Source organism: Coptis chinensis, chromosome 4 (genome assembly GCF_015680905.1).
Source record: "Coptis chinensis isolate HL-2020 chromosome 4, ASM1568090v1, whole genome shotgun sequence".
Classification (NCBI taxonomy): Eukaryota; Viridiplantae; Streptophyta; class Magnoliopsida; order Ranunculales; family Ranunculaceae; genus Coptis; species Coptis chinensis.
Genome location: NC_141459.1, coordinates 60952010 through 61024098, shown reverse-complemented (window position 1 = coordinate 61024098; position 72089 = coordinate 60952010). Strand labels below are relative to the sequence as shown.

At 38.7% G+C, this 72089-nt stretch overlaps 1 protein-coding gene, 2 long non-coding RNA genes and 1 other non-coding gene across 4 annotated transcripts; 1 reads left to right on the top strand and 3 right to left on the bottom strand.

Moving 5' to 3' along the window:
• The first annotated feature begins 17947 nt into the window (after positions 1-17947).
• LOC147504266 (small nucleolar RNA R71) lies at positions 17948-18051 on the top strand. Its single transcript, XR_015194125.1, has one exon. It is a non-coding gene; the product is annotated as a small nucleolar RNA R71 (small nucleolar RNA).
• Positions 18052-22840: 4789 nt separating this feature from the next.
• Positions 22841-23505, bottom strand: LOC147504265 (uncharacterized). The gene is made up of 2 exons (XR_015220372.1): positions 23387-23505; positions 22841-23279 (listed from the first exon to the last, which is right to left on the bottom strand). It is a non-coding gene; the product is annotated as an uncharacterized LOC147504265 (long non-coding RNA).
• An 86-nt stretch (positions 23506-23591) lies between these two features.
• Positions 23592-25444, bottom strand: LOC147504264 (uncharacterized). Its single transcript, XR_015220371.1, has 6 exons — positions 25422-25444; positions 25270-25335; positions 24807-24968; positions 24489-24621; positions 23771-23904; positions 23592-23675 (listed from the first exon to the last, which is right to left on the bottom strand). It is a non-coding gene; the product is annotated as an uncharacterized LOC147504264 (long non-coding RNA).
• Positions 25445-47935: 22491 nt separating this feature from the next.
• Positions 47936-48382, bottom strand: LOC147504263 (uncharacterized). The gene has a single exon (XM_086605119.1). It carries the CDS (start codon positions 48380-48382, stop codon positions 47936-47938), a length of 447 nt encoding a protein of 148 aa, XP_086461245.1.
• Between the last annotated feature and the right edge of the window lie 23707 nt (positions 48383-72089).

Here is a 72089-nt window from a genome sequence, read left to right as displayed (position 1 = left end):
AAGATCGATTTCGCAACATCCAACAACGAAGGGGAATATGAAGCATTAATCATAGGCCTCCGCATGGCACAACAATTACAAGTCCGGAAGCTCAAAACTTACAGTAACTCACAACTAATCATCAAACAGATCACCAAAAGTATGTGACAAATGGAGCAAACTTAGCCGAGTACGCTCAGTTCATCAATGATATCTTCAGCTCGTTCACAAAATTCTCCTTGAAACACATTCCCCGAGAAGATAACAAACATGCAGACAGCCTGGCTTTCTTAGCCTAAAAAACCCAGAATGCATGTCCCAGAACAGTTTACATTAACATCCTAAAGAGGCCCGCCTACCAACATGAAAGTGTCAACAGCCTCACGGACTTCCAATCCTCATCCAAAGAAGAGATCACCCAATCTTGGATAGGCCCATTCCTGAAATTTATCATACATGGCAAGTTCCCAGTAGAGCCGAGGAATGCTCGTGCCATACAATTTCATGCTTCCAGATACACTGTCATCAATGGACGATTGTTTTGTAAATCTGCAGGAGGACCCCACCTAAGGTGCATAACTCCACGCGAAGGCAAACTCAACTTCAACGAAATTCACAAAGGCGAATGTGGCAACCATGCAGGAGCAAGATCTTCTGCTCATAAAGCTATCGCCCAAGGGTATTATTGGTCAGGCATGCACATCGAGGCAAAGAAGTATGTTCTCAAATGCCACCAATGTCAAACATTTGGTCACAACCACCTAAGTCTAGCACAGGAGTTGATCAACATAGCCAGCCCATGATCTTTTCATATGAGGGGGCTAGACATCATGAGACCATTTATCCCACAAAAGAAAACATGACTCAAATATGTCCTTGTAGCCACATATTATTTTACCAAATGGGTCGAAGCAATCCCACTTGTTCAAGTTAAGGAAGTCAACGTCATCAACTTCATATGGACCAATATCATTACAAGATTTGGTCTACCTCACACCCTCATCATGGACAACATAACCCAATTTGCCGGCACACAAGTCAAGGCATTCCTACAAAAGTGGCGCATCATTTAAGCATTTTCTACACCTAGATACACGCAAAGCATTGGCCAAGCAGAGGCCACAAACAAATCCATCAAAGAAAATCTCCAAAAGAAGTTGGAAAGCAAGAAAAGCCAATGGCCAGAGAAACTCGAGAACATTTTATGGGCATACATAACAACAGCCCGAGCCAGTACCAACGAGTCTCCTTTCACACTTTGCTTCGGAACAGAAGCAGTAATACAATCAGAACTTAGAATCATAACTACACGTTATGACATCCTCGAATCAAGAGAAAACGACAACATCTTATCCAAAGAAGTCGACCTCCTAGAAGAGCATAGGGAAACTGTTGTAATATCCCTAGCTCGGTACCACCAAACCATCCAATGATCTTACAACAAGAAGGTCATCCCAAGATCTTTCTAAGTTGGCGACCTAGTCCTCAAAAGGACCTTAGCACCAGCCAAGCTTGACCCAACTTGGGAAGGCCCATACATAGTTCATAGAGTCGTTGGAAATGGAGCTTACTGGATCAAAACTCAGCTTGGTGATGTGCTTCCCCGACCTTGGAACACAGCTCTACTCAAGCGCTTTTACCAATAATTTTTTTCCAAATGTATCAATCAATATGAATAAAGTTTCATCGGCATTTCAAGTTTAAGTATTCTCCTTGCATTGCATGAATAACACGACTCTTACACTCGTTGCCCGATCTGGTACAACCAAGTAATCGACCTAACACCAACGCCAGGGTTGACCACAATTCAACTATAATTGCCACTCAAAGGCTAATCATCAACCAAATCCAATCCACAGTCCCCTAAAAGGACCACAAATCAACTTAACACCAACGCTAGGGTTAAGCACGATTCAACTGTAATTGCCACACAAAGGCTAATTATCAGTCAAATTCAATCCAAGGTACCTCCAAAAGGACTACAAGTCAACTTAAGTCTTTTGAAAGGGTTAGGTTTGACTCAACTATAATTATCACTTAAAGGCTAATTATCAGTCAGAAAATCAATCAAAGGCTCCCCAAAAAGGAACCACTCAATCAATCCACACACATAAGGGCACGAAGAAGCCAAGGTGTCAGCTAGGCGCATCTATCTGGTCGTGCATAGACACTTACGACCTACAAGCATCAACTGATCTACCAAAATACGTCAGGTCGTTGAATCTACTACTATGCAGGACAGGTCGTCACATAACAAAGCAAGAAGCAAGGAAATCAATCACATTCATACCAAATTCACTGATAATCTCATTTCAAAACAAGTAAGTAATTTAACTATTTTATTTACTACAATATCGGTTAGATACTAGAGGCCCCAAAGTTATCCTGGGAAAACGACCGCATCATCCCCATCAAAAATTGAAGTTATTAGTATCAACAACAAAAATAGTTCAAAAACTTCACCCATATATCACAAGAAAAACAAATCAATTGACACGAGATAGATTCTCCACATTCAAGGGGTCCAGATTGCAGCCCTCTACACCAACAGAGCCACTAGCCAGATTTCCACTTGCAATAAGCACTTCAGTAGCAACATCCTCAATCGGTTCGGCAACTGGGTTATCACTCAGGTCGGTAAGTAGATCAGATCGTTTACTAGCATCTACAGCAGTACTTTCTACAATTACTACCGCTACCCCACTTTCAACAGACCTTTTCAAGGTTTTGTACTTACGTTCTAGTTCTATATAATCATCTACTATAACGTGGACATGACCACTCTCTACCAGATCGACGGTTCATTGTACTCTTTCTGAGCTCGCTCAACAATGGCTTGCGATTGTTTTGCTCTTAGCAATCCAATGTAAAACCTCCACCCTTGAAGCATCAAGAGATGGCTGTAATAATGCCACCTTCCCAGCCAATTCACCGACCTGAGCCCTTAGCCCCACCACTTCAGCTCGTTCAATTTCCTGCACAGCCACCAATTTGTCATAGGCCTCCTTGGCAACCTCCAGCTCCTTCTTGTATAGGTTAGAAATAGTTGCCATCTCCCTCATCTTCCTATACATCACCAAAACCTGACAAGACAACGAAGTAAGTCAGGAGTCAATATAACAAAACACAAAACAAATCGTAGGTCAGAGATATACTTACAAAACACATTGAGTGATCCATATCTTTCAGGTTCGCCTCCAAATCCTTCCCATTCTCTAGCGCATGCCTATCTCCATCTTGGGTAATGCTCTCTAACAACCCATTCGCAACCAGTGAAGACTTGAAACTACAGTCCTTATTCTTCACCAGCTACATCAGCTCACTCACTAGGTCGTAGTAGGTAACCGTCCTATCCAGAACGTCAAGCCTATCTACCTCATCACGCTGGGAAGCACTCCCATCCCCTTTACATTTATGGGTAACAGGCTCAGCATCACTAGCCTTCTTCTTACCCTTACCATCCGCCATAGCAACATCAGCTGCCAACTCTTTCAAATCCATTCTTTTCAGAGAAAACCGACTTGATGAAAAATCTCCACCCCTAGTACCAGGTCGTTCCTCACTTTCAGCCTCAGGTCACTGTCTCTTTGCCCCTTTTTGCTCTCCACCTTCAGTTCGCCTCTTCAACATAGGCCTCTGAACTAAAGGGCTACCCTCACCACCAACACCAACATGCTCAGCCACGCGTCCACCCCTCCCAGTATCACCTCCCTCCACAGATCGTTTGGACATATCACGACTGCAAGCAGCACCACCACCTCTTCAACCACCACCCAAACTCCTCCCCCTAGCATTTGACCCTTCATATCTCTCCATTTCAGTAACTGAATCAGAATCAGAATCCACACAAATCAAACAATGAGCCCTTCTCTTCTGCTAAGCATTTTTTAAATTTATCTTCTCACCACCTCGTCTTTTGAAGTAGTGTACAACCTCCTCCAACAAAGACGTTTTCTCTCCCCAACTCAAACCAGCAAACTTTTCTATAGCCCTGGTGTTCATACGCCCACGAATAGCAACCTCTGCAAAACAAAAGAAAACCAGACCAATTAGAACGTTGTCATATCAATTAACCTACATACAACAAATAGACAAACAACCTACCACCCCATCTTATCACACGATTCTCCAACAAACATCCAGGAGCACAATAATTACCAACAATCAATAAAGGCCTATGCCCCCAATCCTCTTTACTTACACCCACATTAATAGGAGATTTACCCCTCATCACCAGGAAACCAAAATTCAAAGCAGACGACCTCTTCACCGAAAAATGTTCAAGAACATCCGATAGATGTTATAACCCTTGTCATTTAACAAATCTAACATATGTAAAACCCTCCAACTATTCCCCATGAGCTAACAAGGGGCCTTCCCACAGAAGTTCAGAATGGCCACAGTAAGCCGTTAAAAAGGTAACCTCAATCTAGCTTTCATTTGACCATAAGTGACCATAACACCCCCATCTTGAGGAACATAGTCCTCACCAAACACATTCTTCTCCTCACTCAGGTCGTATATCATCAAGTCAGAGTTTTTCAAACCAAACTCTCCCCTCATATCAACAACATTACCAACCGACTTATGTACCGCCTCCTCAGTCACTGTCTCCAATGAGGAAGACGATGATGCCTCATCTTCACTATGAGCTATAACGACACCACTGTCACCTCTCCTTTCCATTTCCCTCGATTCACTCATCCCTACCTCACCGCTCATGCTATCAGAAGTAGTAGACATCAAAATTTCCATTTTAACAAAATCAAAATCACAGACGAGAAAGGAAAGACAAAAGCACGCACCTATTTTGGAGAAAAAGAAGATGGCTAGTTTAAGTTGTTTTCTTCACAACTGATGGAAAATAAAAAATCTTGGCAAACGAACCGACTTATAACTGCATAAAACCCAAAAGAAAGAGTTGGTGTACCCAAAAACCCAAAATCATTACATATACTGACCACGCCAACAAAAACGGCGTGACTTGGGACCATGAATCAAAACCCACAATCCCTTTTTCCCACATAATTTCCAACATTTGCGATTTTCGGATGCCCACCAGCTGTGCAACACGTGTTCACTATTTCAACTTTATTCTTTTCAAACCGTTTCATCCTCACGTGACAAACAGCTTCTAAAGAATAAAGGGGGCTGTGTAAGTACCCTCCGTTCTCAAGTATTCACTATATCACACGTGTCCAATCCATCAGGTCGTATCTTCACAGCTCGTATACGACTAGGTCATACCACTCCACCAGGACATAACCACGACCTAAACTTAGGTCGTCCAAAATATCAGATACAACCATACATGGGAACAAATGATCTACCGCGATCCTGAAGCTCAGTCAACGCACTAATGAAGGAGGCATTTACTTTGTAACAACAGAAGTAATGAGGAATCATCAAGATAGCACAAAATATGGATCTACACTTAACAACGACCTGGAGCAAATAAGGAAAGTCAACTCAAACACCTATAAGTAGAGAGAGATGAACTACGTAAGGCTTGATTCAAGTTCACCCAAGAAACTTGATACGTAGGCAACTCTTATCCCAAGAGAGAGTGCAGCCATTCCCCATCAACCTCAACATCAGGTTGTAGATAGAAATCCACACATCTACATGCTCCATAGATCAAATTCTTTTGTTTAGCTACACCATGGGGCAGGGAATTGCTATATACACCTACCAATTCTCTCAAAGAAGATTCCACTTTAAAAAATTAAAATACCAGACATGTCCCTAAGTATCCTAATAGAGCAAAGGTCATCATTCATTTTTATGGTTTATCAAATGGCGCCGCTGCCATCTTAAACTCATTTAGGACAAGAATTTAATTGGTTGAATCCAAGGGACAATCCCCCATTCTCTACCCACTCACATTTTTAATTTTTCATTTTTGTTTCTCATATTTTTGTTACTGTTCAAGCTTCAAATTCATTGTTTTAAACTAAGAGCATGCCCACCCTCCCTTTTGTCTTGCACAAAGCGCGCCCGCACTCCCTTAAGATTGTGGACTGATAACTGTTAAATGTATAGTTTACCTACGAAATGAACGATGAATTCAAAACGTAAGTAAACTAAAACTGGATCTAATAGTCTCAATTATCAAAGCTTCTACTCTCGATGCGAATTGCACTAAGTGGAGTAGGAAGTTCGTTCCACTCCTAGTTCCCTAGCATGGATTGTCTTCTAAATCTAAGAAATCAGTCTTAAGTCAATGAGAGCTTTACGAAATGTTATGCTAACAAGACGCGTTATTTTAAATAACTAGATATAATAAATAACAAGATAAAATATAACCGTAAGTTAATCTGAACGGCTACGGAAATAACGATTGTTTGAATCTAGATAAATAAATTAGAGGGGAATTGAATCCACCTCGAATCCAACTTAACGACCTAGCGTAGAATGTTGTATCTCAATTCTCACGTTCTTACGGCGAGAATTTCGAGTTCAAATCCCTAGTGTTCATGGCATTCCTACCGGATACTAACTAGCATGTGAGGTCGTCCACCCATTCTCATGGCGAAACACGACCTTCTAGAGTGGAATAGATTCTACAACCAATTCTATACTAACCACTAAGTTTTCATCAAAGCTTCATCAACCCCTCTAATGGAGGTTTTAGCCTTGATTCATCAAACTAACATTTCCCATTGAATTTAAACTAAACATAATGTAAGAAATGTTGATTTACTTAATTAAACAATAATGAATCTAATTTAATGGTTGGAATGAAATAAGAACAAGAATTGAAATTAGATCTAGAATGGAAATGACAAAATCGAAATTAACAAACTAACTATTTTATTTATCTAATCAATCAAGAACAATGATTCAAGAATTTAATCTAAAACAGGAATTGAAATGGAACTAACACTTAATTAATTAATAAAACTAGATCTAGAATTCTATATATTAATTTAGGTCTAACTAGCTACCATTAACAAAGATCTAAGCTTTTGTTTTTATACATCCAGATCCAAAAATCGTGCATGGGCTTGGAGCCATGTTTTGGGCCGGAAGAATCGTGCCCAAAACCCAATTCTTCGATCCAAAAGGCCTCTTCAGCTGCAGTTCGCTTCAACAGACTTTTCGTCCACTTCTGCTCCTCTGATTGGGTCAAGGCTTGGACCATTGGAAAGCTCTTTCCGAGCCGGTCGTTTTGACATAAGGTAGGCCCAATTCCGAGGTCTGAGTCTAAAGATATGGTCTTCGGAAGTTCTGTTGACTTTGTGCACTGTTTCTACCTGCGTGGACTTTGACTTTTCATCTTTTGACCAGGCTTTACAAAGGCTCGGTCTTCTTGAATCTTGGCCTTTAATCACCGAACTCCTTAGTAACCAACCATTGCTCCTTTATCTCATCAAAGTGGCACATTCCTACACATAATTGACTTTGAAGCCTGAAATACATAAAAACACGTAATCAGTCTTAACTCTTACTTATTACTCACATAATTGGTCTAAAAGTATGACTGCTAAGGGGTTAAAACTACAGTTTTGGGCTCTTATCAACCACCCCCAAACAGCATTTTGCTTGTCCTCAAGCAAATATGAGAAATTAGCATAAGTGAGCAAAAATGGAGTTCTATCTACTCGTCTCGCTGAGTGGCGATTGCATTGACCATATGCAACAAGGCCTTAAACCACTAGGAATTCCCTAGTGGACGAGTTATAGCCTCGTGAGAGTTTTCCAGTGAAGGTACTCACAAACTTCATCTATACTACAACGACTAAGAAATAAAACTATTGTTTTCTCATTCATGTCTCAACTATCTATACCTCTCACTAGCAAATACATAAGAATAACCCAAATAACCCTAAGCTAATATATGCATAATAATCAATCATCTAAAATAAACATATAACAATGAGTAATACTATGAAATGTAATAGCAGGTCCGTTTCTGAAAACTCGGAATAGCGTCCTTAAGTAGGTCCTCACATAAATGTCAAGACAAAACCACTGATTTTTCCACTCAAGTTTCATTTGCTCCGATTGTGCAAGTGGGCACACTTTACCTTACAATCTCAATGACAACAAGGAAGTCGGAGTCGATCAAACACATCTGCCACTTACTATCACACTAACCTATTCCTAATTGAAGCTAGAGGTCTTTATTAGGTGTCATGGGATTAGGAGATGGTTTAAGAAGGAAGGAAATGGATATTCAAAAAGGACAAGTCCGAGATAATAGAGTCTTCATATTATGTAACTAGAGAAACCTTGTTATTTACTTTTGCTTCTACACTTTGTTTCCATCCTTAGCCATATTTTTCTTTTTCTTTTCTTTGGCTTTTGACTCCCTTTATTCTATTTTTGGAGTTTTGATTTATTTCTATTTTTTCTTTTTCTTTGGATGGAAACTTCTTTTCTTTATTTCCTGAAGCAACTAACTAATTTTTGTTTACACAGGTTTTTCTCTTTTTCTTTCTTCCTCATTCTATTCTCAGACTTATTCTAAAATGGGTAGGTTGATTTATTCTCTCTTTTTTTTTTTTTTTTTTTTTTTTTTTTGTTTTGTAACAGGGTAAAGGAATTGTGGTTTATGGAAGGCTAAAGAAAGGCTCGAGAGGGGCTTAACTAGCGGAAAATAATTCATAGGTTTGAATTTTCTGGCTATATCGATCCAAAGAGGGCCTAAATTCTCGCTTAGGATATGGCATAGTGATCAAGCAAGTGGACGTGTGATTTCTCTATCCGGATTTTACTTCTCCCTTGTGTCATTTCTCAAATGTTTTGCTCATATACGGCTTTAGGCTATATTCTCACAGGATTTGTAGAATAAGTACTCTAGCCTAGATTTCAGAAACTTACTGCTAACAATCATAGATACTCATGTAATATATTTATAGATAGATGCAAAGATTATTACCTACATATTAACCTAAGTTTCTAACAATTATTCTGATGCAAAAGCTATGTGAGACTTCTAAATTGTTAAGAGCATAGAGAAAGAAAACAATACCAATATTCCTAAGTGTATAGCATACTTTTTTATTTATATTTTTGAATTTTTGAAATTTTAACTAGAAAACAAGTGCATATTATACATATCTATATCCTAACAGATGTCTTAATTACACGTGTTTCTATGCCCCCAAACAAGAATTGTCCTCAAAGCATTTAAATAAAGAGGGTAGGAAAAATACCATTGAAGCGCGTGAAATTCAGGAACATCTGCAAAACAAAGTTAAAACATACAAATATAGTAATAAAACCGACGAACTCTATAAGAGTTCCACCCATTATGGGGTTAATGTAATTAAATTGCTTGGGACATAAACGGACACTAACTTAACTAAAACTTACCCGCACCCCAAAGATTTACTCGTCATCCTCCTCTTCTATATGAGGTTCTTTAAGATCCCCGCCATGCCATAACAACTTGCCACGCCTCCGGCGTGTATCATCAACTAGTGCTAACCTCTCTAGTGTTACTTGGTCCGATGGGGTGTAAGGGGCAACCAAATGTGGTTGCACACGCCATCCCGCCAAGTCATGGCTCGGAATGATCTACCACACGATTGGTGGGTCTCATGGTTTCGACCCTTTCCCAATCTCGGTAATCGCGGTACGAGAATATGGGTAGGCAAGCGCCGTATAATGCGGCAAACCAAGACAGGCATAAGAAGGTACTTATGCCTCAAGGTATGGCCTCGCTCAGAGTAGCAACTAAAACTTCGGGGAATGTCATACCGACGGCGTCCCGCCTAAAGCAAGGAAAACGTCACCGGCCGATATTATTGGCGGTAGTAAACTGCCGTTCCTAGAGAATGTTCATCATGATGAACAACATGGTTGTGCCTACATTCGATAGGCTACCGTAGGCGATGTTATATTGGTCTTGGTCCATGATACGAAACACCCCTCCCCCATAATACTCATGGAAATAGGCATATTCATATAGGTATGAGTTATCTGTCATATATCCCCATGTGTGCATAGGGTCAGGTAATGGCAACCCCGAAACCAAAGCTATCAATTGCTTACTGAATTTCATAGTCGTGCCATCAATAGCAAGGGAAAATTTTTGTTCTCCTTCTTGGGTACAATAAAAAGTAATATTATTATAGAAGAATTCAGTTAGCTTAGGTGAAAAAGAATCGTCATCACTCACCAGAAGATGCCGCCATCCTAACTGCACGATCCGCTCGCGGAACGATGCTCCATAGGTATCGGTTCCCATCAAGTCTTCAAATGACTGTTCAGGAATCACTATAGGAGGTGTCATCTCAAAACTACTCTGTAGAACAGCTGCGAAAACCTGGAAGAAACCTAAGAAAATCGGAATTTCCTGTGCTTACGGAAGGAGGCGCTGGCGCATTATAGAAGCGAAAGTCGCTCTTAGGTTTTGGAATTACGATGTTTTGAGTGGGTCGCGCGCTTGCTTGGCTTGCCAGCTCGAGATTTTTCGATTTACTGGTGTTTTAGGGCGAAGTCGCGCTCTGCTTGCTTGGCGGCGCTCGACAAAAAAAAAATTTATGGAAGTGTATAGGCGCAGCGCGCTTTACCGAAGCTTGGCTGGGCTTCGTAAAGTGCGTAAAACAGTGTTTACAAGAAAAACAAGCGAAAAAGCTTGGAGTGAAAGGTGAGAGATGATTGTGGGGTGTAGTATGGGTTGTGAGTGTAGATTGATGGAAGTTTAAATAGGTTACGGGTTTCCAAAGCGAATCGACAAGTTGCCAAATTGTTTTAAGGCAATTTCCGAAATAGAAAACTGCCAAACCCAAAACGGAAACTAACCATAGTTTTGATTTCCTAACAACCCCGGTATCTTTTAAACTTGGTTTAGAATAGTAACTTCTAAACTCTACTACATATCATGCTACCACTACAAAAAATCATAGATATGCCGATATCGGCCTAATTTTCAACTTTGACTCCAAGACAACTTTTCTTAAAGATGATCAAAATAAATTATATTAAAATAATATGAAATCCAAGCAATCGAAAACAAACAACTTAATATTCCAATCTAACTACTGAAATAAAATTCCACTAACAAAACAATAAAAAATAAAAACAATGAAATAACAGGACCAATCGATGGTGAACACCTAGGAGTGTGAAGAAGATGGTCCCGGAGATGGAGACTGGTTCTGTGGTGAAGAATGGCTTGAGCCATCTGGCCTGCGGCGACGACGCTCATGCCTCTCAGACTCTTGGATGCATTCCTTATAAATACTTGCATTAGAATGCAATTTGATCTTAATAGGAGCAGATTTAGCGACAGATCTAAATGAGAGCATAATCTTAGTGATCAATACGGGAAGAGGCGCCATGCTCTTTCCCACTCCTCTAATCACATTCAAAATTAAATCGAGGATGCAGAAATTACACTCATTCGTTTGCAAAATCCAGAGAACGTGCAGAGACACTGAAGTCCGATGTCACGACTTTGTCTTTCCGAGGGCGTTCCTACCAATCCACCGAGCTACTGCCCGGTTGATTGGTTCTCGTGGTCGTCCGGCTAACGCAATGAGATATCAGATTGTATTCACCCTCTATGACCGTATCTTTCATCAAAACAGGAACTGCAAAGATATCTTTGGGATTCCCCGAATGGTCGATCTAGGTTGGTACAGCGTGATTCCTAATAGCTCACCAACAATCGTCTCGTTACTTCCCTCCTCGTTCCTACTATCCTAATGAAAATCCTATTTCCCCAATTCTCGTTTCTTATAAAACCGTTCTACCAAATCATAGTGATAGAACTCATCCGTCGAATACCACGGTCTGTTCCAATCCCTCTTAATCATATTGGCGCCGTAAAATGGTGCAAAATGGTCGGCCTTAAACGTGCGTGCTCGGCAACATTCTTTCGTCGTAAGCGCCATTGAAGTTTCTTAGATAACTAATGGTTTTGTAGCCCGTGGGGAGGTGAGTTTGATAAAAACAACGAGAAACAATGGCGGTGGTGGGCATGTGGGTGGTTACGGTGGCAGGTTTGAAAACTTGAATTGGGGGTGTTTTCTTGGTGGAAACGGTTGGAGATTGTGTTGGTGTTTCACAAAGGGCGTGGGTGGTCTTTCTATTTTGATGTATTCTATTTTTATTTTTATTTCTTTATTTATTTTTTTTTTATTTTTGGTTGCTAGGGTTTAATTTGAATTAGTGAAAGGCGGTTGGAGAAGATGAAGTCGCGATTCTGTTTTGGAGGATGGATGGCTGGTAGGAAGTGAAGTTGAGCCCAAAGCCCAATTCGATTTTTCGACTTTCGTCGATTTTTAGCGCAACTTCAAACTAAATTTCCCGCTTCGTTATCGGTCTGATTTTTGCGAATGAGATATGGAAATGATCAGGAGATATAATCCAATGATCCATAAACTACTCTATTCCGATCGTGGGTGACATATAAGATAGTGGAAAACGCCTCAAAGTGCGTGCATGACGTAAGTTATGCGAACAAATGAACACTAAATTAGATGACGTCAACCCCAATGAACTATACTAATGGACCTAAGCAACACAAATAGAAAGTTCGAGCAATCCGGATGGAAAGACTGAGTTCCCACCCCCAAACAAATTTTTAAACACAAAATTTGTTTTAACATGGGTCGTTTAAAGTCAGATTCCCAAGACTTGTTGGATTGCTAGTTCTATGGGTTTAGATATATATATCTATATCTAAAAATGAAAACAATTATTATTATTATTATTATTTTTTTTTTTTTAATAAGCAAAAACATTAAGCAAATAAAGACATAATTCACACCATAGAGAAACATGACTCAAAAATCCGAGAAAACATGCAAGAGTGGAAAACGTGAAATATGTGAACCGTGGACTTAGGATCCGGTACTTACAGCCACACACTCCATAGGGAGGGCCCGGTTACCTTAATGGTGCACTTACCATTAAATGGAAGTGAAAGGAAGTACACCAATGACAAGGGTCATTCCTCATATATAGGGTCCTGTAAAAGGACTTCCTCTATATCGGGACGGAAGTTCGTGAAAATGTTTTAATCGTTGACCGTTAACTTGAAAGGTACTTGTTGTCCTTGGGATTTACCAAGGTAATTGCCCGTAAGGGGTGACTTGAAGAACGAAAAGGACCGCACCAACGGGTTTTAGTTTCCCAGGAAAATATGTAGACGGGGAGTTGTAAAGCAAAACCTTTTGTCCGACCACAAACTCTTTTGCGCAAGATATGCTTATCATGAACACGTTTCATGTTAGCTTTATAATCCTTCGAGATCGTAAGAATCGCCACGGATTTCTTCAAGCTCATTTAATTGTAACTTTGCGTTTGACACCGCCTCATCAATATTGAAGTTAAGGCTTTTTATAGCCCACGAGCACGGTGCTCTAATTCAACGGGCAAATGACATGGTTTCCCAAATACAAGTCTAAAGGGAGACATACCTATAGGAGTTTTGAAAGCAGTTCTATCGCCCCATAAGGCATCCGATAGACGCCGACCGATCTTTCCTATCGGGGTTTCTTGTTGTTTCTAAAATCTTTTGATTTCCCTATTAGAAACTTCTACTTGGCCGCTAGTTTGTGGATGATAAGGAGTTGCTACTTTGTGTGTAACTCCATACTTTTTCACTAGGGATGCAACAACTCATTTGCAAAAATGTGTTCCACCATCACTAATGATGGCTTTAGGAATGCCAAACCGACAGAAAATATATTCTTTAATAAAAATACCACGGTCTTATGGTCATTGCTACGGCAAGCTAGGGCCTCTATCCATTTAGACCGTAGTCCACGGCAACTAGAATATAAATATAACCGTGGGAAACCGAGGGAAAGGGCCCATGAAATCAATACCCCAAACATCAAAAATTTCTACTATCAAGATTGGATTTAATGGCATCATATTACGCTTCGTGATTCGCCCAAGTTGTTGGCAACGAATACACGTCTTGCAATGCACTTGGGCATCCTTAAAAAGGGTAGGCCAATAAAATCCACATTGAAGAACTTTAGCGGCTGTTTTCATTCCACTAAAGTGGCCACCACACTCTTTGTCATGGCAGAACGATAGAACTTCATTATATTCCCACTGGGAATGCAACGACGAATAATCTGATCCGCACAATACTTAAAAAGGTAGGGCTCATCCCAGTAGTATAACTTGACTCTGGCCAAGAACTTCTTACGTTCATTTCTTGTCCAATTATAAGGCATAACATCAGCCGCTAAATAATTTACGATGTCCGCATACCATGGTGATGAAAAAATAGCATACAAATGCTCATCGGGGAAAAGAGTCCCGGTATGGACTCGAAATCACTACTATCGTCATTTGTAAGTCTAGATAAGTGGTCGGCAACCACGTTTTCGACCCCTCTTTTTGTCCTTTATTTCTAATGTGAACTCTTGCGGGAGAAGAATCCATCGGATTAATCTCGCTTAGCATCCTTCTTTGCAAGAAGGTAATTACCAAAGGCTGCGTGGTCCGTGTAAACTAAAGTTTTAGAACAAACCAAATAAGGACTAAATTTATCTAAAGCATAAATGACAGCTAAGAATTCTTTTTTAGTAGTTGTATAATTCCGTTGGCGTCGTTTAATGTTTTACTAGCATAATAAATAACAAGTGGACTTATTATCTAGTTTACGTCCCCAAGACGGCACCAACCGCATAGTCACTAGCATCACACATGAGTTCGAAAGGTTTAGACCAATCGAGGAGGTCTGTATAATAGGTGCGTGGTTAGGGGGCTTTTAAGGTTTCAAAAGCCTGTTTACAGTTAAAATTAAAATCAAAGATTGCATCCTTCAAAAGCAGGTTAGTTAAAGGCCTAGCTATTTTCGAAAAATCTTTAATGAAACGCCTATAAAACCCCTGGCATGGCCTAGAAAGGCTCTAATCTCACCGGACAGTCCGTGGTTTAGGTAGTGGTCGCTATCTTATCTAGTTTGGCTTTATCTACTTGATGCCATCACTAGATACAATATGACCTAGTACTATGCCCTTTTGACCATGAAATGACACTTTTCCCAATTTAAAATGAGGCTCTTTTCTTCACACCGTGTCAAGACCTTAGACAAGGTTAGACAAGCATTCTCAGTAAAGGAGTCTCCATAGATAGAAAAATCATCCATGAACACTTCCATAAAGCATTTCTACCATGTCACTAAATATATGAAGCATACATCACATTTGGAAGGTACGGGGGCATTACAAAGGCCAAAAGGCATTCGATTATAGGCATATGTTCGAAGGGACATGTGAAGGTTGTCTTTTCTTGGTCATCAATATCAATAATAATCTGAAAATAGCGAGTAGCCATCGAGAAAACAATAAAAGGCATGACCAGCTAGACGCGTTCTAGCATCGATCTATAAATGGTAAGGGAAAGTGATCCTTTCTTGTCATAGCATTTAATCGTCGTAATCAATCTGATTCTCCATTTCATGGGACCTCGAGTGACAACATAGTCACCCTTCCCGTTACGCACCATGGTAACTCCCGATTTCTTAGGAACTACATGAATGGGACTTACCCATTCGCTATCGGAGATTGGGTATATAATACCAGCGTCGAAGTAATCGCAAGACTTCTTCCCTAACCACCTCTTTCATGGCAAGGTTCAAGCGCCGACGCCGAGGTTAGCGAGAAGTCTTGGCGTTATCCTCCAAATGGATACGATGAGTGCAAACATTAGGGTCAATTCCCTTAATGTCGGCTAGGGACCAACCAATCGCAGACCGATGTTCCCTAATCACCCTTATTAAACATGTCTCTTCATCCTTAGTTAACGAGAGAAGATATAATTATCGGGTGACTACCATCCGGATCAAGTTGAATATATTTTAACTCCGGGAAGAGGTTTAAGACCGTGTGGACGGAATGTCCATTGATGTTTCATAAGTGTCCTTATCTTGCGTAATGAAGACTTGCTTAGGTAGCAAGTCTTCGTATCGTAAGATATGGAGCAACCGACCGGGTCTACAATTAGTGTGGACTCGGGATGGTGTTGACTTCCTCTAAGTAGGAGTCATTTACAAAATCTGAAGTTCCAAAAGAAAGGAATTTGTACATATTGTTTTCAGGAAGCGTGTTGTTAAAATAATCTTGAGCTAAACTCGATCATGCTAACCTCCCCATCTACGCATCGAATCCGTAATCTGTTTCATCATTTTAAAACATTTACCTCAACAGAAAGATGGCCAAAAGATAAGGACATCTTTCCATCGCGAAAATTTATAAAAAGCGCATTGGCGGTTGCCAAGAAGGGACGCCCTAAAATGATCGGTACAGAGTCATTAGCGACTTTCAGATCGAGGATAACAAAATCAGCGGGATAGTAGAAATCTCGAACCTTAACAAGCACCGTTTTCCACGACACCTTTAGGATACTTAATTGACCCGTCCGCTAATTGCAACGCGTTATTTTTGTAGGTTGCATTTCTGTAGACCTATTTGTTTATACAAGTAATACGGGGAGTAAGTTAACACTTCGCCACCGTGTCTAATAAAGGCGGTCGTCGTGTGGGAATCTCCTAAGGTGCATTTTATAGTAGGGCGACCGGGGTCCTTGTACTTAACAATTCCATTATTTTCGGATAAAGTTAGGGAACCGTTTCGGTTAAAAGCGCGCCTTTAGGTATGTTGGTCTTACGCCTAGTAGTGCACAACTCTTTAAGAAACTTAGCGTGGTTAGGTAGCTTTTTAATAGCTTCGAGAAAAGGAAGGTTTATCGTTAGATTCTTGAAAACGCGTTCCTAATTTCCTCAAAGTTTGTATCCCCGGTTAGCATGGCTAATTTTTTGGAACGGTGGTTTTCGCTCTATATTTCGTGATATGGCTCTACTTGTCGCGGTAACCTTGGCTTTCGGTTTCTTTGGTTGTGATTTAACCGGTACCTCTACCGGTGGTAGGCTCCTCGGTTTCTATTGTGGTATCTAGTTCGATATCCGGTGTAGGAGTAATCGATGGGGTAACTATATAGGAAGTTACTTTGTTATCAACCACTCTTCTAGAACGGAGAGTGGTGATGGCATTTAGGTCACCTACAATTGTAGTTTCCGTACTAGAATTACCGTTTACCTCAAAGGCTGTGTTTTTGGTTTAGGGTTTGGTATCGCTTTGTCCCGAAACACGCTTTTGGTTGGGCTTTTAAGCTTGGGCTAAGCTGTTGTATGCCCGATTTATGGATTGTAAAATCTGTTTGGTTTGATTGAGTCATTGTCCGGAAAAGTTGTTGGGTAACTTGTATAAAGCGCCGATCACGATCCGGTTGTGTAGGTGTAGTAGTCACGGGTGGTGCGACCGAACTATCTCTCGTTGATTATTTATGGGTGGGTTGTGATAGTTATTATTATTAACCGAACGATACCTCTATTGGTATTATAATTATTATAATTATTCTGACCTTGTGCTTGACCTTGTCGTGGTTGCGCTTGGTTGTTATAATTATTATAATTCCCTTGACCTTGTCCTTGCCTAGGTGGAGCTTGGTTATAATTGTTTGCTTGCCTAACGTTTTGATTATTATACCCTGGAGGTGTTACTTGTTGATTATTTCTCCAACTGAAGTTGGGATGTTGTCTCCAAGGGGCGTTAGGAATAGGATAGTTATTAATAGAGTAAACATTATCTTGTTCTGGTGGTTGTTGTTCATAAGCTAGAGGACAATAATCGTCAGGGTGCTCTGGACTCAAACAGAAATTACATGGGTTGGAGTTTACATTCATGACGGGGATAGGCTTTTGTTGAGCAGAAATAGCCTCTACTTTTTTAGTTAGAGATTCGATTAGATTTTTAAGTTCTGGATCGGTTTTCTTCTCAAACATACCGTGCCTTGTTTGTTGAAGAAGAACTAGCCGTGGGGATATCATCACTACCCCCAATTATTATTTCATTTAGTTTGGTCTTCTAAAATTTGTAAGCCTCCGAGGCTCCTTTACTTAGGAAACTACCCCATTCATTATGTCAAGGACTTCTTTATGGTGGTGTAGAAGACCTTTGAAAAGGCACAAACTAACGTGTCTTTAGCTAAGTTATGATGTGGACACTCTATAAGGAGATCGGTGAAACGATTCCATGCCTCAGAAAATGATTCATGAGGATTCTGTCGGAAAAAATGAATCTTGGAAAGCATCTCATCCGTCTTTAGGGGTGGGTAAAATGTTCCATAAACAGCTGAACAAGTTTAGCCCACGAGTCCACAGAATTAGGCGCTTGGGCAGTTAACCAAGACGCCGCCTTATCGGCTAATGTGAAAGGGAATACCCTCAGTTTAATTTGTTCCGCACCTACCGTAGGATGATGGAATGTTGTAAGGACTTGTTCAATCCTACGATGCGATAAGGTTTTTCATGGTCTAACCCATGAAAACGGGTAACAAATTAAATATGTTTGGGGATTCGAAAAAATCCCCAATCGGGTCTGCTAGAACGATGCACGATTTAGGGCTATCGCTCAAGGCTTTGTAAAAGTCGGAGAGAGGAGTCTCTCTTTCTTCAGCCATTATGTCAGGTATGGTGTGTGTGATAGTAGTTAGAGGTGTCGTGGGTGGTGTACTAGATAGACTTGTTTGTTGCCGTGTAATTACGTTCGTTGTTTTTGTTCGACCAGACCTTAATCTCATGCAAGACTAAGTTGAGCTTAACTAAACATGCAACACTCTAAACAATTCTGATATACTAGTAGAAAACCTCTAACCGGAAATGCGAGGTATGGAAGAAAGGAATACCGACAAGGCCCTTGCTTCGCTTTATGAATAGCGTCTTGTTTACGCTTGTTCGAGTATATATATAGCAGGTTAGAACACTGAAAAATATGAAAGATCAAAGTTCGAATCAAACTCGTGGAAACGGAAATTTTAACATTGGTCGGTCGCTTCAGATAGAAGCGCGGTTCGCCCCGAGTAATTGTCAAATTACAGTGTTTTTAGCGCGGGTCGCGCTCCAAATGGGGGCGGGTCGCGCTCAGTGTAAATTCGAATTACAGTGTTTGAGCTGGTCGCTTGGTATGCGCTGGCTTCGAGTGGTAGACGAAATTCCAGTAACTTTAGCTGGTCTCTCCTTTGGCCTTGGCCTTCCGGTATTTTATCGCGGAATTTGTCAACGCTGAAATGGGCAACCACAGTATGAAACAAACAAGGGTGGGTGGGTTTAATGGGACTTAAAAATGAATACTTCTACAAGGAAAACAATACTAAAGTGCAACTAAGATGGCAGCGGCGCCATTTGATAACTGTTAAATGTATAGTTTACCTACGAAATGAACGATGAATTCAAAACGTAAGTAAACTAAAACTGGATCTAATAGTCTCAATTATCAAAGCTTCTACTCTCGATGCGAATTGCACTAAGTGGAGTAGGAAGTTCGTTCCACTCCTAGTTCCCTAGCATGGATTGTCTTCTAAATCTAAGAAATCAGTCTTAAGTCAATGAGAGCTTTACGAAATGTTATGCTAACAAGACGCGTTATTTTAAATAACTAGATATAATAAATAACAAGATAAAATATAACCGTAAGTTAATCTACGAAGCTACGGAAATACGATTGTTTGAATCTAGATAAATAAATTAGAGGGGAATTGAATCCACCTCGAATCCAACTTAACGACCTAGCGTAGAATGTTGTATCTCAATTCTCACGTTCTTACGGCGAGAATTTCGAGTTCAAATCCCTAGTGTTCATGGCATTCCTACGGATACTAACTAGCATGTGAGGTCGCCCACCCATTCTCATGGCTAAAACACCGACCTTCTAGAGTGGAATAGATTCTACAACCAATTCTATACTAACCACTAAGTTTTCATCAAAGCTTCATCAACCCCTCTAATGGAGGTTTTAGCCTTGATTCATCAAACTAACATTTCCCATTGAATTTAAACTAAACATAATGTAAGAAATGTTGATTTACTTAATTAAACAATAATGAATCTAATTTAATGGTTTGGAATGAAATAAGAACAAGAATTGAAATTAGATCTAGAATGGAAATGACAAAATCGAAATTAACAAACTAACTATTTTATTTATCTAATCAATCAAGAACAATGATTCAAGAATTTAATCTAAAACAGGAATTGAAATGGAACTAACACTTAATTAATTAATAAAACTAGATCTAGAATTCTATATATTAATTTAGGTCTAACTAGCTACCATTAACAAAGAGCTAAGCTTTTGTTTTATACATCCAGATCCAAAAATCGTGCATGGGCTTGGAGCCATGTTTTGGGCCGAGAATCGTGCCCAAAACCCAATTCTTCGATCAAAAAAAGGCCTCTTCAGCTGCAGTTCGCTTCAACAGACTTTTCGTCCACTTCTGCTCCTCTGATTGGGTCAAGGCTTGGACCATTGGAAAGCTCTTTCCGAGCCGGTCGTTTTGACATAAGGTAGGCCCAATTCCGAGGTCTGAGTCTAAAGATATGGTCTTCGGAAGTTCTGTTGACTTTGTGCACGATCCAGTTTCTGCCTGCGTGGACTTTGACTTTTCATCTTTTGACCAGGCTTTACAAAGGCTTGGTCTTCTTGAATCTTGGCCTTTAATCACCGAACTCCTTAGTAACCAACCATTGCTCCTTTATCTCATCAAAGTGGCACATTCCTGCACATAATTGACTTTGAAGCCTGAAATACATAAAAACACGTAATCAGTCTTAACTCTTACTTATTACTCACATAATTGGTCTAAAAGTATGACTGCTAAGGGGTTAAAACTACAGTTTTGGGCTCTTATCATGGACTCACAGTGAAGAATATTACGGTAAAGGTATTTTTAAATTTATGAAAATTCTAATATTTTTCAGGCATAATCTTTAAGGTGTTGTTGATTTATTGGAATTATTTTGGATTTTTCCTAGTTGGTTTACCTAGTGAACTATTACTATATTTACACTGCTATATTTCATTTTTTACACCGTAAGTTTATGGAAAACCAGATGAGTAGGGTTACTTAGGCAGTTCCAAAAATTCTAAACTTTTTACAGGAGTATCTTTTATAAGTTAGGAGTTTGCACTAAAAATGTGAAGAGTTTTTTATTTGTTTTGACCACCTAACTAGTGGATTGTTTCCAGTGTGTTTCTGCAGTTTTCCAATACTTAATTTCTGGAACAACAGCCAATAAGAAGAGTTTGTAGAACTCCAATTTCTCTAACTTTTTTACAGGAATACACATGATCTGTAAGGAGTCTCCAATAAAATTTTGGCGATTTTTAGCTCTGTTTTGATTGGTTAATCATTCGGTTGTTTGTATTGTGTCCAAAAACTATTTCACAAAATTTGCAGGGCAGTAGAAGGACTTTCATAACTCCAATTATTCCGAAATTTTACAGGCAACTTACTAGTTATCTTAGCAAATTACTGTAAAAATTTCAAATTTTTTGAAGTGCATTTGCACCCTATTCTACCTATATTCTGAGCGCGCCCGCCTTTGTAAAAATTTCAAATGATTTCCATGATCCCCTCACCTAACACAGAACTTTCAACCTTGCCAGAGATCGACACACAAGTAGAACAACCTATTACCATAACCAAAATATTCAACCTAGTTAAGACCTACCCTGAATTTCATGAACCATTACCTTCCCATGACCCTCCCATTAACCATTATATTAACTTCACACACTACTTGGATGAGGAAATTCTTGAAGACGACTCTTTAGGACTTGTGTCGGATGACCATGATGTCATTGAGAAAACTTATATTGTTTTAGAGGATGAGAGTGAGGAAATAGAAATAAACAATTCTAATCTAAGGCATGAACAAGGTCATGTGCAGGAATTAAATGAAGTAACTTCTTTATCGCAATGTAAATCTCAATTTAGTTTGGCAGCTGAGGAAATAACAATGGAAGAAATAGATGAATTTCTTAAAGATAAAGCTACAAACCACAACTTTATGGGTTCAGCTAAGTTAGATGAATAATTCTATGATTTATTAAGAGCATGTGAGGATCCACCAACTGATGAACCGCCAATTGACCACCATCCACCTGAGTTACGACCTCTTAAAATCCAACCATCTACCGCAACTAAGCCATCTATTCACCCACCATTTCAGAGGAACCTCGAATTTGCACTTGAGCCTATTGCCTCAGAGACCCTCTATAATTTTTTCAACCTTCACGGTGAAGAGTTTTTGCCTAGCACACTATCTCATGAGTACACCATTCCTATAGTTGAGAGCCAAGCTTTGACCGAGTGTAGTGAGAAACCTAGTTTGTCTTATTTTTCCTCATCTGAGCCTCATGGAAAACATCAAGATCCATACTCCATTCCTTTCTCCCCTAAAGTATCACTAATTCATCTTTTGGGTCATTCTAACTCTTTAAAACAGGTACAATATAATGTTCTGCATAAGTTTTTATTCATTCTAAAAAAAGGGTTTATAAGCTCAGCTAAAAAGTGAGATGTTAGAGTTTTTACCTCGGTTTTCTAGGAAAAAATAACCGAGGTAACATCTACTGAGATAATAGAGTTCTATAAAACCGAGATAATAAACTATTAAATTATCTCATAATTCTGAGATCTTATCTAAATATATTATCTCGGTTTTCTAAATAAAACTGATATTATATATAATAAAACCGAAATGAATTGTTGATTGAAACCAATTAGTATAGAAGAAAACTGAGATGTTTTTTTTATTGAAACTGAGATAATATCAAAAAATAACCGTGATAAATTCTTTTGGAAAGGGAGATTGTTGGACAACTTTTTATCTCACCCTTTGTCATTTTTTGTTGGTATTACTCATGACAATTAACCAACAAATAAAAACCTGTCCCAAATCACCACATTCCCTTTCATATTCATAAACATCAACACCAATTAACAAAAGCAACCCAACATAAGTAAATTCTTTGAAGAACTTATTTCATTAAGATAAGAAAGAACAATATCAAACATGAACTTAACTTTCAAAGAGTACTAGTGATCAATAAATTATATATAGAAACTCAAATATTGTATCAACTACTATTCTTCGAACTATAATAAGACATTTTTTTAACCTTTCTCTATATATTCATGAAAGGAGACAGATGGTTCTTACTAAATTTCCTCTTTATAGATGGTTCCTGTTGAATTTCCTACTCAAAAAAAATTTGAGAATCCACAGGTCCCAAAGTATTCACGTCGGTTGTCAGCTGTGAAAAATTATAGGCTCCAAGACTCTCTTCGTCAACTTAGTAAGTGGAGACGAATATCCAAGATGGTCCTGATCCATAAGAGAAACATCATTTCTAACAAACTCATCCAATGCTAACTTCTGAAAGAATGACCAATGTTTATGCTCAATCCAGTTCCATCACTGTACAACGGACTTATGCTAGAGGACTCTTCAGTCAATCTTTCCTTTGAAAATATATCTGACAGGAAATCCCGAGGGAATCGGGTTATTGATGTCAATAAGAATATCTCCACGCTTGGCAACCGAGGACTCAACTTGAGGTGCATCTTTAGTGGAGGCCCCTACCTGAACAGAATTATTTGATTGCTCAAGGACATAATTACTATGTGTGTCACTGAAAGCTATCTCACCCCAATGAAGCTCTGGTAGTATAGATGTAGGGTCCTCACATTGCTTAGAAGTTAATTCTAAGCAATAAAACCACACAATAAGAGAGAATATAAACAAAAGAAGAAGGGCAAAAAAAGGATGGGTTGAACAAGTATAAAAATGTTGCAGCAGTGACCTTACCAGAAACTTTGGCAAACTGTGTCCATTTACTTATAGAATCTCCATCTTTCTTAAAGCACTGAACCTAAGAGCAAAGAATGTTGTCAATTAATAGACGCTTTTGTGCATTTAAAATAAATATAATAGAGATAGGAATTGCAGAAAAGACTCCCTACACACCTCCAATGAAGGATCGACCTCGTTAAATATCATCTCTGCAAGAGAAATTTTGGCAATGATGTCGTCCTCCTTGACGAAGAAATGTGCTTCTACTTTCATATGAATTGGAACAGTGGCCAAACAAGTGACGTCCCCTAGAAGCAACCCGATAAATAGAACACATAAATTAATGGTACTAAAGATGACATATCATAATCCAATCTAATAAAAAGCCAACACTTTTTTTATTTGAATATTTTTTATCAACATTTAAGGAAAGGACATATATATAATATGGTACAACATGAGTGAGGTTTGTGCTAAAACCCCACTCATGTACATCTTCACTATGTTCCCTGACCGGCCTAGAAGTCATTATAGGCATAAATGAATTCTTAAGGACAATTAATTGTCGATCTACAGCAAAGTGGAAAGGACATATGAACTATACATTCACTTGGTGAAAACTAAAAACCTTGTAGACAAATCTCGTGCCGATATACAGGCACTAAACATACATACTTATGTACATGACATATGATCAATAGACTTGTGTGAAGTTAATTCACATTTTTACAAAAATCAGCAGGGCATCAAGTCCAAATAAGTCTTCCTAATAACAAAATAAAAACAACCACTACATCAAAAGTACAAGTGAAACATTGGTGAATATAGCTTAATACCAAGATAGCTGGAAAGGAACATAGAATATTGAAGAAACTAGAAAGCAAAAACTAACCTTTGAACATAGATGAGTTGATGGTAAACATTGGTGTCTTTGTGAGAACAAAATGAAGAAACTCCATCCAAGAACACTTCTCTCCGACTCAACTGTCTAGGGAGCTGCTGAATATGTAAAAAAGAGTTGCAAGCTAGCACTTGCATTTTCAGTATAATTCAAAAGATGTAATGAAAATGTTTCAATGAGTGATTAGAAGAAGCAGAACGTTATCCCATGAAGAGACTAGACCTCTTTTCTTTTTGGATATATATCAGTAGAGGTTACTTGTTAGTAGTTAAGTGAAGCATAAGTGAATTATTAGAGAGAGGAGAGTACCTCAATCGCCGGCTGGGGTTCCACAACCTCCATGTGAATTCTAACCATCTGTAACTGATGCTTCCATCCATCTTCTTGACCTTCTGATGCTCCTTGTCTACGAACCAGTCCCCTCCTTTTTCTCCTCTAGGTGTTAAGTACACAGGGCCTTCAATACCATACCTGAAAAAATGGCAAAAGAATCCGTAAAACCACTTTTGATTTCTACAAAGAGACGAAAAAATAGAAAACTAGTTGGGAGCTATAACTTTAACTATTCTCATTTTTATTTCATTTTTAAAAGTAGGTTTACTGAGATGATTCTGGAAAAACAATTACACCCAATAATACAAAGTATCCATAAATGATGATGTGAATTGTGAAATAAAATGATTGTGGGATGGACTTATTCTGCGCCACAGTTCACAGACAACAATTCAATGAGAAAAAGAAAACCAAGAGAGGCAAAAATTAGATAGCTTACTTGGGCACAAAGACAATAAAACCATTGGCTCTTATCTTTACTATTCTTGCTTCAGTGTCTGTTGGTCTGGATGAAAAAATAGCTGCTATGAACGAGAGAGAGAGAGAGAGAGAGTGGTGGTGGTGGTGTGTGTGTGTTAGGGAGGGGGGTACCTTTTCCTAAAGTAAATGAGTGTGTATGCAGCTCAACTGAGGCCCGACTAGCCATTTGGGCATTTCTATGCCTATAATTCAAATCTGAAAATAGATAACCACACCAAATTGAATCACAAAATAAAATTTGCAAATAACTAGCTTCTTTATGAAAATACAAAGAATGGACCCTGCGAGAGATTAGCTGTAAAACTAAGAAAACATAATATCTCTTCGATCAGTAAGAAAGAACATTCAAGAGTCAAGAGTCAAAGAACAAAGACATCGTAAATTAACACATCTCATCAATCAAAGTTTTGTCTTCATCTTAATACTATAAAAGAAATGGAATTACAAGTAATGTTCCAACTAGCTATAATTTTCTTTTGTCCATTTATGTAAGTAGCATAGCATAAAAAGATTCTTCTTGTCGAAATGGTTAGTTGGAGTCCTGTCTTGAAATATTGGTGGAAGCTTGTAGATTCCCAAAGTCTGCAAGCGACACGTGCACAATGACATCTGTAGGAATATATATAAAGTACCAAGATTACTTGTTAAATTTAAGTAAAGTAAGACACATGTGTTAAAAGGGAGAGGAGTTCTCAAAGAGAAAATAACTCCTATTTCCGCGTGATATCTCCTTATAGGGAAGTAAAATGGGTATAGAGAGGTGATGCAAGACCATAATGGTGAAATTCTGGAGGCATGAGATCTCAACTACAAAAGTAAACTGCCTAGAAGTATAAAATATCAGCTTAGTCATGTAGAATTATACATATAATACACACAGTAGTTCATAAGCCAGTAATGTTACCTGTGGCATGCACCTAGTCGCCCGAAGATAATGGATCATCTTATTAAAGTATGGATCATCACCCTGCCATAGATTTTTACTACTCAAGTAAATCCTTTTAATTAAAAAATATATATCTAGAAATGAACAAAACCTAAATATTATAATTTACCACACTTTCCCCATTTAATTGAAAACCTATTTCATTTAATATACAAAGTTCAGATGTTATAAAAGAAGTATAGCATGACCACACATGAAGCCACCCTTAAGCATGTGAATGCTATCAGCAAGCAATAGAACAATGGATCTTACCACCTCATGATCAAGTGAATCAGCCAGAGCTTTTGAAGATGAAACATCAAATCCGCACCAACCGCAGCTGACTTTCGTAGTAGTAAAGGTTCAAGCATCTCTTTCGTTGGAATGGGATGGCGTCTGCACAAGTAAGCAGTCACTGATGATTTGTGTATTCAACTGACTAAAGAAGTTGAGCAAAGTGGGTATGCACCTCATGCAATATTAAATTTCTAAACCTAAAAGCAGCAGTCTTTGGTTTAATATATTGAGATATGAAACTAGTCATTGGAAGAAACGACTCTTAGAATATTCACGAAATAAAGAAAGAACTAAAAAATAATAAAATATACAACAACTCCATGAAAAGAAAACTGCCTCTCTATAGTGATACAGAAGCATAAGTGAAGACAATAACCCATACTAATTATCTCCTGATTCTAGATCTCTCCATTGCTTACAACAGAAGAAGACAACACCCTGTCTCACTACTACTTAACCAAGAATAACTTATTGAAGATGCTCCAATCAGAGAGAAAAAAGCAGGATATGTTAACATTCTTTGAATTGGATATACAAGTATTAATATGTTTAATAACAGCTCAAGTCCACTCATAGAAGCAGAATACGCGCAATTGGTCTTTGCATAGTCAAGCATTTTCACGAAGACCAAGTATGGACTGGGAGGTCCGGACCTCTCCAGTTTGGAGTCTAATTACGAGGAGAAATGATCCATTATATCCATCTGTGGCATTTAATACATATTTGATGGATAGAAATGAGTGTTTCTCAACCCAAAGAAGAGCAGGCACAAAGGTTATAAGAAATAAGAGTAGCACTCCACAAGCTTGTCATCAAGATTCCTTTACCAAATTTTCTTTGGTGGATTATACTTAAATTTTTTTACTTTTACGTTGGGTGTAGACGATCAACCATGAATGTAACCCTCCAAAGCACGGACACCTCTAGAATTCCACTGTGTCAATGTCGAACATGTGTCGAACGCGGCTTGGACACATGTCCGACACGGAACATGCGTGTGCCACGTGCTAGGGTAGTTTGGACGCGGACATGACTTATATAGTTATGTGAGATGTCTTTATGACTCCTTTTTATTGGTCCTATGTTTATGAATGTTGAATTATTATGTTTACGAATCTTTATTATGATAAGACTTAAAATCTAATCTTACATCAATATAAAATAAATTTTCAAATATTATCTTATATTTGCGTCCTTGCAATGTCCACGTCCTACTTTTTTAGAATATGCTCATGTCGGGTGTCGGTGCTTCATAATTGTAACCAATTAACCATACACATTGTAGCCGGTCAAGAATAGAACTTGAACTATCACAACAAAGAAACCACTCAATTATGACACCATGGCAAGAATAATTAGTTGAAGGTGCAACATATTAGTGGCTTCAAAAAATGAAAACCATACACTCTACGAGCATGGAAGTATATGGCCATCATGGTAGAGAACCATTCCAACAAAAGAGATGTGAAGGAACATAAGAACAAACAAGTAACCACATCCATGAGTATGGTGTTCAAAACCAGAGATATACCTTAATATCAAGAATAAAGGAAAATGCTTTAAGATTTTTTTTCGGCAATCGAAACATTAGCAGCTAACATAAACTCCTCAATCATTTGGTTTGCCTCTCTAATATAATACATTCATGTAGAAACATCAGCATATAAGACAAAGATAGAAACACAATATTTCACTACATACCAAGCCTGTTGATGGCAAAATTGCTGTTATCCCAACAAGCTTCCTTTAATATTGTGATAGATCATATGCATTTGTTTGGGAGAATAAAGTCATGCAGCTCAGTGGTTTATCATTATACTGAAGTCACATACCAATATCAAGAGGATCATGAGTTTCTGTGTCAATCTGAAATTTAACTTCTGTAAAAGCAAGCGTTAAAGCTCCTCTCTCAATACGTCTGTGCCTCATAATCTGAATGAATATAGTGTGCATGATTTCTATGAAAAAATAAAATACTTGGACAAATCGGAAAGTCCTAATCTGTCAATCTTGGCGAGAAATACATAGGTTGAAATATGCACACCTTTGCTAATGTGTTCATATTGTGTAGGTCAGTAGTTACTAGATTAGAGAGAGAAGAGTTGTTGAACTACTGTGGAGTTGAAATGGATAGTGGAAATCATTTCTGAGTTGGTGCGAGTTGAAATGGGTAGTGGAACTGTTGTGGAGTTGGGCAATATAGACTAAAAGAGAGTGGAGAGGCGAGATAGTTGGGAGCACAACGGCGGTTGCCATCGTGAGTTCGTGCTAGTCATGAGAGAGTCATATAGAGCGGGACTTCCTTATCTATCGCGCGTGTCCCTACTTTTTTTGTGATTTCTGTTTTCTTTTAAAAATTTATTCCGAGATATTTGATATAATAGCAATTATATCATTTGAGTGCCGAGATATTTGGTATAATATCAATTATATCAGTTCAATGTGAGATAAATTAAATTTCCTATTATATCAGTTCCACAATGGTGAGATAAACAACATTTCCTATTATATCAGTTCCACACAACCAGTGGTAAAATCCATATATTTTATCTCGGTTAAGTAAGAGGCGAGATAACATATTTATACTCAGAGTTAGTACCTAAGTTATGGGCATATTATCTCATTTATAGGACATATTATCTCACTTATCAGCATAACCGAGATAAGGCGAATTTTAGAACCGAGATAACAACCCTTGTTTTTTAGTAGTGATTATACAATTTCATTCTGTTTGGGGGTACATTTAGTATCATGCTTTTATTGCTAGACCCCCAACTTATTCGACTATTAGTTTATAGTTGACAACACATCATCCATTTTGTACCACCACAGTTTCTTACTTGTTTGGGGGTGTGCACAGTCTAGGGGAATCTGACTTTAGAAGACCCTTATAATTTTTTGTAAAATAGCACCTTAATGGAGTATAGGCCACAAATTTTTTCAAACTTATAAAGTGTTTTCAAATTTTGTTTGGGGGTGGCGTATTTTGGTATTTCATTTCAAATATTTTTGCCACCTTTTCCCTATCATGTTTAATCTAGTAGAATTTGTGTTAGTTAGTACGCAACAGTTTAATTGTGCTCCATGTTATCATATTATATTTAAAATATTTCTGTTTTAGGTACTACCAATTTTTACCACGTTTCTATGGTAAATTCTTTCCTATCTTTTTACACTTTGTGGACAAAGTGTTCGATTGTTTGGGGGTGAGAAAGAAACATTTGCAAAAATTTGGCATCGAGTAGGATATATATGTATAATATGCACTTTACTTTTTAGTAAACAAATAAAAATAAAAATATAAATAAAAAGTATTTATACTATCCACTTAGGAATATTGGTATGGTTAGTTAGATTTACCCCCCATTTTCAAAATATTATTTGCAAGATCCAACGGCTACGAGATGAATTTTTTTTTTTCAGATGAAGAAATCTGACCGTTGGATCTTACAAATGGGGGAGTAACACTAATTGGCAACTAGTAATGGGGGGGTAAGTCTATCTAACCCATATTGGTATTGTTTCTTTTTCTATGATGACAGTAGTCTAGAAGTTTCACTTTAGCTCTTAAATTAGAATATTTTTTAGAAACTTAGGTTAATATGTAGGTAATAATCATTACATCTTTCCATAAATATATTGTATGAGCATCTATATTTGTATTGGCAGTAAGTTTATGAAATCTAGGCTAGAGTACTTATTCTACAAATCTTGTGAGAATATAGCCTAAAAGCCTTATGAGTGAGATATCTGAGTAATGACACAAGGGATAAGTAAATTCCGAATAGAGAAATCACACGTCCACTTGCTTGATCATTATACCATATCCTAAGAGAATTTAGGCCCTTTTTGGATCGATATAGCAAGAAATTCAAACCTATATGAAATTATTTTTCGCTAGTCATTCCTCTGAGCCTTTCTTTAGCCTTTTCATAAACTACAAATCCTTTACCCTTTTATAAGAGACAAAACAAAATAAAAATCAGCCTACCCATTTTTGAATGAGTCTAAGAATAGAGATGAAAAGAAAAGAGAAAGACCTGTGGAACACCAAGAATTTGTTAGTTGCTTCAAATAAGAAAATACAAGAAAGTTTCCATCCAAAGAAAAGAAAAGAAAAATGGCTAAGGATGGAAACGAAGTGTAGAATCAAAGTAAGAACAAGGTTTTCTCTAGTTACATATTTTGAAGACTCTATTATCTCAGACTTATCCTTTTGAATATCCATTTCCTTCATTCTTAAACATCACCTAATAAAGACTTCTAGCTCAATTAGGAATATGTTAGTATAATAGTAAGTGGCAGATGTGTTTGATCGACTTCGACTTCCTTGTACGTCATTAAGATTGTAAGATAAAGTGTGCCCACTACGCACTGGAGTGAGCAAAACTTGAGTAGAAAAATCAGAGTGTTTTTGTCTTGACATATTTGTGAGGACCTACTTAAGGACACTATTCCAAAGTTTCAAAAATGGACATGTTATTGCATTTCATAGCATAGTTCATTATATATATGTTTATCCATAGATGATTGATTATTATGCACATATTAGCTTATATTTCGAATTGATTATTCTGTATTCATTGCTAGTAAGATGTATAGATATCTGAGAATAAATAAGAAAATAGTAATTTTTATTTCTTAGTTGTTGTAGTATAGATGAAGTTTATGAGTACCTTCTCTGGAAAACTCTCACGAGGCTATAACTCGTCCACCAGGGAATTCTTAGTGGTTTAAGGCCTTATTGCAGAAGTCAGTGTAGCACCAAGAAATTAGAGCAGTAAAAGCAGGTTTAGAAGATTGTAAGCAACTCAATATTATTAAAGTTGAAGTGAGCTCTAACTTGATGTTAGCATTGCATATTATTAACAAAGTAGTATCCCCACCTTGGTACTGCTTAAACATGGTAAATGCTATATGGGGAAGGCTCCAGGCACTTCAAACTTGGTCTGTGCACTGATAAGAGCCCAAAACTGTAGTTTTAACCCCTTAATAATATTACATTTAGACCAATTAAATTTATAATAAATAAGAGTTAGTACTGTTTACGTGTTTTTGTGTATTTCAGGTATTGAAGTCAAATATGTGAAGAAATATACCACTTTTGCAAGAGAAAGAAGCAAAGGATGGTTTCTAAGAAGTTCTATGAGGAAAAGACAAGATTCAAGGAGAAAAAACCTTTTTAAAGCCCAGTCAAAGTTGAAAAATCAAAGTCAATGCGGGCAAAAATAGAGCATAAAAGTCAATGGAACTTCCGTAGGCCGTATCTTTAGACTTAGACCTTAGAATTAGACATACTATATGTCAAAATGACCGGCTCGGAAAAAAATTTCTAACGGTCTAAGCCTTGATCCAATCAGAGGAGTAAAAGTGAACTAAATGACTATTGTAGTAATTTCTAGCAGAGAAACCCTTTTTGGACTTAAGTAATTAGGTTTTGGGCTTGATTTAATGGCCTAAAACATAGCTCCAACGCCCACATATGAAATTGTAAACCTAACTCTCTCCTATATGAAGAGGGTTAAGGCTAAACAAAACTTAGTTACTCCCCTCTTTAGTTTAGTTGTAAATTAGGGTTCTCTCTCTCTCTCCCATTAGTTAATTAATTTAGTCTAAACCTAGTTTTATGTTTTATTAGCCTAGACACAATTAATTCAAGCCAAGTTATTTTTTAATAAAATAGTTCTTCATTATGTCTTATTTTTATTCTTTTAATTATGATAGTTTAATGAATCTTAGCTAAACCTCCATTAGAGAGGTTTAATTAAAGCTTTGATGAAGACTTGATGTGTTAGTATAGAATACTTGTAGTAAGATATTCCACCATAGAAGGTAGTTAATTCACCATGAGAATGAGTTTCAATTGTTTCACATGTTAATTATTAGTTGGTAGAGATGCTATGAATAAAATGACCTAACCTTTATGTGAAAACAGAAAGATTAAAAATACTACAAATCTAAACTAGCATATTAAGAATTAATCAAGGTGGAATCAAATCCCCCTAATTCCTTCTCTATTCTTCTCCATATTTTATTCAAGTCATAATCAATTGCTTTAATTAAATTAGTATAAGTTAAATTCATATATTTAGTTTCATAGTATAAATTCACATCTATAAATATTGCTCTCACCATTGTTTCCTTGTGTTTGATTAGTTGAATTCGTTTAAGTCTAGAGAGTTAAGAGTGGAACGATTTCGTACTCTATATATTGTATGAATATACATGTGAGAGTAGGAAATAAATAATTGATAACGTAAGAATAAAGTTAGAGAAATCTAGTAGAGTTTTTACTCCTACTGTAGATTTAACCCCTTAATAATACTACATTTAGACCAATTATGCTTATAATAAATAAGAGTTAGTACTGTTTACGTGCTTTTGTGTATTTCTGGTATTTGAGTCAAATATGTGAAGAAATATGTCACTTTTGCAAGAGAAATGAGCAAAGGTTGGTTGCTAAGAAGTTCTATGGTTAAAGCCCAAGTTTCAAGAAGAAAAAGCCTTTTTAAAGCCTAGTCAAAGCTGAAAAGTCAAAGTCAACGTAGGCAAAATAGAGCATAGAAGTTAACAGAACTTCCGTAGGCTGTATCTTTGAACTCATATCTCGGAATTGGGCTTACTATACTTCAAAACGGCCGGCTCGGAAAGAGTTTTCTAATGGTTTAGTCCTTAATCCAATCAGAAGAGTAAAAGTGGATGAAAAAACTATTGCAGTGATTTCCAATAGAGAAACCCTTTTTAGACTTAAGTAATTAGGTTTTGGGCTTGATTTAATGGCCCAAAACATAGCTCCAATGCCCATGTACGAAATTGTAAACCTAGCCCTCTCCTATAGAAAGAGGACTAAGGAAAAACTCTAACTCTCTAACCCTTTAGTTAATAAATTAGTTTCTTCTTTAATTAAACCCTAGTTATTGTTTTATCAGCCTAATCACCATTAATAAAGCCAAATTATTTATATTGATTCAATTATGTCTTATTCTTATTCTTTTAATTATGATAGTCTCATGATTCATAGCTAAACCTCCATTAGAGGGGTTTGATTGAAGCTTTGATGAAAACTTTATGTGTTAGTGTAGAATAAGTTATAGTAAATATTCCACTCTAGAAGATAGTTAATTCACTATGAGAATGAGTTTAAATTGCCTCACTTGCTAATTATTAGTCGGTAGAGATTGCCATGAATAATTAGGGATTAAAAAGACTAAACCTTTATGTGAAAAAATAAAGATTAGGATTACAACAAATCTATGCTAGCCTATTAAGTTTTAATCAAGGTGGAATCAAATCCCCCTAATACCTTTCTTCTTATTCACATTTTTCATTTAAATTGCCATAATATAAGTTAGAATATCTAAATTAGTTAATTTCACCATATTAGTATAATTCAATTATTGCTCTCATTGATATTGTAGGATTGTTTAAGTTGAGAAATTATTACGTCTAAGAAACTAGGAGTGGAACAAATTCTGACTCCCGTTATTATAAGATAATTGAGAGTAGAACTTTGATAACAAACTAGTATAAATTCACGTTTTTACTTATTCCTAGCATAATTAGTTAAGAGTAGGTAAAACAATAGTTTTTACTTTTATCAATAGGGCAGACCCAATATTTCAGATACAGACAATTCGACCAGACTAATCTCTTTAGTTTTGGATAGTTGATATGAACAGTTTAGTTGGTCAAAATTGGTCAATTTTTAGTAATTTACTAAATTTCGGTCAACATTGGGTGACAAAATCTTGATTTTAAGACAATAATTTGAAAATCATTACTAACAAATAGCCATATATTGTTTAAGTAATTCACTAAAATTTGGTCAAAGATGTAGAGTTCATAGTACATATGGTCAAAAGAGAATGATACATCATTCCAAGTACTTCAGCCTATTCCATTTGATGTTTGCGGATGATATTTTCCTATTGACACAATGACCTAAAAATATAACGTATTTTGTTGTTTATTACATTAAATATATTGCATTTTTCTTCCAGCCTAAAAATACAACATACTTTTAATTTTTTACAATTGATACCATCCGTTAGATCTAATTGGGAGGGGGGTGGGGGGTAAAAAATGGTCATGTGACTTGCACCCACTACCCACCTCCAATTTTCCATTTTCTGTGATGAGATTGAAATTGAATCACCACCTCAATTTTTTGCATCCACCAAAACAAAAATTGGTCTGGTTCTAAGGACAATTTAAATTTCTTTTACAAAAACAATCCAATTACTCATCTCTCACCAATCCAAACTGTAATACCGTACCATTCGTTGGAAAATCACAAGGATACATTAAAAGAGTCAAGATATACAGTTGTACGAAAGAAGATTGAAGAAACCATCTTTTGCTCAGCTTTGATAATCAGCATTTTGATCACCATTACCCATGCCAATTCATTAATTTTCTCAGAACCAACAATGTATACTATACCAAAACAGGACATACCTAACGTAACCATCAATAATAACAACTTTTGTAAAAAGGGTACTGTCTAAGTCAGTTGATAATGTAATAGAAGTTGTAGAAACAAGTTTAATTTGAGAAATTTTATTGAAAGAAGTATTGATGAAGCAAAAACTTTCATCTTTTCTACTAGGCCAAGATAATGAAAGAACAGACTGTGAAGAATTGTCTCTAAGCTTTTGAAGTGAAGAAGCTGAAGAGAGTGAAGTTGTTAGAGTCTTCTAAAGTTTCAGCTATTTGAAGAACAATTGGGTTAGAGAGAGCAAGAGAAGTAGTAGCTTTACAGGGGCGGCTCAAGCCATTTGGGAGCCCTAATCAAAGTTCGAAAAACAATCTTCTACCATTGATTACACTCACTTTTTTTTGCAGGAGAAATTAAAAGTTTTATGTCAGAGAAGTTGAGGGAAATGAGGGGTTTGCTTGAGAATGTAATTGCATTTTCTTGTGTTCAATTCAATTAATGTTTTTTTCAAATGTTATTATATAAGTTCTTAATTAATATAAAAATGATAAAAAAAAATGAAATCCAAACTACTAAATCTAGTGTGGGTTGAGTTGGGGGCCCTAAACAGCTGCCTATTTTGCTATAGGGTTGAGCCGGCCCTATAGCTTTAATGGGTTGGACAGTGAGATGAGTTTTTGTTTTGAAATGGGGTCTTGAGAAAGACAGAGAAACTAGTTTTTGTTGGAGAATTGGGAAGAAAGAGAGATGAGAAGGTTGAACGAGAAGCCTTGGTTGATGAGGAGTGAGTTTTAAAGGTGATTTTATTTGAAAGAAATCGGACGAGTTTATGATTTGGTGGTACACGACATATTGGTGGTGGCGATGGGGATGGGATAGTGGCGATTTGGGGGGTGGGGGGGATAATACTATTATCGAAGAAAATGGGAAATAGGAGGTGGGTAGTGGCACGTGACCTTTTTTAACAGTTAAATCGTAGTCCGTCGAATCAAATCTAACGGATGGTATCAATTGTAAAAAATTAAAAGTATGTTGTACTTTTAGGCAAGAAAAAAAAGATACATTGTATTTAATGTAATAAACAGCAAAGTACGTTGTATTTTTAGGTCATTATGTCTTTTCTATTCTACGACGCAAACAAAAGAAGTCTAAGAGTACTCACAAAGATTCTAGATAGATACAAGCAAACTTCTGGCCTGGTGAACAAAGAAAAATGCATACCCTTTCTTTGCCCCATGGCAAACAGTAGGAGACTTGATATTTGTGTTCTGGGAGTCGAGGAAGGCACTCTACCTGAGAAGTACCTAGGAGAGCCTCTCTTCACTGGAAAAGTCACCAAATCAGCTGTGGCTCCTCTCATTGATAAGATAAGAAGACGTACTATGGGCTATTATGGAAAATTGATTTCATTTCAAGGACGAGTCACTCTTGCATACTGATTCACAACATGGCAGTGTACATGTGGCCGAATTCAGGTTTGAAAGAGTGTGAGTAGATGATTAGGAATTTTGTTTGGACTGGCAATCCGGCAGAGAAGAAGCTAGTCACAGTGGCTAGTGGCTTGGGAGAAGACTTGTAGGCCTGTTCTCAAGGGGGGATTGGGCTTAAGAAAACTAATGGATATCAACACCGCTATGCTCATAAAGTTAGTGTGGAGCATTGAAAATGAGGACTCCGAATGGGCAAAATTCATGATTGAAGGAGAGATACATGACCAAGGCAGTTGTGTGGTCCGAACACAAGCATAAGGTTGGATTATAGGCAATGGGAACTCTATGAATTGGCTAGACAACTGGTGCAATGGTGGGCCCTAAATTCTAGAAATTTGTAACAGCCAAGTTTAGTAGTTGTACCGATAATAACATATGCATCTCACTTCACTCCCCAAGTGCTAGCTGAAGGTCCTTGTGAGGGCGGGTATAGACGTGGCACTGCTGCCACTACCAAATGAAGAAACCCAAGATCAAAGAATCTGGCAACATAGCCCCAATGTCAGTTTACAGTACGTGGCCTCTGCCTTTGAAGTAATTAGAAGCAAAGGGCAGCCTAGAAACTGGAAGGTTCCTTTGGACAGCACCGATTCATCCAAGCATTAATGCTGGAACATGCTTGAAAATAACTCTTAGTACGTGAAGCTATGCATATAGACCATCGTCTTAAAAGAATGAAGTCCAAACTTGCTTCCAAATGCTGCATGTGTTTAGAAAGTTGAGAAACTCAAGAACACATTCTATTGTCATGCCCTTCTGCAATTAGGTGCTGGCGATATACTCAAAAGCTTTCCAACTTGGGTGGATCGGTCAGCAGTATCAATGAAGTACTGCATCCGCAAGTGCAAACCCATGAACTCTCTTTTGCAGGACATATGGAAGCTAGGCAACCTTAACCTCTAACTAACTTGGTAGCCATTTGGAAGAACCGAAGCAAAGTTTTGAATGATAAGGGGCAATCCAGCTACAAGTTCTATTGTATCCATTTAGGAAAGGCAATTTATTGGACCTGCAACATATTTAAGGGATTCATTGACAACAGAATTCATGATCTAGAGGTTTTACACAACCTCAAGCATTGAACAGCACCAAAAAAAGTCGAATGTTTTTTGCCCTCACCACCGCGTGGGATAGTGAAGATCACAACGATAGCAGCTCAAGGGGCAACCTTGGCTTGGCTAGATGTGGCTCAACATACAGGGGCTTCTTGGCAACATCTCAGACTCAAAACCGATAGTCAAGGCTTTACTTCAAACACTGTGCACTGGAAGGCAAGAGCGATCTGGGACTAGAATCGGAGGAAAGCGAAATTTATTCACATCTCATCAGCATGGAGGAGGTCAACTTTCAGGGCCGGCCATAGGCAAATGTCGTCAAAGGCTTTGTATGGGGCCCAATTAAGTTCGAAAAAAGCGACTAGAGTGTTAAAAACCCACACAAAAAGCCCATTCTCTGGAGGAAAAAAAAACAAAAAAAAGAAAAAGTAATAAAAGCCTCATATTGCGGACCTGGCATCGGGCCCATTTAAATGCAGGCCAGCCTTGTCAACTTTGGCGCAGTTAAATGCGCGAAACATGGAGCAACAAAGCCTACGGTAGTAGTAAATGCAGATTTTGGGTTTATTCTCCCTGATTGATACATACCCGACATAAAAACCCCCTCATTACTTACTAAGGCTGAGTCCAATGACTCCCTATCCCTTTAAAAGTAGTGTTAAAGTCAATAAAAGAAATTTAAAAGTCAATAAAAGTAAGCTAAAATAGAAGCTAAAGTCAATAAAAGTAGAGCTAAAGTCAACATATTTTATCTCTTATATATAGAAAGTAAAATGAGATATAGAGAGTAAAATTTTTCAGATATATACATAAAAAATAATGATAGAGTAAAATATGTTGACTTTAGCTCTATTTTGTTGACTTTAGCTCTATTTTATTGATTTTAACACTACTTTTAAAGGGATAGGGAGCCATTGGACTCAGCCTAACCCATAAAAACTCCCTATTTTTCTAAAATACCTAAACTGACTAAAATACTCCTAACACATAAAACCCTAGATCTCAAATTTATCTTCTCTCTTTCTTCTTGCCGCATCCTCTCTTCTTGTAAACCTTAGATATCCTGCAAAACCAAATTAACATAGAAGATAAGATGACAAAACAACCGAAATTCTTCTTTTCTCACTTTCTCTCATTCTTTCATTTTTTTCAAATACGAAATTCTTCTTTTCTTTCTCTCAATCAATTTCTCTTGAAATTTGTTGTTCTCCGACCAAACAAATTAGATTTGAGAAACAATATCAAGATTTGGAAATTTTGTTTCTTCCACTCAAAACTGGATCTGAGAATTGCCTACTTTTTCAATTCAAAGATGAAATCTCTTTGAATATTTTGAATATGAAAGTCAAATTTTTTTCAGTTCAAAAATTAAATATTTTTGGGCTGTTGTTCATTTCAAATAGTTTTGCATAAGTTATGATCGACCTGTTTTCTCTATGAAAATTTAATTTTTCATACGTCAATTTACTGTGTAAATTTAAATTTACATAGATCAAGTTACTATGTAAATATAAGTTTTCATAGCTCTAGTGACTATGTAAATATAGTTTTACATATATATGACTGTAAAAATACATTTACATATATTTAGTAAGGTGTCGGAAAATTTTCAATTCCAAAAGTTACTGTGTAAATTTAAGTTTTCATAGCTCCAATGACTATATAAATATAGTTTTACATATATATGACTATGTAAAAATACATTTACATATATTATGTCAGGTGTCGAGAAAAAATTTTAATCCCAAAAGTTACTATGTAAATTTAAGTTTTTATGGCTCCAATGACTATGCAAATATAGTTTTACATATATATATATATATATATATGACTATGTAAAAATACATTTACATATAGTCGGGAAATTTTCAATCACAAAAGTGTAAAAAAGGAAATAAAATAAAATGGGAAATAAAAACAGACCAGATTTTATCTCTTTTTTGAAAAACAGGGAGATTATTTAACAAGACTTAAATAATAGGGAGGTTATGTGATATGGGTCGATGGGAGAGAGTTTATACTCAACCGAGTTAGAACCAAGGGGCTGAGCCTCATTTCTTGGTAGTAAATGGTGGGATACTAGGTTGAGTTTCTTAGCGGTCAATAGAACATCCTAGTACATATTCTTAAATTAGATCTTTTATGTAATGTTGGAGGAGCCTACACAAAACACTCACTGTAAGTACCCTCCATTCTCAAAGCATTCACTACAACACACATGTCCATGCGCTAGGTTATATCTTCACAGCTCGTACGTCACCAGGTCATACTACGCCAGAAGGTCGTAGTTACGACCTAGTGCCAAGATGTCCAAATATCAGTGATAAGAGCCCAAAACTGTAGTTTTAACCCCTTTAACAATATTACTTTAGACCAATTATGTGATTAATAAGTAAGACTTTAATACTGTTATCGTGCTTTTGTGTATTTCAGGCTTCATAGTCAAATATGTGCAGAAATACGCCCCTTTTGCGAGATAAAGGAGCAAGGGTTGGTTGCTAAGAAGTTATGTGATTAAAGGCCAAAATTCAAGGAGGAAAAGTGTATGAACAAATATCACCACCTCTAATCTCACAAGTCTCTCAGATTTTTCCTCCTCCTTTCCCTCTCTCTTCCCCCCTTTTATATCCCTCTTTCCCCTATGATCTCTCCCCTTTCCACGTATCGCAGCATTTACCCTGCAGTTAAGGTTCCGCTCCCCATCTCTCCACGTCTCGCAGCAGTTCCAGAACGGTTGAGATACCGCGGATCTGATCTTGTGCAGCCGGTCTCTCCCAGCTATATCGCATCCGGTCCCATTGCTACCACTAATCTCCTATGTCATGTAGATGTCCTATATAGATGCCCTCTCTCGGTCGTATTGATGGTCCGCGAACGACAATGGGGCCGAGAACTACCCTGTCTCATTTCATACCCCTTTCTTGGAACATTTTTCTTTCCGGACCCTCCCACTCTGTCCCCCTATCTTCATTCCCTCAGCACGTGCTCCACGTGCTTCCTCTGTACTGCCACTTGGAAATACGGCGCATGTGCCTCGTTTCTTGTTCCTTCGAAAATCGTGACTAATACGTGTCCCCATCTCCTTGGTCCCTTGTTGGTTAATACCATTATGCCCCTGCCCCTTCAAATCCCGCTCAAATCTCTCTCTTCTCTCAAAACCCTCAAAACCCTCATAAACAGTACATCCTCACCATCTCTTCAAATTCCCTTTCTTCAACTCTTCCCTCATCATCCCCTCATCAGTTTCTTCGATATCTCTCCAGCATAACTTGGTTCTACGCCCTCCATAGCTTTGGCCCTCTCTCATTACAGTTTTGTCTTCCCCTTTAAACTGTTTTCCTTTCCAATCATTATTTGTGTATTCACTATTTTTGGAAGGTTTGCTTCCATCAGTTTCCTCTTTTCTAAGATTGCGCATCTGTCTTTTTGTAAACTTCCTTCTTAATACTGTTTCCATTATGTCTTCATCGGAATGTGAGGCTATCTCCTCCCCCCAATCCTCCGCCACCAAATCCGGTGAATCTGGATCCTCTACCCCTAGATCGAAGAAGACTACGGACCGATCCGAGTCCGGTTTTCGATTCTACCGATCCCACATTTGTTCCATCCATCTACGGAAGGAAACCTTCTCTACCTCCACTGCCGTCTTACTACCGCAGACCCAATCTAGATGCCGTTAAAGCCACTTATGGCATACCTAGTGACATTATTCTTGAACATGTGTCTCGTGTCACCCATTTTCCTCACTTGGTACCGCCGAGGCCCGGTTGTCTCGCCGCCATCGTAGAGATGATAGCGGCTGGTTTCATGTTCCCCTTGACTCTCCTTGACGTCGAGGTCTGTAACCATTTCAACATTCCTCCATGCCAAGGCATAGGTAACTTCTGGCGTGTTATGTATGCCGCCAATCACTACAACGAGATTCACTCTCCCAAAATTCAACTCCGCGACATCCTTGCCCACTTCTATATAAAAAAAAGCACTAAACTGGGGAGTGTGGGATATCAATCCTCTCGCACCCGGCCCACAAAAGAAGTCTTTCCTTCTTCACATCACCACTTCCGACAAGGTGTGGCACTAGTACCCGTTGTATGTGTCCGGTAGTTTTTTATCCGCGGACCTCCCTCCGGAAGTTTCTCTGAGGCATCTCCATTTCCTAACCAGTGGTAAGTAAGCCGTTCTGAGTCGCGGTATTTATATCTCACTTGTCGTTAACTTGTCTTTATTCTTGGTGATGTAGGTTGGAGACCCGATTCGCGATCCCAGATATACAACGGTGTTTACTCGAAAATTTTCCAATCCCTCCGCGAACTAGGGAGTGCCCAGTGCAAAGTGCTCGGCATTGATCCGGAAAAAGCCACTCCTCTCTTACTTGACCCTTCTTTAAAAGACATTGGCAAATACCAAGGTCCCCTCTATCGTCTGCCGCCCCCCAAAGAAAGAAAGCCCAAACCATCTCCCCCTCAAAAAAGAAAGCGCCCAGCCTACAAATCTTTCAACTATACCACAAAAATATCTCATTCTCGAGCAGTTGCCCAACGTGCCGCTGCCGCTAAAACTAAGACTACTTCCGCGGAGAAGCTTAATCCTTCATACTCCCGTGTGGCTGAGTGGGAGGACGATTTTGTCCATACTCCCACCCCCTCATCTGCTACTAAAATGGACGTGAACAAGTAGAAGCTTTGGGACAGCGACTCTGATGGAGATGCTCCTGTCGAGGTGTCCAACAAGAGCCCTCCCACCAAAAGGGCTAAAATTTCTTCTACTGTTCCTCCACCTACCAGTGGCCGCAATGAACCTCCGCGGTCAGCTATATCTTCTCGCCGCCCCAGACAGGATTCTTCTTCAGCTGGTCCTTTAACATCTGGCCCTGTCAAAGTGTGGCAGCCCAAGTTCAAGGCTAGGGACCGCGATGTCACTACGCGAGACTCAGCTTTGGACAATCCAGCTGTTGCCGCCTCCTTATTCTTCAGCTCTCATCTCCCTCGGGATCAAGCTTACGGAGATGCTGGTATCGTTGCTTCACATAGGGCCTCCATTTACACTGGATGGGAAAAGGTATGTTTTATTGACTCTATTGCTCATTATCTTTTATGTCTTGGTTTCGTTGTGGCATATCTTTTGTGCTACCCTTTAATCCATTATGTCTCTGCAGTTAAGTCTAGATATCGACTATGTCCTGCGCGGCCTTACCAGCACCGTGGAGAACTTGGAGACGGCTAAGCAGGAGATACATGGCCCTGATGGCTGGAAAGCAAAGTATGCCAATCTGGAGAAGGAAAGGGATGAGTTGCGGATCAAGGCAGTCAAGATCCATAAGGAGCTCCAGGTGGCTGAGGACAAGCACTGCGACTATGTAGCGGGGGTAAATTCCAAAATGGAAAACCTCAAAGAGACGGAGAGACTTGCCACTCAAACTGCTGTAGATAAAGCCGTCAAAGAGGCCGCGGATCGATTTTGGGGCCTCGCTGCTAAGAAGATTGCACGGGAATTAAAACAACAGCTTGATCAACTCCGCGCTGCAGGCCGACTTCTCCCGGCGCCTACCCCTGCTGCAGATACGCCGCAATTGGTGTCGCCAACCGTGCACCCTGAAGCTGCCGAGATGCCTACCTCTGATGAGGCGACTCCTATGACTAGCGCTGACCCTTCACTAGTGGAAGCCAATGAAGACGCCAGCATGGTTGTTGCTGAAAATGAAAATACTCCTCTTGAAGAACCGACTACTAATCCTCAACAGTGACTGTTGGATTTCTTTCTTTGCTGATGCCTTCTGACTTGTAGTATACTTTGAACAATCATTGTGTGTTTGTGAAAAGCAATGTCTTTTGTGCTTGTGAGGAACAATGCCTTTTGTCATTCGATTTGCCTTGTACTCTTTTCGCATTGTACTTTATTATCTGTCTTACTTCTTATATCGGCATATTCTACGTCGTTATGTACTGGAGCCATTGAGCTATATGGTATCTTGAGTTAATCTCTTTTCATTTGCATTTGCAAACTCAATTAGCGTAGCAATAGATAGGGTCGCCACTATGTATTCGGACGTACAGTTGGTGATGGTCTCCCTTCTAACGGCTGTGAAGCTATTCAGGGTTGTCCCAGTTTGATGTGGATATGAAGTCCATGAAGGGCTCGTCCCCCCCGCACTCTCTATTTGTATAGCCGTGAAGCTATTTAGGGTTGTCCCCAGTTTGATTCGGACATCAAGTCCGCGAAAGGCTCTTCCCCCCCGCTTTCTTCATTTGAATAGCTGTGAAGCTAGTTATGGTTGCCCCCAGTCTGATTCGGACATAAAGTCCGCTGGCGGCCTCGCCCCCATAATCTCTTTTTGTATAGCTGTGAAGCTAGTTAGGGTTGCCCCTAGTTTGTTTCGGACATGAAGTCCGCGAAGGGCTCGTCCCCCCCGCAATCTCTATTTGTATAGCTGTGAAGCTAGTTAGGGTTGCCCCCAGTTGGATTCGGACATGAAGTCCGCGGCGGCTCGCCCCCGCTCTCTCTTGTGTGTATAGCTGGAAAGCTAGTTAGGGTTGCCCCCACCGATTCGGACATAAAGTCCGCGAAGGGCTCTTCCCCCCGGCAATCTCTTTTTGTATAGCCGTGAAGCTAGTTAGGGTTGCCCCCGGTTTTTTTCGGACATGAAGTCCGCGGGCGGCTCGTCCCCGCAATCTCTATTTGTATAGCTGTGAAGCTAGTTAGGGTGCCCCTAGTTAGATTCGGACATGAAGTCCGCGGGGGCTCGCCCCCCTCTCTCTTCTTTGTATAGCTGTGAAGCTAGTCGGGGTTGCCCCAGATTGGATTAGGACATCAAGTCGTCCGCGAAGGGCTCGTCCCCCCCGCTCTCTCTGTTTGTATAGCTGTGAAGCTAGTTAGGGTTGCCCCCAGTTGGATTCGGACATCAAGTCCGCGAAGGGCTCGTCCCCCCCCCCGCTCTCTCTTGCTGTATAGCTGTGAAGTGTGACGGGACAGTTATATTCACCCTTTATTTTATTCTGCTATCACTTATAACTCGTTTGGAAGAAGTGCTTGTTTATATCATAGACATAAAAATAAATAATACGATAACGTTCATCAACCACTTAAAAGATTAAAGAAAGGTTCTAAACATGGAACTCTTTTCAAAGATTCGACATTCCACGGCCCGTTTATCCTTTCTCCTGCTGTAGTCTGTAATCCATAAGTTCCAGATGTACCCTTTTTACTGACGACATATGGACCCTCCCAGTTTGGCCCCAACTTTCCGTCGTTTTTTTTCTTGGTAGCTGGAGTAACACGTCGTAGTACATAGTCACCCACATTGAAATTCCGTGGCTTCACTCGTTTATCATATTGTCTCTGCAGAGTCCGATGGTACTCCTCCAACCGAATACGGGCTATCTCACTTTTTTCTTCCACAATATTCAAATTCGCGGCTAATATTTTCTCATTCAGGCCGCTTTCCACCGCTGTCGTTCTTGTTGTGAACTCTATCATCTCTACTGGTATGACGGCCTCTACTCCGTACGCCATTGCGAATGGTGACTCATTAGTGGATGTTTTTGGGGTAGTTCGGTATGCCCACAGCACGTGAGGTAAGTGTTCAGCCCATGAACCCTTCCGCTCCTCTAGTTTTTTCTTAAGGTTATCCATGATGACTTTGTTTGAAGCCTCGGCCTGCCCATTCCCTTCCGGATTGTAGGGGGCTGAGAACCCTTGCTTCACTTTGAATGCTTGAAGGAATTTTCGGACTTTCTTCCCAGTAAACTGTGTCCCATTATCCGCTATGATTGTATGTGGCAATCCAAACCTGCAAATGATATTCTCCCATAGGAATTTGATCACATTCTCTTCCTTGACCTGTTGCAACACCACGCCCTCAACCCACTTGGTAAAGTAATATGTTGCTGCTAACATAAACCTCCTTTTACCGCTTGCCGTGGGCAGCGGTCCCACTATATCCATTGCCCACATGGCGAACGGCCAAGGGCTTAGCACACTGTGTAACGGCTTCGCCGGTGCATGAATCGGCCATCGCGAACCTCGGCATTTTGGCGATCTTTTGGCATATTCTGTGGCATCCCTCTTCATGTGTGGCCAAAAGTATCCCTGAGAGAGCAATCGGTGTGTGGTTGTTCGTCCCGCTGAATGACTTCCACAATCCTCGTCGTCCACTTCGGCCAGCAGTTCCTGAACATGCGGCGGCCCTATGCACTTTAACATTGGTCCTCCGAAACTTCTCCTATATAGGTTCCCCTCTAATAGAGCGTATCTTTGACTCATCTGTTCCATTCTACGCCTCTCCTGTGTGTTTTCAATCTCTATTCCCATAAGGAAAGTCTTGATGGGAGCTATCCAATCAGGATCAATCTCGGTGGTAAGACAAACATACTCTCCTTCTGCAGTACTCGGCTTGTCCAACACTCTTATTTCAATAGACCGCCCCTCCGAACCTGGTAATACCGCCGCAACATAAGCTAATGCATCGGCATGCCTATTTTCTCCACGATTTAAATGGGTAAATTTGATTTTGCTGAACTTGCTCGCTTTCCTTTGTAGGACCTCCAAATATCTTGCCATCCTCGGGCAGCGAGCCACAAAACCCCGTTCATTTGGCATACCACCAGATTAGAATCAGAGTAAACAGATAATTCCCTCACACCGAGATCTTGTGCCAAATCTAAACCCGCTATCACAGCTTCATACTCTGATTCATTATTTGAAGCCGCGAACCCCAGTTTCATTGACAACTCTAGCCTAGTGTTCTTTGGGGTTACCAGGACTACGCCTATACCATTCCCTGTATCCGTGGCCGAGCCATCCGCGAAAACTCTCCATCCATTCCGGGCATCCCATGGGTCCAATGGGTCGTGGTTAGTCTCTCCTTCGTGGTCCATTACCATCTCCTCACCCCACGTTGGGTCCTCGGCTGGGAACTCTACCAATACCTCCGCCATTGCTTGTGCTTTTTCTGCGGTTCTCACTTGGTACTGAATTTCATAACAACTCAGCATTACCACCCATTTAAGCATTCTTCCTGATTTTTCTGCCCTCAAGGCCTGCTTGAGAGGCAGATTGGTTACCACTACCACTGAGTGTGCCTCGAAATAAGGTTTCAACTTTAGGGCAGAAAATACCAAAGCCAAAGCGTATTTCTCAATTCGGCTGTACCGGGTCTCTGCTTCTAACATGGTCTTGCTTTGAAAGTACACTGGCTTTTCTACTTTGTCAACCATGCGCACGAAGACCGAACTCACTGCGTACTCCGAAACTCCCAAATACAAATATAGTTTTTCCCCCTGTTCCGGTCGCGACAATAAAGGCGCTTTCCCTAGATAACTCTTCAACTCTTGGAAGGCTTCTTCACATTCCGCGGTCCACTTGAAGTCCTGTGATTTCCTTAATAATCGATATAGCGGTCGACATTTATTCGATGACTTTGAAATGAATCGGTTAAGTGCTGCTACTCTCCCTGCTAAGCTTTGAATCTCCTTCACATTCTGAGGGGACGGCATTTCTATCAGCGATCTTATCTGTTCAGGATTTGCCTCTATACCGCGGTGTGTAACTATGTAACCTAAGAACTTTCCAGAAGTTACCCCAAAAGTACACTTCTCGGGGTTAAGTTTCAGTTTATGTGCCTGCAGTATATGAAAGGTTTCCTGAAGACCTTCCAAGTGTTCCTCCTCCGACATGCTCTTTTCCACCATATCATCAATATATATCTTCATCCCCTTCCTAATCTTTCCTTGAAACATTTTTTCTCCTAATCTTTGGAATGTCGCCCCTGCATTTTTCAAACCAAAGGGCATCCTGGTGTAACAGTACGTGGCGCCCTCCACCATGAACGTGGTCTTTTCCTGATCCAGGCCGTGCATAGCGACCTGATTATACCCCATGGACGCGTCCATGAAAGAGAACACTTTGAACCCTGCAGTTCTGTCCACTAACTCGTCCACCCGCGGCATCGGATAACAATCCTTTGGGCACTCCTTGTTCACATCCGTGAAGTCAACACACATCCTGACCTTACCATTTTTTTCGCGGATCGCGACTACGTTAGACAACCATTCTGTGTATTCGACCTCCCTTATTATCCCCGCCCCCTTCAATCGTGCAACCTCCTCGCGAATAGCCTCAGCATATTTGGGACGTAAACTTCCCATTTTTTGCCTAACCGGCTTGGCACTTTCATTCATTTGCAAATGGTGACATGCAAACTCTGGGTCTAAACCCGCGATATCCTCAATTGTCCACGCGAACACACTTGAATTTTCTGTCAAGAACTGCACTAGCTTCTTTTTCCATTCTTCGGGCAAATCAGTCCCTATGGATGTAAATTTCTCTTCAACTTCCGCTCCCAAGTTCACTACTTCAATCGCATCCAATGTCTTCGGGCCCAACGACGGCTCGCCCCCTTTCGTCACCGTCGCTTCCTGTAATTGCTACACGAATCTTTGTTCCTGTGAATTTCCTTTCCCATTTGTACCTCGGACGAAACTCTTTACTGTGATTTGCTGGATGTTCTGCGCTGCCACTTGATCCCCCCTGATTTCATATGTTCCCCCATTGGTGGGGAAGCGGATCACTTGGTAATATGTCGACGGAATGGCTTTCATTTCGTGAATCCATTTTCTTCCTAAAATTGCGTTATACTGCGACGCAGTGTCCACCACCATGAATCTGGTGAATACCGTCGACGGGCCTGCAGTCACTGGCAGCGTAACTTCCCCTATGGGCTCTGTCATACTGCCGTTGAACCCATACAAATTGGTTTGAGGAACCTTCAACTGGCCGCTGTCGATGTTCATTTCCTCCATGGCTCCTTTAAACAATAAATCAACTGAATTGCCGCAGTCTATCAACACCCTCCGAACTAGATAATTCCCCATTGCTATGGTAATTACCAAGGCATCCTCATGCGGCGTAATTATCGGCTTCAAATCTTGTGGTGTGAACATAATGATCCCGTCGGATGTCGCGGCTCCGCTAACCAACCGCGGTACACTTACCACCTCATTCACTTGTTGGAGGCTTGCTGTCTTCCTTACTTTGTCCCTGTGTGCATTCCTCCCCAAAGTCTCTCCACTAAAGATGACATTGATCGTACCCAAAATTCTGGCCGAAGCTGGGACTCTATCGGCTTGACGCACCTCCGCGACAAACTCTCTGAGCATTCCTTTTTCAATCATCCTCTCTACTAACCATTTCAAGGCATAACATTCGTTTGTGGCATGGTTTCGGATTTGATGATACTCGCAAAATGGTTTCCCCTTCTATCTCCCTGGGATATACTCGCTGCCCCTCATAACTTTGGTGCTCCTTAATTAGAGTCAAGATTTCCTCTAATGGTCGGTTAAGAGGAGTCTATTCCATTTCGCGGTATGGCCTTCTCTCTCGCACCTCTCTTCTGCCCCGATCAAGTGTTCTCTCGCCCTCATTTCTCCCTCTCGTAAGATCCTCTTTCTCTCCTCTTCTATTCTACCTTTACCCCCTTCGATCATCTTTTCAACCTCCCGCGACCGCCTTTCCCGACCTCTTCTGTTCCTTTGCCGTTCTCTGCATTATATCTTCATACCGTATGTATTTCTCTACCTTCGGGTATAGGGCATGCAACGTAGTCAATCTTAGACACAGATTCATGAACTCTGGTTCCGGATCTCAAACCATGCTGGAAGGCTATGACCACCGTATGTTCATCCGGACTTTCCACTCTCAGCGTCTCCTCCTTGAATCTGCATAAAAACTCCCTCAATGATTCTGCGGCCCTTTGCTTAATGTTGAACAGGGCCGCGATATCGACCACCTTTCTCTTCTGGTGAATGAAGTGATCCACAAAGGCGCGTTCCAGCTCTTCGAACCCTTTTATGCTTCGCGAAGCCAACCTATAATACCAGTCCGAGGCTCCCCCCTTAAGGCTGGCCGGGAACATCATACAATGAAGTCCATCATACTTATTCTCTTGCCATAACGGCATCTGTTGCCGAAAATGATGCAAATGATCAGTAGGGTCTCCTTTCCCATCATACCGTTCAAACCTGGGCTGAGAAAACCTCTTAGTTACTTCGGAATTCCATATTGAATCTGCCAGCGGATTTTTGTTGAGGCTCGCCACCTCCTTCTATGCTGCGCTCTGGTTCACTCTTTCTGCTACGCGATTCACTTCCCGATCTCTCTCGATCATAGCCTGAACCACTCCTAAAGTAATGCCGACCATTGGTTCGACGTCCGGTAGTGGGCACTCTATATTCTCCCCTTCCGCTTCACTGCCCCTGGGCTCCCCATGCTCTGTTCCACCCCGTGTAATTTCCCTCTCCTTTCTCAACTCATCATTCTCCTCTCTTAACCTAACTATCTCCTCCTGCAGAAGTTTGGTGGCGTCAGCCGCCACATCTGATACTTCTTCTTCTCCTACCCCTTCCATCTCCGCACTCTCTACTTCCTCAATGGTTTCTCTGACTGGTCCTTTCTTAGGACTTCCTACTCCTCTCTTTACTACCGTAGCCATTTTCTCTTCTTTCCCCACAGACGGCGCCAAAATGTATGAACAAATATCACCACCTCTAATATCACAAGTCTCTCAGATTTTTCCTCCTCCTCTCCCTCTCTCTTCCCCCCTTTTGTATCCCTCTTTCCCCCATGATCTCTCCCCTTTCCACGTATCGCAAAGAAGGTTCCCGCAGGTTAAAGGTTCCGCCCCCATCTCTCCACATCTCGCAGTTAGCCTTAACGGTTGAGATACCGCGGATCTGATCTTGTGCAGCCGGTCTCTCCCAGCTATACCGCATCCGGTCCCATTGCTACCACTAATCTCCTATGTCATGTAGATGTCCTATACAAAAAGCCTTTCTAAAGCCGGTCAAAACTGAAAAGTCAAAGTCAATTCGGGTAGAAACAACGCAGAAAAGACAGCAGAACTTCCAAAAGCCGTATCTTTGGACGCAGACCTCGGAATTGAGCTTACCTTATGTCAAAATGACCGGCTTGGAAAGAGATTTCCAATGGTCTAAGCCTTGACCCAATCAGAGGAGAAAAAGTAGGCAAAATATCGGAGGAAGTCAAATCTAGCTGAAAAGGTCTCTGTGGACTGAAGAAATTGGGTTTTAGGCTCGATTTTCCGGCCCAAAATATGGCTCCTCAACCCATGCACGAAAAAGTGGATCTGGTCTCCTTCATTTGTATGAAGAAGACTTAGCTCTTAAGATAGTTAGATCTAGATTAGAAAATTAGGTTAGACTCCATTAATTAGTTAGAATAGCTTGTTTTAGATCTAGTTTTTACCTTCAATTAATTAGTGTTAGAACAAAGTAGATTATTATTTAGAATCACTATTAGTTTTAGAAGAAAGTATTAGTTTTCATTTCAATTTAGTTATTGATTAAATTCTTATTTAGTTTTAATTGTTTTAAATTTATAAATTCGGTTATTTTCATTTTGATTCTTAGACTATTGTTAAAATTAGATTTATAAAGTTTAAATTAGTTATTAAATTATGACTTGTTATTATTGTTCTTGTGTTGGGAATGATAGTATAATGATATTAGGCTAAAACCTCGATTAGAGGAGGTTAAGGAAACCATGTGAGGATGATTGCTTGTTAGAATAGTTGTTATTTAGAATAGAAATTTCACATCTCATTACTCTCACCATTGTTCCTTGTGTTTGATTAGTTGAATTCCATTTAGTCTTGATAGATTAAGAGTGGAACGATTCCGTACTCTATATATTGCATGAATATATATGTGAGAGTAGGAAATAAAATAGTTGATACCGTAAGAATAAGGTTAGAATAATCTAATTAAGTTTTTACGGGTTATCGAATGGAGCCGCTGCCATCTTAAACTCTTTCAGGATAAGAATTCAATTGCTTGAATTCAAGAGGCAATCCCCCATTCTCTACCCACCCACCATTTTATTTTTTCTTTCTTGTTTCTCATATTTTCGTTACTGTTCATGCTTGAAATTCACTGTTTTAATCCGCCCTCCCTTTTGCCTTGCACAAAGCGCGCCCTCCATTCCTTGTGTCTGCGGAATCACAGCGAAGAATACTGTGGTAAAGGTATTTTTAAATTTCCGAAAATTCTGAAAGTTTTCAAGTATAATATATAAGGTGTTATTGATTTACTGGAATATTTTCAGAATTTTCCTAATTGTTTTACCTTGTGAACAAATATGATCTTTATAGTGCTGCATTTCAGTTTTCAAACCGTAAGTTCTTGAAAAATAGACGAGTAAGGTTACTTAGGCAGTCCCAAAAATTCTAAACTTTTTAGAAGAGTATCTATCCTAAGTCAGGAGTTTTTAGTAAAAAATTGACGAGTTTTTGATTTGTTTTGACCTCCTAACTAGTGGAGTGTTTCCAGTGTATTTCTGCACTTTTGCAAACACTTAATTTCTAGAACAACAGCCAATAAGGAGGGTTTGTAGAACTCCAATCACTCTAAATTGTTTACAGGAATACCCATGATTTTTCAGGAGTCTCCAGTAAAATTTTGGCGATTTTTTTCTCTGTTTTAATTGGTTAACCATTCAGTTATTTGTATTATGTCTGAAAACTGTTTCACAAACTTTGAAGGGCAGTAGAAGGACTTTCATAGCTCCGATTGATCTAAAATTTTGCAGGCTACTTGATAGACATCTTAGCAAACTACTGTAAAAAGTTCAAATTTTTTGGAGCGCACCCCGTGCCTAAATAGCCTATTTCCATGTGCGCCCCGCGCTCAACCTCCTGCACATTGTGTGAAGCACGAGCGCGCCCCGCGCCCTAGATAGCCTATTTCCAAGCGCGCCCTGCGCTCAACTGCCTAGACATTGTGTCAAGCAAGAGCGCAACCCGCACCCTAGGTAGCCTATTTCCAAGCATGCCCCACGCTCAACCACCTGGAACTTGAGTTAGACAGGAGCGCGACCCACGCCCTACCAAGGCCATTTCTGAGTGTGACCCGCGCCCTCTTCTGGAGCAGCCCGATTTTCACAGGTCAGTCCAAATTTTCATTTCTTCAAGTTATTCAGTGTTTCTAACGTTATACAAACACTGAGATCGCGTATACAAGACGCTATTCAAACGCGTAGTAAGGAGGCATTCAGGTACTCCTTCTTCCACTCCTCGCCTCTTCTGTCAGAGGAGTTTAATTCTAATATAATTAGGCTTCTTTTTCTTAAACGTCAACGCACATGTCTATCTAGAAATTTATAGTTAGAGTTTCGTTTGCATATTAATTGTCTTAGAATATATTTTTAAAACCAATATGGCATATCAATATGTAGACGAACAATCATGTGATTATTATGTAAACCCTTCACCATGTTCATGCTGCGGTAGTCCTTACTATTGGGCTTCTCATTGCCCATCATACCAAGAGTTTGGACCTACTATAGAATATAATAATAATTATGAGTCTCAATTTTCAAATTTTCATAGTAACCAATACAATCAAGAGTTTTCTAGTCATCCAAACTATATATAGAGTCAACCTAACCCAGCACAGTACGAAATCAACCAGAGTTACTCAAATGCCAATAACTATGATTATCAAACACCGTACCAACCAGAACCACACCACCAAGCTTCCCCTCCGCTAACAACATTTGATAAAATAATGGCCCAAAACAAAATAATACTTCAGAACCTAGAACGGACAAGATTGATGCTAACCTCACCTATGCCAAACCTTTCCACCATGCCAAAAATCACCCACCCATCTAGCTCGCCACCCTTCCCAGACCAAATTCCCAACAAATAGCCAATAATGGAAAAATGTTTAGAGAACAAAATGCAGAAACCCAAACTATGCTTCAGAATCTAGCCAAAATGATTTCCATGATCCCATCACCTAACACGAAACTTTCATCCTTGCTAGAGATCGACACACAAGATGAACTATTACCTTCCCATGACCCTCCCATTAACCATTATATTAACTCCACACACAACCTGGATGAGGAAATTCTTGAAGACGACTCTGTAGGACTTGTTTCGGATGACCATGATGCCATTGAGGAAACTTATATTGTTTTAGAAGACGAGAGTGAGGAAATAGAAATCAACAATTCTAATCTAAGGCATGAGCAAGGTAATGTGCAGGAATTAAAGGAAGTAACATCTTTAGAGCAATGTGAATCTAAATTTAGTTTGGCAGCTGAGGAAATAACAATGGAAAACATAGATGAAATTCTTACAGATAAAGCCACGAACCACAACTTTATAGATTCAGCTAAGCTAGATGAAGAATTCTATGATTTCTTAAGAGCATGTGAGGATCCACCAACTGATAAACAATCAACTGACCACCATCCACCTGAGTTACCACCTCCTACAATCCAACCATCTACCACAACTAAGCTATCCATTCACCCACCATTTTAGAAGAACCTCGAATTTGCACTTGAGCCTATTGCCTCAAAGACCATCTATAATTTTTTCAACCCTCACGGTGAAGAGTGTTTGCCTAGTACACAATCCCATGAGTACACCATTCCTGTAGTTGAGAGCCAAGCTTTGACCGAGTGTAGTGAGAAACCTAGTTTGTCTTATTTTTCCTCATCTAAGCCTTATGAAAGACATCAAAATCCATACGTCATTCCTTTCTCACCTAAAATATCACTAATTCATCTTTTGGGTCATTCTAACTCTTTAAAACAGCAACAACATAATGGTTTGCATATGTTTTTTGATGGGTTACATAAGTTTTCTTTCATTCTTCTACATAATTGCTTCCAATTATACAATTTCATTATATTTAGGGGTGCATTTACTATCATATTTTTATGGCTAGACACCCAACTCTTTCAGCTATTAGTTTATAATTGACCACGCATCATCCATTTTGTGTCACCCCAGTTCTTGCTTGTTTAGGGGTGCGCACATTCTAGGGGAATCTGACTTTAGAAGACCCTTATAATTTCTTGTAAAATACCACCTTAATGGAGTATACAAAATTTTTCAAACTTCAAAAGAGTTTCAAATTTTGTCTGGGGGTGGCGTATTTTGGTATTTCATTTCAAATCTTTTTGCCACCCTTTGTCTGTCATGTTTACTCCAGTAGAGTTTGTGTTAGTTAGTACGTAACAGTTTAATTGTGCTTCATGTTATCATATCTTTTTTACAATATTTCTGTTACATGTACTGCCAATTTGTTGCCACGTTTCTATGGTAAATTCTTTCCTTATCTCTTTACACTTTGAGGACAAAGCGTTTGATTGTTTGGGGGGTGGGATAGAAACATTTGCAAATATTATGAACTTTTAGGATGTAAATTACGCACTTTTATTCATAAAATATTAAAAATCATAAAAATTAATTAGTTACATAATTTAATTGTGCTATTGAATTATTTCATGAACTCCCTTCTCCCAAATTGTTTGGGGGTGGTATATAAACACGATGTAAATGTTTAAGCACATATTAGGTTGTATATTATGTATTATTTGTCTTATAAAATTTCAAAATTTCAAAAATATAAATAAAAAGTTTATGTTATACACTTAGTTATAATGGTATTGTTCCCTTCTACATGATGATATTAGTCTAGAAATCTCACGTAGTACTTGAATTAGGATTTAATTTTTGAAACATAGATTAATAGTTATGTAATAGTTATTGTATCTTTTTATGAACATCTCGCATGAGCATCTTTGATTGTACTTGGAAGTATTTTTCTAAGACGTAAGTTAGAGCACTTAATACATATCCTATGAGCATCTAACCTAAAAGCCTCATAAGAGTGAAATATCTGAGTGATGACACAATGACAAAGTACATTCCGAGTAGAGAAATTACACATCTACTTGCTTGAACACCACACCATATCCTAAGCGAGAATTTAGGCCCTCTTTGGATCGATATAGCCAGAAATTCACACCTATATGAAATTTATTATCTGCTAGTCACCCCACTGATCCTTTCATTAGCCTTTTCACAACCCACAAATCCTTTACTCAATAAAACAAAATAAAAAATAAAATTAGCCTACCTATCTAGATAAGTCTGAGAAATAGAATGAGTGAAGAAAAGAAAACAGAAAAACCTGTGTAAACAAAAATTAATTAGTTACTTAAAAAAAAAAGAAAAAAAAAGTTTCCATCCAAAGAAAAGAAAAGAAAAAAAAAAAGAAGTTTCCATCCAAAGAAAAGAAAAGAAAAATAAAATAAAATAAAAACTCCAAAAATAGAATAAAATGAATCAAAAAGCCAAAATAAAAAAGCTAAGGATGGAAACAAAGTGTAGAAGCAAAAAAACAAAGTTTTCTCTAGTTACATAATATGAAGACCTTACTTTCTCAGACTTGTCTTTTTGAATATACATTTCCTTCCTTCTTTAACCAACACCTACGCCCCGTATCACCTAATAAAGACCTCTAGCTCAATTAGGAATAAGTTGGTGTGATAGTAAGTGGTAGATGTGTTTGATCGACCTTGGCTTCCTTGGATTGTCATTGAGATTGTGAGGAAACGTGTGCCTACTACACACTGGAGTTAGCAAACTTGAGTGGAAAAATCAGAGTGTTATGTGTTTTGACACATTCCTTGTGAGAACCTACTTAGGTACGTTACCCAAAAGTTTCAAAAACGGACCTGCCATTGCATTTCATATCAAAGTTCATTGTATAGTTGTTTTTCTTAAGATGATTTGATTATTATGCATGTATTAGTTTAAGTTTTAGAATGATCATTCTTGTTTAAATACTAGTGAGATGTATAGATCATTGAGACATAAATAAGGAAATAATAGTTTTATTTCTTAGTTGTTGTAGTATAGATAAAGTTTGTGAGTACCTTCACTGATAAACTCTCACGAGGCTATAACTTGTCCACTAGGGAATTCCTAGTGGTTTAAGGCCTTGTTGCATATGGTCAATGCAATCGCACTCGGCGAAACGAGATTAGTTAGAACTCCATTTTTGGTCACTTATTCTAATTTCTCATATTTGCTTGAGGACAAGCAAAATGCTGTTTGAGGGTGGTTTGATAAGAGCCCAAAACTGTACTTTTAACCCCTTTAACAATATTACTTTAGACCAATTATATGATTAATAAGTAAGAGTTAGTACTGTTATCGTGCTTTTGTGTATTCCAGGCTTCAGAGTTGAATATGTGCAGAAATGCGCCCCTTTTGCGAGATAAAGGAGCAAGGGTTGGTTGCTAAGAAGTTTTGTGATTAAATGCCAAGATTCAAGGAGAAAAAGCCTTTTTAAAGCACGGTCAAAACTGAAAAGTCAAAGTCAACGCGGGCAGAAACAGCGCGAAAAAGCCAGCAAAACTTCTCGTAGGCTGTATCTTTGGACTCAGACCTCGGAATTAAGCCTACCTTATGTCAAAACGACCAGCTCGGAAAGAGCTTTCCAATGGTCCAAGCCTTGACCCAATCAGAGAAGTATAAATGGTCAAAAAGTCCATGGAAGTTAAATCCAGCTGAAAAGGCCTCTTTGGACTGAAGAAATTGGGTTTTGGGCTTGATTTTCCGGCCCAAAACATGGCTCCTCAGCTCATGCACGAAAAAGTGGATCTAGTCTCCTCCATTTGTATGGAGAAAAGTTAGTTCTTAAGATAGTTAGATCTAAATTAGAAAATTATGTTAAACTCCATTAATTAGTTAGAATAGCTTGTTTTAGTTCTAGTTTTTACCTTCAATTAATTAGTGTTAGAACAAAGTAGATTATTATTTAGAATCACTATTAGTTTTAGAATAAAGTATTAGTTTTCATTTCAATTTAGTTATTGATTAAATTTTTATTTAGTTTTAGTTGTTTTAAATTCATAAATTCGGTTATTTTCATTTTGATTCTTAGATTATTGTTAAAATTAGATTTATAAAGTTTAAATTAGTTATTAAATTATAACTTGTTATTATTGTTCTTGTGTTGGGAATGATAGTATAATGATATTAGGCTAAAACCTCCATTAGAGGAGGTTAAGGAAACCATGTGAGAATGACTGCTTGTTAGAATAGTTGTTATTTAGAATAGAAATTTCACATCTCATTACTCTCACCATTGTTCCTTGTGTTTGATTAGTTGAATTCCCTTTAGTCTTGATATATTAAGAGTGGAATGATTCCATACTCTATATATTGCATGAATATATATGTGAGAGTAGGAAATAAAATCTTTGATACCGTAAGAATGAAGTTATAGTAATCTAGTTGAGTTTTTACGAGTTATCAATCAGATACAGGCACATATGGAAACTAAGGATCTGCAACGGTCCTGAAGATCAGTCAAAGCACTACATGAGGAGACATTTACTTTGTAACGGTAGAAGTAATGGTGACTCATCAAGAGAGCACAAAATATGGATCTACACTTGACAACGGCCTGAAGCAAATAAGAAAAGTTAGCTCAACACCTATAAATAGAGAGAGATGAACTACATAAAGTTTGATTTAAGTGGAGCTAAGAAACTTGATACGTAGGGAACTCTTATCCAAAGTAAGAGTGCATCCATTTTCATTCAATCCCCATATCAGGTTGTAAAGTCATAGGAAGAAAACCTATACCTCTACACTCACTAATGTAAAAAATATTTTCAATTTGGTGCCTTTTAGTAAAAAAAAAATGACAGGAAATAGTCGAAATACAATCTAACTCCAACGAAAAATAGATGCATGGCGACCAAACTATGATTTTGCAGTCCATAAAAATCACACAACGTGACCGATCTAAAATCACATTCAAAATGCCAATGCAAAATGTATTTCGTAACCCAATGCCGAATTGTTTGAAACTTTGAATCTGGACCACTAACAAACAAAATCTTTTTTCTTCCCACTATTTTCCGTACAACAATAAACACATTACAAACCGGTCTCCTCTACAGACTGTAGACCTTCTCTCTTTATATAGCAAATAGCTCTCAGTAATTTTTCTCTTTGCTCTAAACCAACTCCTTCTACCACTTTTATTTCTTGTGAAGTTTTAGAGAGCAGAGCATCTTCATATATTTTTCTTCTGTAAATAGAGCTAAGAGGTAGTCCTTCTCTCTCATTTGCTTTCCTCCATTAATGCAACCTTATTTCCAGCTTAATAGGTTTCTACAAACAGGGCTGGTTCTACCCTATAACAAAATAAGCAAACGTTTAGGGCCCGCAGTCCAAGGGGCCCAATATATCTTAGCCCACCTATAGTCCTAAGTCTATTATTGTTTTAGGTATTCGTTACTGCAGGACCCCATATTGTGTTGGGCAGACCCCAAAAACAAAAACAATTATTACAAATGTGCCATTGGCCCCAAAAGTTGTTTTATGTTAGGCACTGATAAGAGCCTGAAACTGTAGTTTGAACCCCTTAACAATAATACTTTTAGACCAATTATGCGAGTAATAAATAAGAGTTGATGCTGATTACGTGCTTTTATGTATTTCAGGCATTGAAGTCAATTATATGCATAAATGTGTTACTTTGGTGAGATAAAGGAGCAAGGGTTGGTTGCTAAGAAGTTCTGTGATTAAATGCTAAGATTCAAGGAGAAAAAGCCTTTGTATAGCCCGGTCAAAGCTGAAAAGTCAAAGTCAACACGGGCAGAAACAACACACAAAAGTTAGGAGAACTTCCGAAGACCGTATCTTTGGGCTCTGACCTCGTAATTGGGCCTACCTTATTTCAAAACGACCGACTTTGAAAGAGCTTTCAAATGGTCAAAGCCTTGACCCAATTAGAGGAACATAAGTGGACAAAAAGTCTATTGAAGCAAAATCTAACTGAAAAGGCTTCTATGGACTGAAGAAATTGGGTTTTGGGCTCGATTTTCCGGCCCAAAACATGGCTCCTCAGCCCATGCACGAAAATGTGGATCTTGTCTCCTCCATTTCAAGACACAAGACTTAACTCTTAAGCAATAATTACTTTTAGGTAGCAAGTAACCATTAGAGAATAATTCAAGATCTAGTTTTAGACTCCATTAATTAGTTTTCATATCTTGTTTTAGATCTAGTTTTACCTTTTAATTAATTAGTGTTAGAACAAGTAGATTTTATTTTAGAATCATATTTAGTTTTATAATAAAGTATTAGTTTTTAATTTTGATTTAGTTTATTGATTAAATTCTTATTTAGTTTTAGTATTGTTAAATTCATAAATTAGTTTGTCTTTATTTCATAATTAGTTAATCATAATCTAGTTTAATTATTAAATTAATTAGATTTAATTTCGGTCATTTAGTTATTAATCATTTCATAGTTATTAGTTTAGTTTTGAATTCTTGATTAGATAAAGATCGTAAATTTATCATTTTTATATTATGTCTTGTTTAAATTTAATGAGAAATGAAAGTTTGATGACTCAAGGCTAAACCTCTATTAGAGGGGTTTGATGAAGCCTTGATGAAAACTTGATTTCGATTAGTGTAGAATAGTCATAATTTCCATTCCATTCTAGAAAACAATTAGTTCACCATGAGAATTGGTTTGATTGTTTAACATGATAGATGTTAGTTTGTAGAGATTACCATGAACAACTAGGGATTAGGAAGAACCAATTGTTATGGGAAAGCAGTTCAATTCGGATTACGACGATTATTCGTTAGTAAATTAAGTCGAGTTAAGGTAGAATCAATCCCCCGTAATTGTTTATCTAGATTCAAACCTTAGCGTTTCGTAGTTGAATTATCATATCTTGTTAGTATAATTTGCATCGTAGTATAATTTCGTAAAACTCTCATTAACTTTGGATAGATTGATAATCTTAGGAAACGCGAATTCTGAAGAAGTAGGAGTGGAATGAATCTTTTACTCCAACTCTATTTCGATAGAATCGAGAGTAGAAAAACTTTGATAATTATACACGTAAAGTCTAGTTTAGTTTTACTTGCGTTTGAGCCTCGTTACTTATGCGTAGGTAAAACTATCGTTTTCCCTTTTATCAAATTGCGCCGCTGCCATCTTTGTTCCCTTTAGAATTGTTTTTGTTACTATAATTAGTCTTTCCAAAGTCCCATTAAACCCACCCACCCTTGTTTGATTCTAACTGTGGTCGTCCATTTCAGAACTGAAATTTTCCACACAGGATTACACGGAGCGCGACCGTTCCCTTGGTAGGCTAAATTAGAGTCCTACCCGCGCCCAAATCACTGGACATCAGTGAAGTACGGAGCGCGACTGTGCCCTTCGTAGGCAAACTTGGAGTGCCACCCGCGCCCAAATCACTGGACCTCGATCTGGACCGGAGCGCGACCCGCGCCCTCCCAAGGCTGAACCAAAGCGCGACCCACGCCCTTTTCTGAAAATGCCCGATTTCCGCAGGTTAGCTCAAACTTCCATTTCTTCAAGTTATTCAGTATTTCTAACTTGTTATATACACTGAGCTCGCGTAAACAAAACGCTATTCATAAGCGAAGCAAGGAGGCTTTCAGGTACTTCTTTCTTCCACACCTCGCATCTCCTGTTAGAGGTTCATACTAGCATATCAGGATTGTTTGGAGTGTTGTCGTGTTTAGTTAAGATTGGTCTTAGCCTTGCATGAGATTAAGGTCAGGCCGAAGAAAAACGCCTAACATAATCAATCGGCAACGTCAACAAACACGCCTTTCTAGTATACCACTTATTACACCTCTAGCTAATATACCACACACAACACCTGAAATAATGGCTAAAGAAAGAGAGTCACCTCTCTCTAACTTTTACAAAGCCTTGAATGATAGCCCAAAATCTTGCATCGTTCTATCAGACCCAGTGGGGGATTTCTGAATTTCCCCAAATATATTTAATTTGTTACCCATTTTTCATGGGTTAGACCATGAAAAACCTTATCAACACATGCGTAAGATTGACCAAGTCCTTACTACATTCCACCATCCTACGGTTGGTGCTGAACAAATTAAACTGAGGGTATTTCCCTTCACTTTAGCCGATAAGGCGACATCTTGGTTAACTGCCCAAGCGCTTAATTCTGTGGACTCGTGGGCTAAACTTGTTCAACTATTTATGGAACACTTTTACCCACCTCTGAAGATAGATGAAATGCTTTCCAAGATTCATTTCTTTCGACAGAATCCTCATGAATCATTTTCATTGGCTTGGAATCGTTTCACCGATCTTCTTATAGAGTGTCAACACCATAACCTTGCGAAAGACACGTTAGTTCGTGCCTTTTTCAAGGGATTGTTACACCACCACAAAGAGGTGCTTGACATAATGAATGGGGGTAGTTTCCTCAGTAAAAGAGCCTCAAAGACTTATAAATTTTTAGAAGATCAAACAAAGCGTAATAATAACGGGGGGGTAGTGACGATATCTCCCGCTCCGCTAGTTCTTCTACAATAGTTAAGGCCGCCGGTATGTTTGAGATGAAACCCGATCCTGAACTTAAAAATTTAATCGAATCTCTCACTAAAAAGGTAGAGACTATCTCTATTCAACAAAAACCTATTCCCGTCATGAATGTCAACTCCAATCCATGTAATTTCTGTTTGAATCCTGAGCATCCCGACTCCTATTGTCCTTTCGCTTATGAACAACAAATATCACAACAAGATAATGTTTGCTCGATTAATAGTTATCCTATTCCTAATGCCCCTTGGAGACAACATCCCAACTTCAGTTGGAAAAATAATCAACAAGTAACACCTCCAGGGTTTAATAATCAAAATATTAGGCCAGCAAACAATTATAACCAAGTCCCACCATGACAAGGTCAAGGACAAGGTCAGGGTAATTATAATAATTAAAACAACCAAGCCCCACCACGACAAGGTCAATGTTAGGATAATTATAATAATTATAACAATAATAATAATAATGCTAATATAGGTATCATTTCGGTAAATAATAACTATCAAAATCCACCCATTAATAATCAACGTGACATAATTCCTGTCATACAACCTATAGCTAACACTCCTCCACAACCAGATCGTTTTGACACCTTTATGCATACCCAACAACGGATTTTACAAACCATCCAACTTTTCTTACAACAGTTAGCACAAGAGAAAGTACAACCCAAAGGTGTGTTTCCAGGTCAAGCGATACCAAATCCTAAAACAACAAACATAGTGTTTGAGGTAAACGGTAATACTAGTACGGAAAATGCAAACGTAGGTGAGCTAAATGCCATCACCACTCTCCGTTCTGGGAGAGTGATTGATAACAACGTAACTATGCTTATAGTTATCCCACAAGTACTGTAGTAACCGTTATTCAGAATGCAAATATTTCTACAAATTACGAACACCACGCGCAGCGGAATTAATGGGTGTCCACGATTTGTGATTGGAAAACATACCTTTGAATCCAATTTAGATAACTCTGAGAATCCAAGCTTTATCAAATCCGAAATCAACAATCAACCTCTTGATCTTCTGTTGTATTCCTTTAGAATAAATTGGATGTTATGTGGACAACGATCTACCAATGTCCTTCTTTCTCTCAAGATCAGAAACAAATTCAGATCTACTTTTTTTGCCTCTTTTTCAGAACTAGTAAATAGTGTATTTCAGCCAGAGAGAAAGAGTATTCTATTTATAGGCTACAACAGGGACCATGAGGAGAAATTGGGGTTGGGCCTCCTGATGGGCTTGGGCTTCCCATGTTCTCCCTGAACACACGGCCCAAGTCCATCAACAAATGGCTTATTCCACTAAAGGCCATTATTGCACTACCGCCCTAATCCCAAATTACGTGTCAGCGTTTATGGGCTCCATATTATATGCTCGTGGATCTCCCCGTGTTTAAGATATCGAATGTCCGTTGATTAAGTCAAGTTACTGACAACTACATTAATTAACTTCTTATGTCCTTGAGTAGTACCACTCAACCTCATTGTCATGTCGGAATAAATCCATGTGCATGGTTTACATGACAATCTTTTTGAGCTCTTCAAGGGGACATTATCAACCCGACTTCTTGCAGGACACGGATTCCTTATATAATCAACAACACACCTTACATACAATGTCATTACCCAATCTATCGAGTTTGTTGATTCACCAATGAATCTCACTCATTGATGATTTAAAGTAATGTGCAATACACGTAAGTGCCCATTATTATATCTGGATTAGGAGGACAAGCATCCATAATAACAGAGGCGTTTGTTCTCTTATATAGTTAATATAAGGAGAAACAACCTCACTTGGTCTTGTTCAATACACACAAAGTCTACTAGTGTAATCCTATAGTCAAGATAGACTAATACCAGATTATACTACAACCGTACCAGTGGTTTGTCCAAATCCATCTAGGTTGTGAACGATTACTTATACTTTATAAGGTACTCGATGATATGATCTTTACGGTGTCCACACCATATCATCTACAACATAAAGTATTAGACACATGCATATAACTAATAACATATATAATATGCATAAAATTTTCCCATATGATTCTCATTCAAAATATAAAAAATTAGAGTTAATACAAAAGTAATACTTTTAGTATATAACCCTATCAAAGTAGTCCCTACACCGGAAATTGAACTAGATACCAAAATAGAAACTGAAGAGCCCACCCCTGTAGAGGTACCAGTTAAAACACAACCTAAGAAACATAAAGCCAAGGTTAGACATCCAGTTAATCCATACGCTAAACACAGAGAGAAACCACCGTTTCCCCAGAGATTAGCTATGTTAAACAAGGATACAAACTATGATGAGATTAGGGAAGTTTTCAAAAATCTAACTATAAACCTACTCTTTCTCGAAGCAATTAAAAAGTTACCTCACCATGCTAAATTTCTTAAAGAGTTGTGCACTACTAGGCGTAAGACAATTATTCCTAAAGACGCCTTTCTAACTAAACAGTTTCCAACTTTATCAGAATATAATGAAATCGTTAAGTACAAGGACCCTAGTCGTCCTACGATACAATGCACCTTTGGATATTCCCATAAGAGATGTAACCTACTCAAATGACGTTGTAATTAGCGGATCGGTCTATTAAGTATCCTAAGGGTGTGGTTAAAAACGTGCTTGTTAAGGTTCAAGATATCTACTATCCTGCTGATTTTGTTATCCTCGATACAGAAGTCGTTAACGACTATGTTCCGATCATCTTAGGGCATCCCTTCTTGGCGACTGCCAACGCGCTTATAAATTGCCACAATGGTTCGATGTCTTTGCCTTTTGGCCATCTTTCTGTTGAGGTAAAAGTTTTTAAAATGATGAAACAGTTACCAGATTCGTCTATAGATGTGGAGATTAGCATGATCGAGAGCTTAGCTCATGATTATTTTAATAACACGTTTCCAGAAAACCATATGCATAAATTCCGTTCTTTTGGAAGTTCAGATTTTGTCGATAACTCCTACATAGAGGAAGTCAACACTATCTTTAACTCTACACCTATTGTAGACCCTTCTGTTGCTCCATCTACTGAGTTTGAAGACTTGCTGCCTAAGCAAGTATTCATTACTCAAGAGGAGGACCCTATAGAAGCATTTGTCGACATTCCTTCCACCCCGGTGCTTAAACCTCTTTCTTCTGAGTTAAAATATATTCAACTTGATCCGGATGGTAGTCATCTGGTAATTATATCGTCTCTACTATCTAAGGAGGAAGATACATGTTTGATCAGGGTGATTAGGGAACATCGTTCTGCAATTGGTTGGTCCCTAGCCAACATTAAGGGAATTGACCCTAATGTATGAACTCATCGTATCTATTTGGAGGATAACACAAAGACTTCTTGTGAACCTCAACGTCGTTTGGACCCTGCCATGAAAGAGGTGGTCAGGGAAGAAGTCTTACGGTTACTCGATGCGGGTATCATATACCCAATCTCTGATAGTGAATGGGTAAGTCTCATTCATATAGTTCCTAAGAAATTAGGGATTACCTTGGTACGTAATGACAAGGGTGAATATGTTGCAACGCATGGTCCTATGAAATGGAGGATCTATATTGATTACAGACGTTTAAATGCCATGACACGAAAGGATCATTTTCCTTTACCCTTTATAGATCAGATGCTAGAACGTCTAGCTGGTCATGCTTTTTACTATTTTTTGGATGGCTACTCTAGCTATTTTCAAATTATTATTGATATTGATGACCAAGAAAAGACTACCTTCACATATCCTTTTGGAATATACGCCTATAAACGAATGCCTTTTGGCCTTTGTAATGCTCCTGATAACTTCCATCGGTGTATGCTTCATATATTTAGTGACATGGTAGAGCATTTCATGGAAGTATTCATGGATGATTTTTCTATCTATGGAGACTCTTTCACTGACTGCCTGTCTAACCTATCTAAGGTTTTGACATGGTGTGAAGAGAAGAGTCTGGTTTTGAATTGGGAAAAATGTCATTTCATGGTGAAAAAGGGAATCGTGCTAGGTCACATTATATCTAGTGATGACATCGAAGTAGATAAGGCCAAACTAGATAAGATAGTGACTCTACCTATACCACGGACTATTCGTGATATTAGAGCCTTTCTAGGCCATGCAGGTTTTTATAGTCTCTTTATCAAAGATTTTTCAAAAATAGCTAGGCCTTTAACTAATCTGCTTTTAAAGGATGCCATCTTTGATTTTAATTTTAACTGTAAACAGGTTTTTGAAACTTTAAAAGCCTCCTTAACCTCTGCACCCATTATACAGCCTCCCGATTGGTCTAAACCTTTCGAACTCATGTGTGATGCTAGTGATTATGCTGTTAGTGCTGTCTTGGGACAAAAACTAGATAATAAGTCCACTGTTACTTATTATGCTAGTAAAACTTTAAACAATGCTCAAAGGAATTATACAACTACTAAAAAAGAATTCTTAGCTGCCGTTTATGCTTTAGATAAGTTTCGTCCTTATTTGGTTGGTTCTAAGACTCTAGTTTACACAGACCATGCAACCTTTAGGTACCTTCTCGCAAAGAAGAATGCTAAGCAGAGATTAATCCGATGGATCCTTCTCCTGCAAGAGTTCACATTAGAAATAAAGTACAAAAGAGGGGTTAAAAATGTAGTTGCCGACCACTTATCTAGACTTACAAATGACGATGATAGTGATTCTGAGTCTATACCTGACTTTTTTCCTGATGAGCATCTGTATGCTATTTTTTCTGCACCATGATATGCTGACATTGTGAATTATTTAGCGTCTGATAGTATTCCTGCTGATTGGTCAAGAAATGAACATAAGAAGTTTTTGGCCAGAGTTAAGCTATACTACTGGGATGAGACCTACCTTTTTAAGTATTGTGCGGATTAGATTATTCGTCGTTGTATTCCCCAGTAGGAATATAATGAGGTTTTCTCATTCTGCCATGACAAAGAGTGCGGTGGCCATTTTAGTGGTATGAAAACAGTTGTTAAAAGTCTTCAATGTGGGTTTTATTGGCCTACTCTTTTTAAAGATGCCCAAGTGCATTCCAAGACGTGTGTTCGTTGCCAACAACTTGGGCAAATCACGAAGCATAATATGATGTCATTAAATCCAATCATGGTGGTATAAGTTTTTGACGTATGGGGCATTGATTTCATGGGTCCTTTTCCGGTTTCCCATGGTTTTATATATATTCTAGTTGCCGTGGACTACGTGTCTAAATGGATAGAGGTCATGGCTTGCCGTAGCAATGACCATAAGACAGTTGTGTTTTTTGTTAAAGAATACATTTTCTGTCAATTTGGCATTCCTAAAGCCATCATTAGTGATGGTGGAACACATTTTTGCGATAGAGTTGTTGCATCTCTAGTGAAAAAGTATGGAGTTACACATAAGGTAGCAACTATTTATCCACAAACTAGCGGACAAGTAGAAGTTTCTAATAGGGAAATCAAAAAGATCTTAGAAACAACTGTAAATCCTGATAGGAAAGACTGGGCAAAGCGTCTATCTGATGCCTTATGGGCGTATAGGAATGCTTTCAAAACTCCTATAAGTATGTCTCCTTTTAGACTTGTATTTGGGAAATCTTGTCATTTGCCCGTTGAATTGGAGCACTGTGCTATGTGTGCTATGAAAAGCCTTAACTTCAATTTTGATGAGGCAGGTGTCAAGCGCAAGTTGGAATGAGCTTGAAAAAATCCATAGTGATTCTTATGATCTAGCAAAGGATTATAAAGCTAACATGAAACGTGTTCGTGATAAGCAAATCTTGCGCAAAGAGTTTATGGTAGGTCAAAGCTCCCGTCTACATATTTTTCCAGGGAAATTGAAAACCTATTGGTCTGGTCATTTTCTGGTTACTGAAGTCACCCTTTACGGGGCAATCACCTTGGTAAATACCAAGGACAATAATACCTTTCAAGTCAATGGCCAACAATTAAAACATTTTCATGAGCTATTGTCCCCTGATGTGGAGGAAGTCCTGTTATAGGACCATGTCTATGAGGACTGATCTTTGTTGGGGTGTACTTCCTTTCATTTCCATATATTGGTAAGTACACCATTCAGATAACTGGGCCCTCCCTATGGAGTGTGTGGATGTAAGTACCGGATCCTAAGTCTACGTTTAATCTAATTCACGTTTTCCACTCTTGCATGTTTTCTCGATTTTTGAGTCATGTGCCTCTATGGTGTGAATTATGCATTTATTGCTTTATTATTTTTCTCTATTAAATCTTTTTCATAAAAAAATATAAATAAATTATAAAATCATAAAAATAGTAATTTAGGAAGTCTCGGGAATCTGACTTTAAAAGACCCACGTTTAAAACAAATTTTCTAAACTCTGTTCTCTAAAATTTGTTTGGGGGTGGGGTGTTCGTTTTTCCATCCTTGATTGCTCAACGTCTATTTGTGTTGCTTAGGCCGTTTAATTGTATTTCGATTTGGGTTGACATTATCTATGAATTTAGATTTCATTCGTTCGCATAACGTACGTCACGCATGCACTTCGAGGCATTTTCCATCTTCTTATATGTCACCCATAATTGGAATAGAGTGTTTTATAGATCATTGGATTGGAAATTCTCTCCTGATCATTTCCATATCTCATTCACATAAATCGGACCGGTAACGAAGCGGCAATTTTAGTTTGAAGTTGCGCGGAAAATCGACGAATTTCAAAAATCAAATTGGGCTTGGGCCCAATCTCGCACGCACAATACACCCATGCCAACAGTTTAAAACAAATTCAAATCTTCTCCAAACATCTCCAACAATTTCAACCATCGAAAACATCCAAAAATCCAAGGATTAGAACTGCCACCGCTCCCACCATGCCACCACCATTGGTTTTTTGTGAGGTTGTTTCAAAACTCGTCTCCCTACCTTATTCAAACCCACAAATCCTATCAAAATCCCAATGGATCAAAGATGGAGAATTTTGCCAGAACAAGAATTTACGCCCTTCCACTTTGTGCCGTTTTACAGTGAGGAGATGACTCGTAGGGATTGGAGCCATTTGTGGTATACGACGAACGATTATTATCAAGAAGATTTGGTCCAACAATTTTATAGGACGAGGGAGTTGGTTGGGAATAAAATTTTTGTGAAGGTGAATAAAGTAAGGAGAGAAGTGGATAGAAATTTGTTGGCTCGTATCTTTGGCATGGAGGAAGGACGGACTCTAATAGCCACAATGCAGGAATCCCAATTTAATGGGATCGAGGTTTTGATGAACGAGATGGTTTTGGAGGGTAACTACAATGCGAGCTCGCATTGTGTTCACCCATCGTCTCTGCGAACCAACCAGCTGGCTGTCACTCAGTGGATTAGGAGGAATGTTATTGGAAAGGAGAAAGTCAGTGACATCAGCCTGAATTGTCTCCACATGCTTTGGATACTCCAGATGAGAGAGTATGATTTCTATATCCTCAAGTCTTTCATTACTATGATTAGAGGAGTCGGGAAGAGTATTGCACCTCTCCCTGTTTTGATAACGAAGATCATGATGACCTTGAGAGCGACTCTGAAGTTTGATCCGATTTCCGTGAAGAGGCACCAAAATCCTACTATTTATACGGAGTGTATCCAAAAGACGTGGAGGTTGCCTGAAGAGAGGATAGTTGAAGAGAATGAGTCGGAGGATGATGAGGACACGACATGTTTTGATGCTGATGCCTTGGAGAGGTGTACGTCTGATACACAACGCATGTCAGTGTTTCATCATGGCATGCGTTCTCTCAACAATATTTGTGAAGATCTCCGGACTCGGCAAGCTGCCATCCATCGCAACTATGAGACTCGCGCCCAGCGTGAGGATGAGCGTTAGGAGGAGATGAAGGCCGAGATGGAAGCTCAGCGAAAGTTCTGTGAAGATATGCATGAACGTTTCCCACCACAGGGGGGTTCTTCTTCTGAGGAGGCGTCTGTGAGGCACGAGCGTCGTCGCCGCAGGACGGATGGCTTTGGCCCATCGGGAGCTCAGGAGTCATCTCCTTCTCATGTGTCATCCACTACCAGCAGCGCGTTGTTTAGGGGTACTATGAGTTGATGTTGTTTTGTATTTGTTTTTATTTAGTTTGGATGTTAATTATGTAGTTAAATTTGAATTAGTTTGTTAAATGTTGTTTGAATTTCAATTTTAATATAATGTTGTTCTTTTCAAATTATGCGTTGTTTTTATTGTTAATCCCACCTTCCCGAATTGTTTGGGGGTGGTATTATTTATTCTGGCATAATTTTTATATGAACCTCAATTTTAGAAGTTATTTTGGAGTGATTGTTGAGAATATTGCCGATATTGGCATGCCTATGATTAGATGTTGTGGTAGGATGAAATCTAAAAGAGTTTAGAAGTTACTATTCTAAATTCTATCTAAAAGATATTAGGTTTGTTTTAGAATCAAGAATATGGGTTGTTTCCGTTTTTTGTTTTGGAAATATTTTTGTTTCTAGCAATTGCCTTAAAACTTTTTGGCAACTTCCCATTCGTTTTGGAAACTTAAAACCTATATAAACTTCATTCATTCTCCACACAAAACTCACATCTCTCACTTTCATCTCTCACCTTTCACTCCCAAGTGTTCCTTCTTTTTCTGCTTCACTTCAGCACTCAGCAGCTCGGAGCGCGCATCTGCGCCTCAGTTGAGAACCACCCTGGCCCAAAACACTGTCAATCCATTTGCTCCTGAGCGTGACCCGTGCCCAAAACACTGTAAGTCCAAATTCTCCAAAGCGCGACCCGCGCCCATACAAGGCTTAGGTTGAGCGCACCCCGCGCCTTGACATCCGTAGGCACAAAAAATTCCAATTTTTTGTGGGTTGTTCCAGGATCGTTCCAGCTGTTCTAGAGAGTAATTTTGTGATGACATCACCTATAGTCATACCGGAGCAGTCTTTCGAAGACTTGTTTGGAAGCAAGACTTATGGACATTGGTTTCGCGACAAGATCTTGCAGTTAAGATGGAGGCATCTATTGGTAAGTGAAGACGACTGGTATTCACCTCAGCCTACTGAATATTTTTACAATAATGTAAGTTTCTATTGTAACTAGGATGGAGAACAAGAATTCTCCGTCGTGGATGATGACACGCCACTAGAATTCAATAAGTATTTGGTAGCGTTAGTTTCAGTAATACAAATACCTGATCCTATTCACACGTGGGGATATATACATATTTTCGTGAGTATTATGGGGGAGGGGTGTTTCGTATAATGGACTAAGGGCATTATAACATAGCCCTTGGTAACCTGTCCCTCAATATAGGCACCACCATGTTATTCATCCTGATGAATATTTTAGGGGATTGGCAGTTTACTTCAGCAAATAGTACCGCTGGTGATGTTTTCCTTGCTTTAGCTGAGGGCCGTCACCGATATGACATTCCCCGAGTATTAGTGGCTAGTCTTAAGAAAGCCCAAAGCATGAGGCATAAGTATCTTCTTATGCCTATTTTAGTTTGCCGCATCATGCACAGTTGTCTACCAGAATTCTGTACCCAGTTCACGGATTGGAAAAGGGTTGAAGTCATGAGACCCACCAATTGGGTGGTTCTTTCATTACGAGTAATGACTTGGTCGGGATGGCAGGTGCAGCCTCATTTGGTTGCCCCTTACACCCCATCAGACAAAGTAACACTCGACAGGTTAGCACAAGTTGATGACACACGACGGCGGGCTTCGCAAGTTATCATGGCGTGGTAGGATGCGAAGGAACCTTATTTCTTTGGAGAGGAAGATGAGGACGATGATGCTTAAACATGGGAGTTAAGGTAAGTTTTTAGTTTCAGTTAGTGTCTGCTTATGTCCCAAGTAATTTGATTCTTGTTAACCCCATAACGGGTGGAACTCATATCGAGTTACGTCTATTTTTCTTTTTCTATATTAGTATGTTTTAACCTTGTTTTGCAGATGTTCCAGAATTTGACGCGTTTCCATGGCATTTCTCTACCCTTTTTATTTAAATACTTTGAGGACAAAGCATGCTTCTTGTTTGAGGGATAGAAACACATGTAATTAAGGCATCTGTTATGATATAGATATGTATAATATGCACTTGTTTTCTAGTAAAAATTCAAAAATTTCAAAAATATAAATAAAAAGTTATGTTATACACTTAGGAATATTGGTATTATTTTCTTTCTCTATGCTCTGAATAAGCTAGAAGTCTCATGTAGCTTTTGCATTAGAATAATTTTTAGAAACTTAGGTTAATATGTAGGTAATAATCTTTGCATCTATCTATAAATATATTACATGAGTATCTATGATTGTTTGGTAGTAAGTTTCTGAAATCTAGGCTAGAGTACTTATTCTACAAATCTTGTGAGAATATAGCCTAAAG

Coding starts and splice junctions, on each gene's coding strand:
- LOC147504263 (XM_086605119.1), bottom strand. CDS start 48,382: ATGGGGAATTATCTAGTTCGGAGGGTGTTGATAGACTGCGGCAATTCA.